The 72,089-nt window shown below is 43.9% G+C and overlaps 5 protein-coding genes across 5 annotated transcripts in view; 3 read left to right on the top strand and 2 right to left on the bottom strand.

Moving 5' to 3' along the window:
• inppl1a (inositol polyphosphate phosphatase-like 1a) overlaps positions 1-2,543 on the top strand; it is a 20,264-nt gene extending 17,721 nt beyond the window's left edge. The window contains exons 26-27 of the mRNA XM_079271227.1: positions 1-125; positions 222-2,543. The exon at positions 1-125 is cut by the window's left edge and continues 9 nt beyond it. Coding sequence (XP_079127353.1) covers positions 1-125; positions 222-330 — 234 coding nt within the window. The 3' untranslated portion in view covers positions 331-2,543. The remainder of the gene's footprint in view (positions 126-221) is intronic.
• Positions 2,544-4,651: 2,108 nt separating this feature from the next.
• Positions 4,652-7,041, bottom strand: phox2a (paired like homeobox 2A; the record flags this gene model as incomplete). The annotated part of the gene is made up of 3 exons (XM_079272587.1): positions 4,652-5,146; positions 5,306-5,493; positions 6,819-7,041. 3 exons carry the CDS (start codon positions 7,039-7,041, stop codon positions 4,652-4,654), a joined length of 906 nt encoding a protein of 301 aa, XP_079128713.1.
• Positions 7,042-16,237: 9,196 nt separating this feature from the next.
• Positions 16,238-45,421, bottom strand: clpb (ClpB family mitochondrial disaggregase). Its single transcript, XM_079271354.1, has 16 exons — positions 44,781-45,421; positions 44,476-44,527; positions 42,042-42,128; positions 36,457-36,560; positions 34,928-35,056; positions 29,743-29,840; positions 28,549-28,663; positions 23,726-23,803; positions 20,906-20,961; positions 20,706-20,750; positions 20,084-20,245; positions 19,851-20,007; positions 19,386-19,459; positions 19,105-19,224; positions 17,842-17,946; positions 16,238-17,654 (listed from the first exon to the last, which is right to left on the bottom strand). The coding sequence occupies exons 1-16, from the start codon at positions 45,241-45,243 to the stop codon at positions 17,457-17,459; spliced, it is 2,043 nt and encodes a 680-aa protein (XP_079127480.1). The 5' UTR covers positions 45,244-45,421; the 3' UTR covers positions 16,238-17,456.
• Positions 45,422-49,299: 3,878 nt separating this feature from the next.
• stard10 (StAR related lipid transfer domain containing 10) lies at positions 49,300-60,892 on the top strand. The gene is made up of 6 exons (XM_079272417.1): positions 49,300-50,078; positions 55,406-55,553; positions 55,717-55,820; positions 58,986-59,106; positions 59,508-59,560; positions 59,835-60,892. The coding sequence occupies exons 1-6, from the start codon at positions 49,920-49,922 to the stop codon at positions 60,039-60,041; spliced, it is 792 nt and encodes a 263-aa protein (XP_079128543.1). The 5' UTR covers positions 49,300-49,919; the 3' UTR covers positions 60,042-60,892.
• Positions 60,893-63,971: 3,079 nt separating this feature from the next.
• Positions 63,972-72,089, top strand: part of arap1 (ArfGAP with RhoGAP domain, ankyrin repeat and PH domain 1) — a 46,522-nt gene continuing 38,404 nt past the window's right edge. Inside the window, exon 1 of the mRNA XM_079272283.1 lies at positions 63,972-64,089. The gene's annotated coding sequence lies outside the window, so the exon portion shown is untranslated. The remainder of the gene's footprint in view (positions 64,090-72,089) is intronic.

Raw genomic sequence — 72,089 nt, 5'->3', positions numbered from 1 at the left:
GGCAGCAGTAGTTCTTCTTTGTCTGTCGGAGACTCGTCGGTGGGGGAGTGGCTGCAGAGGCTGGGACTGGAGAGATATGAGCAGGGCCTTCTACACAACGGCTGGGACGACCTGGAGTTCCTCAGGTACATACACTGTTGCTGTAGACCTCTCTACTCTAATCGCCACTGTTATTCTTTCATCATGATTGATAAATAATAAAAATTGTTTTTTGTTTTCAGTGATATCACTGAGGAGGACCTGGAAGAGGCGGGAGTGCTCGACCCCGCTCACAAGCGAGTCCTGCTGGAGAGCCTCAAGCAGCAGCAGCAGCAGCAGCAGCAGAAATAAACTCTTTGAAGCTGGTCTCTGACTGGTCCAAACTGGCCTGGTACCACACCGGGTCCCAAGAGGCCAAATCTCAGCTGAACTGAACTGAACTGAGCTGAGCTGGAACGTGCCAATTAATGCCAGACTGTGCCTTCTGAGAGAAATTGCACTCCATTTGTACTTTCAAAAAAAACACTTAGAACCACCATCTTTTTCAGATGGTACTGTATGTGTGTTGTCGTCGCAGAAGTGGCCTTATTTAACGAGAATCATTTCAGTCCTTCAAGTGACACTACATGTCCCTCAGCATTGAAACCGAGCGAGGAGATGCAGGATGAGATCATATTTTCTGGCCACACGGAATTGGAGCTATGACTGAAGCAGCTGATTCCTTTATGTTGTACCGTCACTTCTGACCTGCAGCTTTCATGCTAGCTTCAGAGCTTGTTTTGTCTTTCTGTTTCCTGGAAAACATAAATCAAGTCAGTGACTTTGATACTCCTCAGAAGAGGAGATTTTCTAATTTAAAGCAAAATGAAAAGAGGGATTTTTGTGGGAAACAAGAGCCTTGTCTCAGGGTTTTTTTCCGCCCCACTGACAGACAGATTTGAGGAAACTTTATGGGGATTGTTAGACAGCACTCGAGGGTAACGTCAGCACACAGCCGGGGAGCTTCAGTGATGGAGGCGGACAGGAAGTGGTGACCGTAGAGGAGTTAGCCCGGGCTCATGTCGGGCAATAGCTAGGTCAACTTGCAATTCTCATATTTTATACTTGTGTGATGATGTTTGGGCCGCTGTTGTTTACATGGTGGCAATCATTGTCTGTGTCTCTGCACATATTTATGATTTAGGATAAAGGGAATATGGAGCAAACCAACCAAACCGGTCCCGGTAGAGCTAAGCGTGCATGCTTCGCCGTGGTACAACATTTACCAGCACCCCGAACACTGACATTTCAGCTTGCAGAGTGTGACGAGTTGATTGCATTATTAGAAGATGAGAAGTAATTTTTTCAGAAAACTGTAAACACTGACAAATGAGTGCCGCACTACATGAGGCCATAATATCACAATTTTACATGAGGTGAACTCTAAAGGTTTTATCCAGCACATTTATGATTTTCACTCTTTAATTGTCTGCGAGGACATGAAATTTGAATTTATAGAAGAAGCTGAATCATATTTTAACATCATAAAACGGTTTGATGGGCTTTATGTCACATCTGGCATTCATTTCTCTTTAAATTGTTTAAAACAGAATTGGCTAACATAGCTAAATGGATTAACTGATGGTAATGTTCGACAGACAGTTATTTACTTAACCATCTTATTGTCGTTGTCTTGGAGAAACCATTTGTCACCAAAACGTGTTTTTCCTGTCATGCTGTCTGGAGATTTTGCAGATCTTATTTTGTTATATTACTCGTGAGACGGCATATATTATGTACTCGTGGGAGAACTTGTCGCCTCTCAAGATTCTTTAAAAGAGTCAGGTTTCTGCAGGACATGGAGGGTTTGAAGGCTGATGTTGTTCCCTAATGTAACCCGCAGGGGGCGCTGCTTCTCCATAAACCTCACCAGTGTGTTTGATGCTGACTGTGCAAAATTTGTGGAAAACGGGACGCAACCAAGTCATGTTCAGTGAAAGAAGTTAGTTTGTTTATATCTTGTTCTTCAGCAGTGAACCAGCGAGTTAACTCACCTGTGAGTGTTCACAGTGTCTTTATCTGTTCTTAATTTAAAATCCTGCCTCTTCGGCCTGTGAGACGAGAAGCCAAACCATAAGCCAGTTTATATTGTTTTAGAGACGCCGACGTGGCGATCTCTTAATGAATGTGTTTCAAAATTGGGACTAAATATGTGTGTGTAGCAGTTTCATTCATGTTTATCTCTCCTAATTTTCCTCGTGACACAAAAACGTCCTTGAATTGTGTTGCATCACATGCAGCCTTTTTACTTGTGTTATGTGTCATACAAGTTGTCTAATTTCCTAACAGCCCAACAACTATGATGCAGAGAATGTGGATCTGCTGTGTGGCCTCTCAGTGTTCTTGGTTGTGTGTGTGTGTGAGTGAAAAAGAGACGCGTCATTGTTGTTTTCTCTGACGCACTCCCTTTTTATCTCGTTCCTTCATGTAGTCACCTCTTTTGTTTATGTTACAGTTAATGTAAGTTGTCCATGTAATTTTTATTTTAGTTTTTCAATTAAAACTAATATCTTACTTGTTTTCTACATTCGCTCATTCTCCTCTTTTTGTTGTCGTCTGCAGAGAAAGCTGAGAGGATGAAACAGTTATGATCTGTAGACCGGCCTCAGTTTAAGGAGAGGTAACATGAAAATACGTGACATTCATGTCACTTTTTATTTGACTTTAGGGAGCTCGTATACGTCCAGTGCTCATGAACGCAGCTTTGTTAGTGAGGTCTGCACATAACCCACAACACTCTGTTTACACACAAGAAACCAGATCATTGAACGCATCACGTAGTGCTTCCATAATGTAGATTTATTAGAATATTCAGAGTAGTGCTATAACTTCTCATTCACTAGAGCTTCTGTCGATTCATAGTTTTCATGGACGTGTGTTGGTCTGTGAGACAGATGCTCCACAGAGAAATAAATCTGTAAAGCAACATGAGAGGAATAAACAAAGGGCTACCTAATATTTATATTATTAATTACGGAATTTACAGTCACAAAATTTCAGGAGCAGTTCAAAGAAATGTGTGGGGTTTTCCTCACTGACATAATAAAGAATATTAATAAATACATGTTTTTTTCCCCCCTCTTTGAGTAGATTTCTGGAGTAAACCCTCTTTAAAAAGTCAGCCATGAAATCAGTCTTGTTTCAGTGATGTGCTACAAAATGAAATAGAGATGATACACAATTCGCAAGTTGAGAGGAAATACAAACAGCTGCTTTTTTCATTTTTTTGCAAAAGAAACACGGAACAGATAGTTATGGACATACAGTAGAAAACTCCAGCAACTGTCTGCATCTCTCTCTCTATATATATATATATATATATTGCCAACATGTTACCAGCTTGTGTTGCATTTCTGACAAAGACCCATATTCGTCGGCTGTGGGAGAGTTAATAAAAATAAAAAACACTGACGAGAGAGCCGGAGTGGGTGATGAGTTGTTAGTCCGATAGAGTTCACACCTCAGACAGAAGCAACAAACTCATTCCTCCCCATCAGTCCAGCAGGAGACTCATCAAACAACTCTTCAGTCAGTGACAACAGTGATAAACCATGTTGGAGTACCATGAGACAAGTCAGTAATAATTAAGATTGACACGTGTATGTTCTGCTCTTTGTATAACTACATCTTTTACACCTCTCTCCACCCAAATAACAGGGCAGGGAACTCCATGAGCCTCAAATTCTTACTTTCCTCTTGCTGAATTTGAACAAAGTGCCCACTGTTTGATAGAGAAAGGCATGATGGGACTGAGAGATGGGATGGGACCATAAAGCCTGAGGGAGGGGGAGGGGGGGGGGGGTCACATTGAGGATGAGAGTAAGGGAGTCAGGACTTGATACAGTAAAGAATAAGGAGGAGGAAGGGATGAACTGGGGAGGTGTCTGGTCTGGACCCGGCTGCTCTAATTGGATTTTGAGGGTGCCCTGCTCTGCTTAGGCAAAGAGATTTAAGGGGGGGGGGGGGGGGCCCTGTTCCCTTTCTGGGGGGAGTCTGTGTGTCAGCAGAGCTTAGAGGAAGTTGTGCTTGAGGATAAAAGTTTCGTTTGTTTCGTTTTCCCCAGCAGAGACCGGAGCGTGATGTTTAGATTTCTGCTTTAAACCCGGCGTGTACTTGACCGCCATGCTCATCAGGGCGCATGTGTGGCGCTCCAAAGGGCTCCGTGGGAATGTTGAGTTTATAAGTGAGCAAGAAAGAGTGAAAAGAGGCTGTATTAAATGCGGCTATGCATATTCTGATGTGTTTATCAAGTCAAAAGCGGTTGTGATTCGGCGACACACAAACATCCTTTCAGTGTTTTATATCTGCGGAGGAGGGGCTTCTCTTCTGAGAGTGAAGAGTTAAAGTCATCGCAGGTTGAGGAAACTGACCGTGTCCAGAGTTTTGCAGGTGCAGTTGCATAATATTGTTTTAGGGTTGAGAGATGGTGACCAACACTTTTGACTTTATTGTCTTTGCTTTGAATCAGTTGGACAGGATTTTTTTATTTTATTTTTTGGATAAGGACCGAGGGCCTCCCTGACCTATACAGCCGACTACCCCAGTGAACTCAGTGTTATAATGGGTAAGAAACTCTTCACTGTTCCAGTACAGACAGCACAATGTTTTGTTTCTCATTTTCTCTCCCTGTGCTTCAGAACAGGTTCGTCTTGATGCCGGGGTTGGGTTTTCTGTGGAAGGAGGACAGGACTCCAGCAAAGGGCCCGGTCATACTGTCCGCCGGCTGCCAGGCCTTCAGAATCTCCTGAGTCTGGGCAGCCGGCTGGGCCACGGCCGGGTTGGACGGTCCCATGCTGGACCAGCTGGGCGGCTTCAGCCCCTGGAGGACCGGGGAGCTGGAGGTGTTGATGTAGCCGCTGTTGATGGGAACCGGGCTGGGACTCAGGCTGGCGGGGCTGCCCAGGTTCCCGTTGGCCGAGCCCGGCAGGGAGGCCGTGCTGTCCGGCGTGGGGCTGCAGGTGGATTCTTTGGACTCGTCGTCGTCAGAGGAAGACCTCAGCTCTCCGCCCTTCTTGCATCCAGAACTGCTGCCGGAGCTGCTGCCCGTGGTGCCGCCAGAGTTGCTGACTTTGGCGTTGGCTGCGCGCTCCTGCTTACGAAACTTGGCGCGCCTGTTCTGAAACCACACCTGTTAATTAAACAGACAAAGTTAAAAAAATGAATATGTGAGTAAAATACATGGCGTATAGGAGGCATCGATAGATGTCAGATAACAACCATAAAGTCAGACAGAAGTAAATGGGACATGGTATTAGAAAGCAGCAGGTTAAACGCCTGCTCCTCTCACCTGTACTCGCGCCTCGGTCAGGTCTATCTTCAGTGCCAGCTCCTCGCGGGTGTAGATGTCCGGATAGTGCGTCTCGGCAAACACGCGCTCCAGCTCCTTCAGCTGGGAGCTGGTGAAGGTGGTCCTGATGCGCCGCTGCTTCCGCTTCTCGTTCAGGCCGGAGGGGTCCGAGAAAAACTTGTAAGGGACTGTGAGGGGGAAACATGATATATATCTGTTTAGTGGTCGAAAAGCAACATTTAACATGGTCTGACAGCAGAGGCCCCTGATTGCAATGATAAGGAGAGGCCCCGCGTAGATGAAGCAGGACCCTGTTTAACTCATCGGGTTTAAAAAAAGAAAGAAAGAAAGGAAAACAACTTTTAAACTACGTCATCGGGAAATCTGTCATAATCCGTTTTTCGTTAATTAACAAACTGTGTTTCTACAATATAGGCCTATTTACTGGTTTGTTGAAGTCGGATTAATTGTTTGATTACAGAAGGACACAAATTTGTGAAATACACAAATCAACATTGTACATTTGTATTGAATTTGGCCTAAAACGTTTCTCTGTTTTATAACGTTGACTGAGAGTTTTGCGGCTCGTAATAGGCCTTAGAGAGGTTTACGGCTTAAAACGAATTAGGCTGTTTATTTATAATCATATATGTTTAGATTATTATTCATTTATGTATCGAATTTATAAAATGTTTTACAAATCCAGCACGTGAACCTCTTAATCAGTAAAAATATGCAGTCAGTTTTCAATTAAAATATATTGGTTATTTTGGAGTAACGGCTTCTAGAAATGTCACAATGGGTTATTTAAAGTCAATCCTGTCAAAATCGAAACTCAATCAGAAAGGAACAGATCTTAGCTGCTTTAAGAAAAGAAAAGAACAACATATTGAGTTTAAAATCGTATTTAAATTTAGACACAATTAGCCAGTTGTTGCAAGCAAATGAATAACAAATGTTTCTGTTGGGTGGGCTCATTACCAACAGGTGTGTGTGTGTGTGATTTGTCAAGGATGATTTCGTTTTTTTAAATGATGTATCGTTGTTATTACTCGTATTATTATTATATGAGCCTATGTAAAGTTATTCTTATTTAGGCTGTTGCAGATTGACGTGTGTTATATAACCTATTCTTTGGAAATACAATGTTTTACCTTTAAAAATCTCTTATCATCATGAATGTAAACACATTACCTGTAAATCATTACATTAATGCAAATGTATTTATTCTGCAGTTATGTCATTCTAAATCTGGAATGAAGTCTGTTAAGATACAAATCCACGTAAACCATTTAGGCCTTTATGATGGTCATCAAAAACGAAAAATAGAGTTGATAATTAGATATTTTCCTTTTTCCTTTGCTTTTTAAATGTCGATGTGTGTCAAAGTCAGAGAACATGATGAGTCGACTGAACGTGTTTTCCACGTTTAAAACAAACACGAGCCTATAATGAACCACATCTTATCTGTATGTCCACGCAGACCTCCGGAAGAATAAAACAGGCTCCATACCTGAGGAGTACGGTGTGGGCTGGTGCTCTCGCAGCGCTCCCAGGGTGCAGCTGGCCGTGCTGAGCGGAGTGCAGCCCGGGTTGGAGAACGGTCCGCTCCGGATCGGGTTGTACTGGAAGGAGCTGGCCTGGCTGCACGAGCTGAAGTCCGCGTAGGCCGACGCTTCCATGGCCGCCATGCAGGAGTCATAGGAGTTCAGATAGGAGTAATCCATTTTATACATGGAGAGTAGCCGGTGCAAACACCGGTCTGCAAGCCAAACACGACGAGGTGAACTCTGAGCAGCTCTGGTGTGTCTTCAGCCGCCTTTTATTTTTAGGTGATACAGTGACTATTGTTCAAACCGGTCGGAGTTGGTCAGTGTCCCCAGTATCTCCCTGGACTGTTGGTTTCGTCTCTTCAAAACTCCTTGTCCAGATTTTTACATCTCACTGTCACGCGGCTGTTTTTCTTTGGTAAATAATCCAGATGTTTGCCCTTTTGTTCTCTCTACAGCTCTTCGCGGTCCTTCACTTTCTCCTGCTCCTGGGTTTTTCTCCCCTCGGTGCTTCTTCCCCTAGACTGCAACTCGCTCTCTGCTCTCGCGCTCCGTTTTGACAGTGCGCTGCGGCTCGCGCAGTGTTTATAATAAACTTGGCAGAGCGCGAGACAATAGCGAGGCGGTGGTCTAGTTTCCATGACAATGCCACCAGTGAGTGAGCGTGGACACGGACAGCCCCCCTTCCCCCCTCCCCCCCCCCCCCTATTCCCCCTCCCACCGCTCACTGCACCGCCCACGCGCTCCAGAACATCGCGAGCTCGCAGGTGTCAGCAGAGTTAAATCATCTACAAAAACAACGACTTCTTCATTAAAATTGTTGACATTTTGATGCTTCCTTTATCGGACGTTTCTAATGCCGGTGAGTCAAGTTTTCTCAGCGCACATATAACCAAAACCAGGCGTCGGTTTCTTCCAATTTCCTTAAAATAAAGCTATGAACTGCGTTTTTATAAGCTAAGTCTCCAGGAAGAAATGTAAGGAGCAATTTGAAGCCAAGACGGGCACTTCTATACTTGTTATCTGAGCTTAGGTGAACACTTTCCTTTCTTTTCCCATATGTTGAAGGAACGCTCGAGCTATAATTCAGTCTGAAAAGAGCATAACGCCACAGCCTCTAAAAGTGAATCATAAACCGGTTGTACAATGGTTTTGCATTCAGGCAGAAGGACTGACTGACTGGGACATTTGGGGATGAATATGAATGTAGCGTTTGGTCAAATATCACAAGATAAGATAGGCCTAAAACTGAATATAAAGGAGCAATATTCGCTCTGTTAGGGATTGAATTATGTCCGATATTGAACGCATCTACAAGAAAAACTTACACTCAGGAAATACATAATTTCACTGGTCTTGGAGAGTCTGATATCTGAATATTTCTGCGATAGCCCCTATACGATTAGTTTATGCCGAAACAGTGTAATTAGTAGCTTAGTTGCAAGTGAATCTCAATGAGCAGGTGCAGCTTGAGCCCCAAATAACGCGCCGTATGTAGTCAATGTAGTTTCACTGACCCACACACGGCACAACGAAACAACTGCAGCTCAGCCACAGAAGTCTTTACGTGGTGGAAAACGTCCAGATGTGACGGTGATTGGTGAGATTAAAAGCTTTGATTTGATTCCGATCACTTTTTACGGAGATGTCACCAGAGTGAGCGTCACTTTGATGTATAGGACGAGAGAGGGAATTGGCTGCGGAGACAAGTGAGCAACCGCGACAGGCTAACCATAAACGCATTGACGCTTCATAAATTGGTTTAAGTTTATTGTTCGGTGTCATACAATGTGATAAGTCATATCCCACACGGCCCCCATCACACACACACACAGAAAGGACTTGAAACCAGAATACTGGCAGGCAGGCGCGCGCTCCATGCAGTCTTAAAACCGGCACGGCTGCATTTCAGGCTGTGTTCATTAAATTAACAGGCGTTTTATTGGTGGATAAATTTCACCAAATAACACAACCCACTAACCAAAAATTACGTTGAACGTGCATGCGAGGAAATAATTAAGTTTGGCTTGTCGTGCGCGCTTTTATCTCTGCTTGACCAGAGGCTGTACGCGATGCTCCCTGATGTCATTAACCCAGAAAACACACACGCGCGCGCATGCGTGTTTTCGCCGCGCCTGTACTCGCTTAAACTACAAATAAGTACAAATAATACGATTTGTTTAAAGCGTTCGTCGTGTGGTCGGTGAGGAGCTGGTGGATGTTTGGGGCGGGGCGGCACGCGGGGCTCCTGTTGATACAGTTGCAGATGGAACGTCACTCATCAAGGCCACGAGAGCTCTCTGAGTTTAAGAGGACACATCTCCCAGTCTTCTGGTCCACGTGTACATGTTCTCATTATATGATTCCAGTTTGTAATCTGAGTTCCACTCCAGCTCTTGATCGAGTTTTAGTTGTTCGCATCTTTTGTCTTATTCTTGTTGTAAACTTCTGATTCGGGTCGAATGTGTATAGTCACAGTGTTCCAAGTAATATCTAATTATTTATGCAACAAATATCAACCCAAATGTTTTGCTCCAATTTAGAAAGATATCGTCTGCAAAGATGTTCAGATTTTGGCATCAGCCTCGTGATTTAACCAATCAGCTCCCACGTCTGGTGGGTTCAGAGGTGAGTTTACCGAGAAACTTAAACAGTTTCAAAGTTAAACTCTCCAGGCCGTTTCTGCCTCCCCCCAAAAAAAGAGCAGCCAGCGAGTTATCCTGCATTTAAGCATTTCAACTTTAATCCCTTCAAAGACGGGACCGGTCTCTTCCAGGCCACTAATCCGCCCTATAGTGCTCCAGCTCAGGGGGAGACTTCTCCTCTGGGGAGGCTTTAACTTTGGACTTTTACATTCATGGGGGCGATTTGACGGAAACAGTTGCGGGGATCTTTGGCATTCATGACGTCTGAGTCAACACAGGGGGGCACAATGGTCCCCTAGAGGCTCCTGATGGCCCCTGAGAGAGGAACCCCGACTATAGGGATTATGGGCCCCATTGGAGGACTGGGTTATTAGGGAGGACATCTTATGGACGCACTTAACATATAGGCTGTCCGTTTCAAAGTTATGATTGAGTTAACATTAAAGGATCGGTTCACTTTACAGTGATCAGTTTGTCCTTGATTTTAGATCCAACATTAAAACAGTAGGTTGTAATAGCAAGAGCGATTAAGGCAGTTAAGCAATTAACCACAAGTTCAGGTAACGAAGGAAAACATATAGTTAACAATAAAGTATTATAATAAAACTCATGGTATTTCTCTGTGATGTGTCGATGTTTCCCTTGATTATAATGGGCTCTCTGTTTAACGACCCTGATGCATCATAAATAACTATAGGGTGGAAAGCCTGACCCAAACATTTTTTGCTGAGAGACACTCTTTTCTGCGCTGTGGTTGCAAAATGTATTATTAAAAAAACAAAAACACCAGGCCATATATTCACACCCCGTAATTGTCCTGTCCGTCCTCGTTTATTTCAAGCACGAAAGGGTTCACGATCTGTAGAAACATCTTAATTAAATTCCCAACATTTGTTCCCTCTCTGCTCCCGTCTCTCCTGCAGCCTGTAATTGTTTGTGATGGTCTTCCACCCCTCAGAAGCCGACTGGAGATCTGCGGGGCTGCATGCAGATTGGCTCTATCGACGCCAGCATGCAGGGCAACTTGTGTGTGCGTGCGTGTGTGTGTGTCTGTGTGTCGGTGTGCGTGCGTCAGGGGCGGTGTGGGGTTGGAGAGACTGGTCTCTGTGATGGATGGCTGGATGGTCTTGATGGAGAGATGGAGAGGTGTATGGATGGAGACATGATGGGGATAAGGGATGAGTGAAAGATGGGACAGCGGCGACACTGGTGTGAAGAAAAGCCGCGCGGGAGGCCGCAGCCCGGTATCTGTCCCGTGACACGCGGTGGTGGTCTGAAAAACAAGTGAAGCTGTCAGTCAGAGAGAGGGAGAGAGGGGGAGAGAGAGAGAGAGAGAGAGAGAGACTGCCAGATCCATCCATCATGGAAGCTCAAAGAACAACATGAGCCGAAAGCCGTTTTCCTGCTTCTGTAAAAACTGAGGCAGCTGATCCTCGGGTCTGGATAGAAACCCTCCTCTTTGTCGAGATGCGCACATTAATAATTACTTTATGATATTTATGTTTTATGTAGAGTTGATTGAAGTGAGTGATGGTTGCTGCTGCAATAAAATGCAACCAGGGGGACAAAAAAAAAGGAAAGACATAAAGGCACATTGACCTATAGTGTGTGAGGCTGTGCGCACCATCTGTAAATAATTAACCCTCCACAGTGTCTTGATTCCTTCTGAGATTACATTTTAGTTAATGTGATAAAGCTTTATTTTTAAGAAATCGTTAAAACAGCTGCAAATATTTTAACAAATAACCACATTTCTGTGTATTAAAATCACTTTAAAACTCGTTGTAATCAGTTGTAGTGTGAGCTTCAGTTATCAATAAATTAAAATCAAATTGTAATAGTTTATGCTGTCAGTTATTCTTTGATTATATTATTCATATGTAGTCCATAAATTAAATTGACCATTCAGATTATTTGTAACCGAATTTGGCCTATCTTCTCCTTCTTGGATGTTGTTGTGTTTATTGAATTATTAAACCTTTAACCAATCACGATGTGGACAGCATGAATATAGAATAGGAGTCTGTTTTCGTCGCACTGCATCATATGAGTCCCCTAATGATCATTTCATTGCTACCTGTATCTATTTTGCTTGTGTGCAAAATATGCAACGATAAATAACTGATTGAATTCTTTCACTTTACAACGTTTTTTTTTATTTATCTTAGCACGTGTCCATAATATATACCTTCAATGAATGAATTTGTAACCTCCTGTTAAAAGTGTAGCATAATAAGGCATCTTAGATATTTGCAAATGATTCTATAATTTAATTATTAGGACCATACTTCTTTTTTTATTTGCTGCAACTTCCTCCTTCCACATGTGCTGACTAAACCCATCAGGCCCGCGTACACAGCCGAGCAGCTGGCTCTCCACCTGCAGTGTCACTAAAATGTGTCGTGTCATCGCCCCTCTTAAGAGCCTCTCCTCTCGTAGGTGAATTTGATTGCGCATAAAATAACATCAAAAAATCCCAGAGCCATGCCGTCAACATCGGCCATGCGCCTTTCCAGCAGCAGAGGCTGGCGGTGCATTTGATTTGCCCGGTGATGGATGAGAGGCGGTGCAGGAGAGAGGGGGGAGGGGGGAGGGGTGGTGTGCCTCAGCGGCCGGGGGTCCCGTCGGTGTGCCTGTCCCCGCATTTCAATCCCCAATTACCGGAATGTACCGTGACGCTCCGGCTCGAGACGACGGCGCGCGCATCTAACCGGGTTAGAGACGGGAGCGACAGCACCCAGTGTAAGAGTTACATCCAACTCTTCACAGTGTTGATGCACATAATCAAAACCAGTGGGCCCGTAAAGCCTTCTCTGCAAGAGGAAAATAAAATAAAAAACACTGGCACAAATATTGGTGAGAGCCAAGGAATATGTTCTGACCTCAATCAAATGATCTTCAATCTATGGGCCGCAATGTGCCCTTTATCTGGGTCATAGTTGTAATCTGGCACACAGTAAGAGAAGTTGTTAAACGCGTTGTAATGCATCATCGAAACAGCGTGATATGGCACAGAGGCATCCCCAAAATCACCAGAACATTTGGAAGAAAGGCCTGTAGTGAAATCGGTTTTCTTTCTGGATGTAAAATCTCATCATATTGCACCAATTTTTCATGTTCAAAATATCATCATTGGGACCAATAAAAGCGCCCGTAGATAAACTGTGGCGCAGAGGAGCATCATATCTGCCCGAATACTCAAATGAGTTTAGCTCAAGTCAACATCAGCCAAAATTCAGTGAAAGAGCCAAAGTTATTATCAGATTGCATGAAAAACGTGAAGTGCAACACAGTCTAATGAGGGGAAATATATGTCCAGCACAAAGGCTCATCAGGCTGATGTTTTTGTCAGTTGCTACAAAATGTGGCCATTCATTTTACCCTCTCAAATTACACTCACACTAATTTAAGTCCACTCTAACATCAATTCAACATGCACTCGTCAGCCGGAATATGACGCAGGGCAGCTGCGGTTATTCACATGCTGCGTACATCTCTCCACTGCGGCACCAGACCTGTATTATCCTAATGGATAACGGCATGTTACTTAAAAAAGAAGCTTTTTAGGATAAAAAAAAACACGTCCCGGGAGACCACGGTACACACACACACACACACACACACACACACACACACACACACACACACACACACACACACACACACACACACACACACACACACACACACACACACACACACACACACACACACACACACACACACACACACACACACACCACAGCTGGAGCGGGCGAGGGATGGCCGCGCGCAGGAGAGCTTCTCCAAACACGCTAATTAGATCTCGAGCTCTGGCCCCGCGCTCTGAAAGCAGCCCAGCGGCGGGGCGCGCGGAGCTGTGGAAAGTTAATTGAATTAAATTCCCTCTAAACTAATTAGGCTGCAATCTGCCACGCGAGCTGTCCCTGAGCAAGGTTCGAATTAGGCGGAATGGATTCTTTCCTTTTCTTTAAAAGAAAGGATGGCAGACTGGTGTGTTTTTTGGTGGGGTCCTTTATTTGTCTTTTATGCTAATTCTCCCAGGGGACTGTCACGTGATTGCCTTGCGGTAACCGGACGGCATCCGGTGTGTGCAAACCCCTGTCCGTCGGTCCGTCCCCGAGCCACAACAAAGCCACCATAACATACCCATGCCGTTAACACCGAGAGCCTCAAAGTCTCATTTGAGCAACCTATGTAAAAACCCCAAAATGAAAGCCTCGTGCAGGCTGTGATAACTGTGCTGCTCCACAGCTGCACGAGTGAGGAGCATCTTTAAGGCTGAGAGGATGGAGGTAATGGAGGTGAAATCGATCGCTTTCCTGAGGGAGCACAATGAGAAGGAGAGGGAGAGATGAGAGGAGTGCAGAGGGACACGGATGAAAATCCCCCGTTAAGAGCGGGGACAGATATGATAATGGGAGATCCTCTAGTAGTCGTTCATCATTCACCACCTCCACCTGGCTGCATGCTGCACCTCTCCCTGCTGCTGCTGCTGCTGCTGCTGCTGCTGCTGCTGCTGCTGCTACACAGCAAGTAAAATCAAACACACCCAAACTTCTTCATCTTTTTATGAACAGAACATATTCAGAAGAAGAGCACACAGGCCAGATCTCACTCATAAAGCAGCATCACATTCAAACACACACTGGAAACCACATCAAAATAGATGCCACTAGACACAGTATACCCACCGTCTCAAATCTGGGCTGATGTAAATAGAGCGGTTTGACTCCGCAAAGAAACTCTCGTGCTCTCTACTGCTATTTGTATTACTCTGGGCATTGTTTGCATTTACGATATATTTGACAGTACAGAGATGAGAGGAAATAAGAGGAGAAAGATGAGGAATGAGGTCCCAGTCTGGACAAAAGTCTGGAGACCTTGTGGTTCATGGTCAGCATCTTGAACCCAGAGGCCACCAGGGCGCCCCAAATGTTTTTTTTAATAATTTGGTTGATTCCAGTTTGCTTAGAGAATCTGAGCCACTAACATGCAATATCAACGAAGGCCTTAATCTGTGGTCATGTGTTGCTGCTTCTGCTGCTTGGAACCATGGTCTTTGACCAAGGAAATATATTCACAGCAAGGCAACACAGAATACTGAGAAATACAGATGTTTTTCTACGAAAATAAAATGTTTTCCCATCTTTGACCTTTACCATCTCGCTCACTTCTCTGTTTCGCTTCTCTTTTGCACCTTGAACTCTCGTCTCGTTCGCAGCAGAAGGTGGAGGAGACACACCAGGACAGAGAGGGACGGACGGATGGACAGCGGAGGAAGAAGAGGGAAGGACTGAGAGGAAAAGGTGGAGGAGAGAGAGAGAGAGAAGCTGAGGATGGGGGGGGGGGGGTTGAGCAAAATGTAGCGAGATAGAGTGAGAGGGAGGTTAGGACGATGGAGGGCCAGGTTTCTGTTTCTCCATAATCTAATCAGAGAAATGGCAGCAGTCAGAAATAGCCTGACGGACAGACTAAGAGCCTCTTCTCTCTCCCCCTCCTCCTCTTATTCTTGTCTTCCTCCTCGGGGAGGGTAAATGGATACACACACGCACACACACGCCAGCTTGACTTCCTAAAACCATAAAGTGCAGATGTGTTTGAGGGTATAAGAGAGACGGGGAAAGAAAGTATTGCGGTATCAAAGAAAAACCTGATCGACTGCATCTAGATGCAGCCACTTCAAGAGTCCCACTTTTGAAAACGTCTGCTGTGTTGCTCCTTTGATCAGCTTCACAAAATGCGGATGACATTTTAAGAGTATTTGACAATTTGTTTACAGTACAATTTACAATTAATACAACCACAAAGTAAGCTCAGATTCAGAGTGGTTGGCAGATGGATATAGAAAATACTTTCCTCTCTTCTCAGTTCCCGGGAAGTACAACAGACGATCAGAGCTTTTGAGGACCGAGCCTCAAACTGTAATGCACTGCACTGCTGAGCCAACATCCGTTATTGATTTACATCATCAAAACTACACTGATGGAGGAGAATTAATGAAGCAGAACTTCTAAAACGTTTTATTGGAAGAAAACCGGGGGTGCAACTGACGATTATTTTCCTTATTGATTCAACGATTGTCTTTCCGATTAATCATTTAGATACTGAAATATCAGAAAATATTTTAAAGTGCCCATTGTTGACAAAGCCCAAAACGACATTTTCAAATTGCATTTGAAGAGCAGCAACAGTTGAAAACACAAAGATGTTTAATTTACAACAACAGAAAAACAAGAGTCAATAAGCTGGAAACAGCAAATATTTGGCAATTTTTGCTTGAAAATTAATGATTAATTGATCACCAAAATGGTTGGCTTTTCATTTTGTGCTGACTAATTGGCTGACCGATATTTCAAACCCACAGAAGATGATGTTAATAATGCAAATCAACAGGGAATGACAGCTGTGACTCTGCAGATGTGTGTAAAACCGGCTAAACGTGTGAGTGTTGTTGGGGGGGTCCAGGAGGCGCACAGTAAGAGTCAATGTGTCTTTTTCCTGAATGCTAATTCCTCCCTATAGGGAAGACATTCCTGCAGGGTGCGTGTGTGTGTGTGTGTGTGTGAGAGCGATCTGTTCTACATTTCTGTAGCATTTAGCGCGCCACATTCCCTCCCAGTGTCCGACACAGACCCCCACACAGAGCAGAATTCCAAGGAAATTCCCCTGTCATGTTGTTGAGCGACACAAACAGAACAAAAAACAGAGGAATTCCCTTTTTGTTGTGATGACTTTATTTACACGGTGGCGGTTGGGATACAAGAATTAAAACTGTAGCTCGATTACATTTGGCGCCTCGTCAACATGCTGTTTAAACATTTATGAAACAACACTTTGAGTGTTATTCCTCTAAGACTTAATTTACTCGACCTTACAGCACCAGAGAACACAGTCGTGACGGACGAGACTTACTTTTTACATCAACAGAGACAATTCACAAGGCAGGTTTATTACCCATCATTCAAATGGGCTGCGATACGTTTGGTATTTCTCCACTTACACATTCTTTACTGAAATGAGATGAATACGCAGGTTGTGTTTGCTAACATGCATCCGTGAAGCTCTGCTGGTGAGTGAAATGTGCATTAAAGTGAACACAGGCAACAATCAGACAACGTCGAACTATCTTTGGTCATCAATACTTCCCTCTTCTTCACCGCAAACGGACAAACTCAAAGTGGCTGTTATTTGTCCAACTTTGGCAAAACATCGTAGTTCTTAAACCAAATAACTTTCTCAGTATTTAAGAGGTTTAAGTTGAGCTACTCGTTAACATCCTCCAAGCAATATCCATCAAACGATTTCCCCATTTGACCTCCTGTCGACAAAACTGCCATTCATCCTCTCACTGTCGGATATACCACTGTTCACAATATATATCTTTAATAAATATTAAATAATCTCTCTGTTGTCAGTGTTCTACACTATAAAGCGGACATTAACTTCACCACCACGTCACAGCTAAGTTGACCGACAGTAGGCGACTACAAACGTAACGATGCTAATCTCTTGTTTCAGCGAACGCGATGGCGGCATTCCACCGACGATGAGATGTTTGTTCGTGAAGCTGCACGGCGCCAATCAACATGCAACACATTTACCTACTCTACTCTTGAGACTGTGTGCACCGCTCATATCAGTCCCAGCTGATACGAGAGTCTGTCGTAACGTTAACGGTCAAGTAGGCTGACTTGATATGCTGTTTACAGCACACGCTGTTGGCAGAGACTGTACTGGATATTGCGGAAAAGTTGGCTTGTAATTACTGCACGTGTGTCCTGAAACAGAGAGGCAGTGATGTGTTTCATCAGAGGTACTTTTATTGGTAACATCCATCAAGAACCACCCTTCCTCCTGACACTAAGATGAGGATGATGATGATATTGTGTGTGTGCGTGTGTGATGAGAGTGTACACGTGTGCATACACATCTCTCTTGTGTTTCTGTGTCGTGTTAGTGTTCAGGGCTGAGCGGTGGACGGATGTCCAGCGTTCTTGATGAGCTGTCCTCTCCCACCACCTCGAGGCGCAGACTGGGCGCGCTCCGCTCCTCCTGGTCCTGCGATTGGACGGACAGACGCAGGGTGCAGCCTTTGGGCAGCAGCTCCTGCTCGTATGCCGCCGCCAACTGGTTGACGACGCGCCGCTCAACCTGAGGGAATCGGTGACGAGGTCAGTGGTGAGGATTCAAACCAGCGTACTGACAGGTTTGCCTACTGCGAAGTCTGACATGATTTCCCTTTCTTTTCCTACATTGCATTTGTAATAGTTTGTTACTTTATTCATATTACAGTCCTAAATGAATGGTCTATTATTGCTGATCTTGAGCACCTGCATACCTCATGTTTGATGGAGCGTGCTCCGTAGTGCATGTTATACCCGCCCGCCAACAGGTCCAGAACCGGGCGCTCCCACTGAAGGTTTATGCCATGGCGCTGCTTGGCCTAATGACAGGGAAGAGGAGAGGTTAAGTGTGCTGATGTTGGCCTTCAGTAGATAAGAGCATCATAAACAGTCAAATCAGGAAGAGTGGATGCCGGAGAAGGACAAAGAAATCAGAGGCAGAGAGGAGATACTGTCAAGCAGCATGTCTGCCAGCGGCAATCAACAAGCCCTTAATGCGTTTTAATCAAACACCAGTCGATAGTAGCGATCAGAGCGGCTCATTTAGCTACTGATGTTAACACTCCATTCAATAAATAAGGTGCCGTGTTTTGCCCCAGAGACATAACCGCTAATAATGCAACATTACAAATATTAAAGGCGCTAAACATTTCATTTATTTAATATAAGTGAGTGACAAACAAATGGCTCATGAGGATTCTGCAATAATGAGATTTCTGCTTATAGCTCCGCTGCCACATTCAGACAGAGACCAGTTATTATGAGACGTGAACACTTAAAAAATTAAAGATAACAGAAACAAAAAAACACACGCGCACGCACGCACACACACACACACACACACACACACACACACACACACACACACACACACACACACACACACACACACACACACACACACACACACACACACACACACACACACGAGAGTCAGGTCCCTATGAGCTGCCTGCAGGGTCCATGCTGGCTGTCAGGACACCAGATGTAATATCAATAATTAAATATTGATGAAGGCTCCACATGTTAAATACTGTAATCACATTATAGTGAGCAGTAGCGGCACATAATATTGATCTGCGTGTGTTCCTGCACAGCTCAGAGGCTGAAGTGGGCGGGGCCTCCAGCCCCACTGGATTTATGTGATATAAATGAAGTGGGCTTGGGCGGCATGACGAGATTATCGGTCAACACGATACGGTTTGGCCACGATGACGGAACGATTTTCAATGAAGCAATGCCTATTTTGTGCTATATACAGTCTTTCTCTTTTGTTTCTTGCTGTTTTTATGCTTCACCGCATTGTTGTATCAAAAAAATATGCGTATCCAGCCTCTCTCTCTTCAGCTTGTTTTTGGACAGTAATTTTGTATATCGTTGTTTTTCTTGAGGCAATATCGTCAGAAGGGGAATTTCAATGTCGCCCAAACCCTAAAATGTAGTGTGCTGTGAAGACCTCTCTGCACGTTGCTACGCACCTTCTTGGCCCAGAAGTTGAGCTCTTTGGTGACCAGCTGTAGGAGCTCTGAGTGACAGAACGGCAGGAAGTACACAATCTCATTGATCCGACCCAGAAACTCGTCCCTCCGATAATGAGCCTGGAGAGGAACCAAAGAATCAACAATGACAACCGAAGCCTCCCAGGCCAATTACAGTACACCGCTGTAGAGGAACAAATAGTTAAACGGCAACATTTCTCACAAATCGCAGCAAAAACAAGGTGCGTTTTTATCTGCGTGTGTTCGTGTCACGGAGTTACCTTCAGGATCGGTCGAATCACAGAGTCTTTAAACTGTCGGGAGATTTTGACGTCATCACCTTTCTGTACTTCCTCTGGGGAAAAGCACAACATTCATTTCAGTGTTACCTTTATAGTCACCTGATGGCTCTATATGTCTTCACGGTGTCGCACCAAATCATTACACTTTGTGTGAACATGTTTGCTAAATTGTTGATCCAAATAGTCCCGACTTTAAGTTGAAATGATCTGACAAACAAAATTGTTTGACCGCACGTCATCATCATGTCATCACGCTGATTTTAAACTTCAGCAACTGATAAAAAATGGATGAAAATGACAGTGTCAGAATGGGTTTTATCGGGTTACGAACGTGGGAACTCATGGCATGATGTAGCGTATGATGTACGTACGAATGCAAGGCTGCTGTGCATCATGGGAGTTTGCATTTGTTAAGTGCGTGTGCGTTAGTGTTGCTTCTCTCACCGAGGTTGTCGGCCAGCTTTCTGCGGCTGACCACCTCGGCTTCCTCGCGGAGCTGCAGTGCGTGCTGGGCGATTTCGTCACTTGCAATGTTAGACGTCATGATGAAGATGGCGTCTTTGCATTCGATGGTCTTCCCCTTACCGTCTGTGAGACGACCCTGAGGGCAACGACAGATCCGTTCATCGATGTTACATTTGCAAATGTCTCGTCCGTGTCTGTGTCTGTCTACACACCTCATCAAAGAGCTGCAGCATGATAGTGAGAACATCAGGGTGGGCCTTGTCCACTTCGTCAAACAGGACAACGGCGTTGGGACACGCCTTCAACAGCTTGGTCAGCTGACCCCCTTCCTCATGTCCCACGTATCCCGGCGGGGAGCCAATGAACTTCGCCACCTGAGAGATGAGGGAGAGCGGGTGCACGAAATAATTGAACAATGTAACAAAAAGAGTATTTAGCCAGGACCACACTTAACCTCAAAGGCTGAAATCCTTTAAAAAGTAACACCTGGATGAACATACCGAGGTGAACTGTTCATGAGCATCGCAACATGAATCTGAGTCACTGATGAAATGTATTCATCACCAAAGCGTCACATAATCGGGTAAAAACGGCATTCATCTGGGTTTATGTGTCCATTGTGTGTACATAAACAGAATTAATCCAATGCATCAGCACCATTCATCTGCAGCAGAGTGATGCGACTGTAACACTCTCTTTTGAAATGAATGAACCGCTCTTAGAGCCACACACTCCACACAGTATGTGTGAGTCAGTCATTAGAAACAATCAAACACTTTAACTACCTCCTGACTTCACGCTGGTGTAATGTGGAGCAGGTGAAACGTGTCTCACCTCGTGTTTTTCCTGGAACTCGGACATGTCCATACGGATGAAACCCTGCAATCACACGATGGGTTAAAGACAACACGCTGCCGTATCAAGTGTGTATCTCCGCCTCATTTCTTCAAGGCGGGAAGTAGCGCGATATTAAAGACCTTTTGACACTGGTGTGTGTGTGTGTGTGTGTGTGTGTGAGACGCTTCATAACATACCTTCTTCATGTCCTTGTGCATGTAGCGAGCCACCTGTTTGGCCAACTCTGTCTTTCCTGTGTCACCCGCCATCAACCAGAACAGAGACATGGTTTAGTTATTCCCATTTACATATACATATACACACACATATATATATATATATATATATATATATATATATATACACATATATATATATATATATATATATATACACATATATATTAGAGGTGTAACGGTTCACAAAATTCACGGTTGGGTTCGGTATAAATGCCAGAGAAATGTACTTGATTTTAAAATAGATTTATTCATTACAACTAACATTATGAAGTTATTCTTTGACTTTGAACAATGATGGAACTATACCTGAGTGACCCATCTTCTGGGGTGTCTTCTTAGCAACACATAAGCATAAAAAACAAAAACTGCTCCTTAATGTTATGTAGTATTGTTAGTTACATCTTGCAAAAGAGATTTTTAATCTCAATGGGACTACCTGGTTAAATAAAGGTTTTTAAAAAATAATATATATATATATATATTTTTATTCAAACGTATTCGGTTCGTCATGCGTACCGAACCGTGAGCCTCGTACCGAACGGTTCAATACGAATACGCGTACCGTTACACCCCCAATATATATGTACAAACAACAGTCACTGCTTTTTTGGAATGCAGAGATTTTAGGGAAAACAAGCTTCTTCATTTCAGACGGGAAGACGATCTCTCTCCTCCTCTAAGTGCCGGCCTAAATCCCAGCGTCTCCGCCTGCAAAGCTTTCAATCATCTCCTGCTCTCCAGAAGCACACATTACATTTGCCGCTAAAATATTCTGCATATAAATGCTCATATAGGATATTGATGTCTTGTGTTTGGTATGCGTATGAGTATGATGATCGTGTGTGTGTGTGTGTGTGTCTTGTTGCTGTGTTTAATATTGATGTCTCATGGCCACGGTTTGTCGCTGAAGGCAGCAGAGAATATGAACACCGTCTCTCCTTCATCCATCTCTCTGGCCTGTCATCTCACCATCTCCCTCTTTTTCAGCCATCTATCTGGCCCTTAATATCCCTCCGTCTGCCTCCTTCCTTCACCAACACACACACATACTTCTTCGTCTTGCTGCTGTTTGAGATCATCTTTTCTTACACAATGCACACATTCCCTCCTTAAAACGACTAAAAACAATTCACTTCTTTTGAGACGGAGGAGTGTCGGTGTGGATCTGTTGCAGCAGAAAAGGTCCAGACAGAATTTGGACAGTCTCAATTCATCCCCGGCGTCCCCAGTGTGTATCTTTAATTGAAACCGCCGTAGTGTTGGTCTGAGATTTGTTCGCTCTCGACGCCGTGCGCCAGCAAAAGGTTTCCTCCGGTGTTTGAAAGTGCAATGAGCCGTTTTTGACAGCTGGTGCACCCAGAGCTCTATGAGCTGCAATAAACTACGGATTAGAAATAGATGTCGCTTTATAAAGCCAATACTGATCAATTAAAAAAATGATTGGTTTGAATTTGATTGGTCCTGAGTCTCACCTACACACACACACACACACACACACACACACACACACACACACACACACACACACACACACACACACACACACACACACACACACACACACACACACACACACACACACCTTAGTTCTAAACTTCTACGCATAACGATCTGCTTTCATAACTGTGTATCGTCTTAACTGGCGTGCTGTACACAGACTGTTTGTCTCTGAACATCTTTATAGATGTTGTGTGTCGTGTATTACTGTGTATTCACTTACACACTACTGCTTACTAAACACCAGATACTAGCCGGGTTCATGACCTCACAATTGCCGCCCACGTCACAAATGATGTCAGTGATTTCAGATGATCGACTGTACTTTCCCTGGTTGGAGACTGATGGATGATTATCTTTATGATCCCCTTAAGGGAAATTGATTGAGAAACAAGCAAGCCAATCAGCGCCTTTGTGGGCGGGACTAAGGTGACACTGCAGAGCTGTTCCAGAGTCAGACAGGTTGCGACATCTAAAATGTTTGCAGAAGCTGTTGTTAATAACTGCTCATAGAAACGGCATGTAACCACAGACCCGTAATAGAATTAATCATCTCATTCTTTTCCAATCAAATCAAAACAATTTTCACCCACAAACTTGCCTGTTCACTGTAACAGCATTGTTCATTTGCAGATACTACGAATGATACAAAGCTGGTTGAAATCGGCAAAGTATCCCTAAAAGAAAACAGCTGACTGAGGTTGTTTAGCGTACTCGACCAGCTAACTTGCAAACAGTAACGTGAGCCTGCCAGCCTCTTGCTGTGCTAGCTGTGGGAATAACACACCAGCTAGATCAAGTCAAACTAAAACCATATTCTCTCAGATGTTGGTCTTTATTTACTGAAATACAGCCCGTCTTTTTAAGTTTGAATTAAAATCTTAACAAAATCAAGACACTTGCGATTAATAAAGTCAATAGGTAGATGTGCGAAACAGTCAAAATGCTGGTTTAAAGTCTTCTTTTACTGCAGACGGTAAATAACGACACCTTGGAGGGAAACTCCTTCACTGACTGCTTACAGTAGTTTCCCCAGTTTGTGTTGACGTTTGACAGTGTCACACGTGCTTTTGTTGTCTTGCATATTCTGTTTCTTTTGAAATCAGCAGACCGGCAGGAGGAAAATACACTCCGCATGAGTTCAACAAGCTTCAGAAACGTACTCAAGTGTTCTGTTTATTCTGGCAGATACTTCCAAGACACTGAAGAGGTGTTCTTTGTTTGTTTTGCCTTTCTTTCATGAGATCAAATGAGAGCGGGGAAGTGTTTGGTGTGATTTACCGATTCCTGACGAGCCGAGGAAGAGGAACACGAGAGGATGCTCTTCGTCGTACCAACCGTTCTCCTTCCTCCTGATGGCTACAGAAAGAAAGAAAAAGGAGGACCATTTGCATTTGTTGACTTTGCTTTTGCACAGAGTATTCTAAGCTTCACCCGTCTGAACCGAGTTGACCCGAGGGCGACGGGTATCCCAGAAACTATGACAAAAGAGCGAGAGAGCAGGGATGAGAAAAGGGTCAAGACATTTGGTGGAGAGGGAGAAGACAGAAGAGAGAAAACAGAGCAAGAGAGCAAGATGAGAGACCTCCAGAAAGCTACCCACGCTGCCTCTCTTCCCCCCTCAGTCAGTGGGGCCATTAGCCAGCAGTAATTGTGTTAGCCTCCCTGGCGCGGCCATGGCGAAATCAGTTTAGCATGGATCGCAGCCTCACACACACACACACACGCGCACGCACACACACACACGCTTGCTTAAAGAGGAGTGCCTACCCAACCCTGCCATCACCCCAGCAACCATACTCACACACATGCACAAAGACGAGATGATGAGGTGGATCGGTGGGGAAGCAAAGAGTGTATTTGGCCCGTGGTTTCAGCCACTCGACGAAGACTCAGACATGAGCACAAACTCATCTGAGGCCGGGGCCAAAAGCCATAGATGAGCAGGGGTTTGACAAACGGTGTTTTTTTGGTTATTTAGTGGCTTAGCGAAGCCCTGAGTTTGAATCCACTGGCAGGCCGGGGCCTTAATGTGTGGAGTTGTCGCTGTGGCTTTTCTTCCAGCTGACATCCATTTCAGATGAACTGGAAACTGTAAATCGCTCACAGCTATGTCTGTCATTGTTTGCTCGGCGTTAGCCTTGAGATAGACTGGCCCTCTGTTCACAGTGTCACCATGTGCTCCACCTTCAGGAGCTGAGAGGCCCCCAAATCGATGAGCAGGTATATAAAATGGGTGGCTGTATCCTGATTGTGTCGTTCAGGTAAGTTCGCATTTAAACCGTTATATTAAGACGACACCTTTGAGAGCTGCCCATCCACCTCGAGACCTCCTGGAACATAGATCGGCCCCGAACCACATCAAAGCAATGCTCATTTTCATTAAACATGAACCATAGGAGCCAAATGATTCATGCAGTTATTAATGGTATTGTTAATTCATTAAAGGTGCTCATTTGACATTCAGAGCATTCATATTTATTTATAGCAGGAAACAACAGTTTGTAATGCAAGGAGGAGAAATGTCTATCTGAGAAGAGAACGCAGTCGTTAGCACTGTTAGCACCGTTAGCTTCTAGCCGCCGGCTCAGCTGTCGCCATGTTGAGAGCCGTGTGGAGGCAATAGATGAATTTCGTAGAGAGAAACTTGAATATAAGTCTGCAATTAATAACTACAATGTCCAACGTTAAACTGTGATACTGCCGCCTCAGGTCAACACAAAACATGCAGCCGCGCACACCAGGTCTGTCTTGAGCTTCTAATTGGCGACTTCACCTCTGGATCGTAAATTTAAGCAGTTGAAACATTGGTCCTGCTCGTCCGTCACATCTTAAAACCCCGTCTGTTTGAATCACGAGTGAGAACAAAAGCACCGAAGGGCTGGGCAGGCTTGTCCTTCATTTTACGACCATTTGTTATTCACCTGCAAAGTGTTCTTCTCAACTCGTCATTGCCTTCACAGCTTCTGGCCAACTGTCCCCAAAGACACAAGAGTTCTCCGCTTAAATACATTATAGTTAGCAGCACAGTTGGTGACCTCAAGCTTAAATAATGCAGCTGAGAGATGTCAATAAGTGGCTGGAGATCACTGTGGCCGAGTTGCTAAAGAGAACACGGAGGAACCCAAACTTTAATTTCAGTCGTGCAACAGTGAAAGCTTCAGTATGTTTCCTGTCGGAGCATCTTCTACCAACATGTCTGCGCGTGATGCAGTGAAGCTGGAACACCTCACGACAGACACCAGATCTGAGTGTTAAACGGGCTACTAATAGCTGATAATCATGAAAGAAACAGACGCTCGGCCGGAGAAGACGAGCAGCGGCAGAATGAGGGAGGCAGAGAGACGATGCGGTAGAGAGGGAGGAAGATAAGGAGAGGAAAGAGGAGGATGTAGAAGGAGATAAAGAGGGGAAAGAGAGAGGAGTGATGGAGATAAGGAGACAGAGAAACAAACGAGTGTGTCAGAGATGGACACAGAGATGAATAGTGACAAGAGGGGCTCCAAAGCTCCGTCTGCTTTATCTGCGGCTGTGTGAATGACGGCGTAACCTTCTGTTTGTGTTTTAGCTGATTGAGACCGACTTTGACAGAAGGGCACATTGACATTTCTCAGAGGACCCTGACGACAACAACAAGGAAAGGAAGGAGACACAAAACAAATGAAAGGAAAGCTTTCTCTCTCTCTCTCTCTCTCACACACACACACACACACACACACACACACACACACACACACACACACACACACACACACACACACACACACACACACACACACACACACACACACACACACACACACACACACACACACACAGAGCAGTGTGCATTGGGCAGGTCTGGTTGGCTCTAACATGATTATAGAGGGATGATTCTCCTCAATAACTCTTAGCCCTGAGAGCTAAACCTGGATCAATCTAACCTCCTTCCTGTGTGTGTGTGTGTGAGTGTGTGTGTGTTGGTACTTGGTGTGTGGTTGTGTATCTTGCTGCAGGCCAGCTGTTCGTCATGAGGAGTTCGGGTGGAAACAGCCGTTTTGGAGTCATGACAACACACCGAATGCAAAATATGAAAAAACAAAAAAACAAAGCTATTTTCTTCTCTAAAATTCTGCTCAGCAAAATACACAACTGTAGATATGAAGACTGTATAAATGTAGCTAGCTCACGTTGAATCATTAGTTTAGTAATCAACGGCGGGCAGATATAAATGTGATCATCAACATCGACGATTAATCGTTCCTGTAACTGATGTATCAAGAAAGAAAAAATGATTCTCTTTTTTTCTGATTTATGTCGTCAACTAAATATTTTATTTCTCCATTTTTTCATTGTAAGGAACATTTTTTCATGGCATTTTTGCTTTGAAGGAAATATAATGAGAAAGTAACAGTGCTGTCATACTTCCCTATATTTTCATTTGAAGAACTCCTGATTTGTAGTGAAATATTTGATTGCATGTGATGCTTCTGCGATTACATCATGTGGTCATGTGCAGCTCTCTCTTTATCGGTTCTCATTTGTTGTCTCCTTATCGCCAGTATATGCCTTCCGCTCTCTCCTGGTCCATCTCCTCATCTCCTCGTCTCTACTTCCCCTCTCGGACTCGTTCCTGCTCCGCTCGTCTTTGCACTAAACATGGACAGTAGATAACGTGTCTTTTTGAAAATATCTTTGCAGATGGATCCTCTGTCCCACATGTTCTCTTGCTCGCTTTCAGTGTGTGTGTGTGTGTGTGTGTGTGTGTGTGTGTGTGTGTGTGTGATATATTCACTGTAATACCTCTCAGAAATCAATAAGCTGTTTCTTTATCACTGTGGCGACGTCTTCTATGGCTTTCAGGACAATTTGCCTTGATAACAACAATCATTCATCACCTTGCCAAAGACCACAAGTCCCACGATTCCCACTTCCTTCACTGACTCCCAGCTAAACCCACGCTGACACGAAACGCTCGAGCGGCATCACCATTTGTACTTGGCGTCTTGGACATCTATAGTTTGTATTTGTAGTTATTGTATAGTTCTTTTTTTGGTCATGATGTCTGGAGGCAAAAATCCAAGTTGTTCTCCTGTTGGTTATAAACTCTGCAGTGGTTGCTCTCACCAAAACATTACAGATTATAATATCCGTTTGTGGCTTTTGGGAGCGAGTTGATTATTTTCACAAATCTGTCTTGAGATCATAAAAATAACACACAGCCTCTTCCTTCACTGCAGAACCCTTTCTGAACACACACACACACACACACATCTGCGGATCAATACATGGCCTCCATGGATGCCTGGTGTAATATCAGCTCTTTACTGTCTGCTGTGTTATTGTGCTCTAACTCATCCTCCATGCATTGCACTCGCTCTCTTTGTCTTTCTTTCAATGCTCCGAGCTTTCTGCTCCTCAGCCACTTCTCTGCCATCTCCTCCCATCAGCTCTCCCGTCTCTTTTTAGTCGCCCATTGCCTCCATTCGTTTCTCTCTTCCGGTCTCGATCACTTCACCTTCCGCCTGTCCGTCCCCGACGCCGTGTGTCGAGGTGGACGGCGCAAAATGAAGGAACGACGATGGAAAGATGCAGAAGGCCACAGAGTAGGAAGTAGGAAAGGAGAAGGAGAAAGAGTGGGTGTGATGAAGATCGAGGGGTAAAGAGAGAGCGAGAGATGGAGGGAGACATTGAGGAGAGAAAAGGGATGAGAGACAGAGAGGGGGGGGCCAAAAAAGGGGAGAGAAAAGAGAGGGGGGAGGAGGTCTGTAGTATGTCTCCTCTCTCTGTAATCGTGTTAACTGGCGGCTCCAAGCCTGGCCTCTTCAGCTGTCACACACACACACACACACACACACATATGCACACAGCACCTGTGTATGCCTGACAGACAGCTCATTCATCACAATTAACCAATTACAGCCTCCGCCGGTCTGTCTGAACCCGCCTACTGTGGGAGGGAGGGGAGGACTGCAAAAGAGAGGAAAAGGAGGAGAGTGCAAAACAGGAACATGCTGGAAAGAAAGAAAGAAAAGCAGCGTGGAGACAAGGCTGTGTGTGTATTCATGTCCATTGTGTATTAGCTGCATGTGTAATGCTTCCTGTGTGTGTGTGTGTGTGTTTACCTGAGGCCACAGTATTGATGGCCCCCTCCTGTCCGATGATGTGCTCCTTCAGCCTCCTCTCCAGGGGGAACCTCCGCCTCTCCTCCGCCTCCCGCCGAGCCTGCACCTCCTGGAACTAGATGGAGGTGAAGAACATGCAGGAAAGCAGGAGACAGCCAATGAATCAGAAAGAGAAGGGAAGCACATGAACAATCAAAGGGGGAGAAAAAGAAAAACAGCGAGGACATTGACGAGTTTACTCCTCTTTATCTTTCTCCCAACAAAAGGGTCGTGGTGTTTTTCAGTCTCTCTACTACTCCCAACCGCCTCCTCTTTAACACTCTCTACCTCTCTATCCGTCTTTGCCTTCATTTCTCCGACACACATTTACTCTTTTCTGCTGATTTGATCGCAACCCCCCCCCCCCCCTCTCTTTCTTTCCACGTTTTATTTTAAGTTTCTTTCTTGCAGCCGCCCCATGACTCATCCATCCTCTGCTCTTTGTCCTCTCAGACTCCAGGTTTTCACCCTGCAGTGGAGGCAGCCTGTTTATTCTCTCTCTCCATCTTGCTTAGCTCTGGCCTGCTGTCAAGCCGCTAGATAACCACGGGTAACTCAAGTTTTATTTAGGAAAACAGCTGATCCCACCTCCACTACTATGGACCTGTGAAACACCAAGAGCGGAGCAGTGAGGAGTCGCCGCGCTCATCATTCAGTTCAAACTCCGGCCTCAAGATCACCCTCAGTTCCCAATTTACACAAAGTCACAAAGAAGAACTGATTTATTTTAGTGTACAGAGAGCATTTGACTGCTCGAAGTTTGTGCGTCACATCTAGTCACATATAACAATATGAATACAAAGTCGATGTATAATCCAACTTTTCTTCAGCACGTTTTTAACCCCAGTTAACCTCGAGCAGCTTCCACCACTCCACCACTCAATAGCACCCGTCACTCAGTCAGCAGACTGACACGGACCTCCTGAGGAGAGTGTGTCTGTGTGCATGAAGGCGAGTCAATCACGCAGATGTCTACTGAGGGAATAGTGCCGAGTCATTCACACACACACAATCATTCACACACGCACAACGGCTACGCTATCAAAACATTTGTGCGCATGGAAACTAACGATGTACTAATCGCCTGCTCATCCTGCGCAGCTTGTACGGGAGAATTAAAATGAACAGCTCGATGCCTGTGTGAGTGCGTCATACCTTCCCCTCAAACTCCTGCAGTACTTTGCTCGCTTCTCCCTCTTTAGCATAGGCCCGGGCTGTGTGTCCCAAACCATTGGTCTGCAGGGGGTTGGCACCTGTATGCAAGCATGCAACACACACACACACACACACACACACAGGTCATACATTAGGAAAGAAATCATTGTAGCCACACAAAAAATGGTTTGAAACTTACAACAGGATGACAAAAATCGTCTCTTTTTTTTTAGAAAAATGTATCTTTTTAGCTGCAAGTGCTACGATAGCACGCACACACCACCTCAGCAGGAGGGTCAACACGTCGATGGATAGCATGAGGTTAGGGTGAGAGGTCACATGGGTTCAGGGGTCACCGAGACCGACTGCAGAGAAGCAGGAGCGCGATGCAATGACCCTGTAGGGGGTTTCATATCTGCAACGCGTGCCAATAACGCATGCTTTGTCCCCCTCTACACCCGCACACCAACACCCCGGATTATTATGCAATCCATACACTCTGCAGGTTGTTGCAGGTCGGGGGCCGTTGAGGCACACAAGCACACACACACACACACACACACACACACACACACTTCACACAGCTGGAGGGGTCAAACGGAGGGAAAACTTTGTTAAACAGATCTTTATGGTATAAATGAGGAAGAGCCATATTGTCACAGCACGTGTGAAGTGTCCTGGAGGATGGTTAGCGGTGGCTTCTGCCCTGACCTACGCCACACGTGCCTCTGCACGAACAAATGTTTCCATCGCACCAGCTACACCCAAGACACAGTCTAAATACAACAGAATCTATTGAATAGATAATGGCATAAAACACTAGACACACTTGTGTGAAGCTCAGGTAAACTGTAGATTCTCGACAGTTAACACAGGCCCACTTCCAGGCCATGGCTTCAAAAGCTCGGGACTTTTCTCGACGTTTTCTGTGCCCTTTGGAGCTCTTTTCTTTTATATTTTTCAGCCCAAATGTCAATTAAACATTTGGTCGTCTCCTCTCCCCGTGTGCTGCTGCGGCTCATTGTGTTTTGCTGCGTTGCTTTTCCTTTTTACGGACTTCCTGTAGTTGGTCCGAAAGTCCAAACCATCCCAAAAAATGTAACCGTGGTTCAATTTGATGTGGACAAAGATCTTTTCGTCGAACCAAAACACCAAACAACATGGCTGTGAAAGGGCCTTAAGACACAACTGACACATTGGAAAAACTGTGTAAATCCATTGAAATCTCTTTGTTCAGAGAATACAGGATGATTCAAATAAATCACTGACATATTGTGACAATACTCTTTGAAGATATATTCAATTTGGGTCTATTCAGAGTATATTAAGGTCACCACTGCATCCTTTCAGCTGATGAGGGAAGATATTTGTGCTAAACCTGAAAGTGATGCACAAAACCCCGTTAATGACCACTGTGGTGAAGGTTCAGGTTGTTAAATGCTGCATTGAGAACCAGATGACCCATCTGAAGTTTTTCCTGAGTGAGCTACAGACAGGAGGACTGTAACAGAGTGTGTAATCATTACAGGTGCTGGATGATCCTATTGCTCTGAGCACCGACCGCAGAGACTAATAATCACTGTGATGATTATCGATAAACCCCTAACTTTTGCGACCTGCTCACGAAGCTATCGATCCTGACAGCTATACAACACTACCCCCCCCCCCCCACACACAAAAACATGAGGGAGGAAAGCAATAAAGAACCCCCCCCCACACACACACACTGGACATAATAAATAGCATCATTTAGGGCTTTAATATCAGGCCAACCCTCTGGGCCATAGCACTTTATAACAGGATCAACACTAACACACACACCCAGCTGAACATTCACACACACACACACACACACGCACACACACACACTCTCCCGCATACACAGGATCCCTTCATTAGGAGTGCTTTAGTTATGCCTATTAGGAGTCCCCTCCTCTTTCCTATTTCCTCCTCCCTTTCTTTCACTGCAGCTGGTGGGAGAGAGCCCCTGCTGGTCTTTTTGTGTGTGTGTGTGTGTGTGTGTGTGTGTGTGTGTGTGTGTGTGTGTGTGTGTCCTTGTATCTGCATTGTGTGCGTCTGTGAGCATGTGTGTCTCTTCTGGCCTCCTACCACCTACAGAGCTGTCCATTACCGAGTGCCTGTGGCCACGGGCCTGATGTGGAGCCCGGGGAGGAGCTAGAGAGCCTCCGCAGGTATGGGTGAGGGACTGCGGGGCGAGGAGAGGCCCGAGGGTGGGCCAGGAGACTGTGATGGATGGAGATGCGAGTCTGGGGCTGGCTAAGGCCAAAAGAGCAAACCCGCGGCTGGTAGAGATACGTGGACGCACACAAACACAAGGGAAATAACAAAAGTATGGGACACACGCAACTCCGTACAGATCCACGCGCACTGGGCACATACATGAGGGGAAGATGACGCTCAATCAGAGGACGGACACACACACACACACACACACAAACTGAAATCCACACAGATGTCCTGAAGCTGTGGCAGTTTATATGTTTTTTCGTGATGTAAAAATAAGATTGATTGGAGGCGACAAAGAGGAATTGGATATTAAAGAAAAAAAAGACGGTACAAGTGACACAAGCTTTGTCAAGAATAATCAAACGCATAAGAAATGTGTATAAAAGTCTTTAACTATTCTCCCATTCACACAGAGTCACACGTGCACATGGACAGCAATGTGTTGGTGATTGAGAGTGTGTGACGTCGTGATTGTTATTGGCTGTGACGGTGGCGCCAAACCGGCAACGACCCAGTCGGGCGAGCAAAAAAAAAAAAACACAAAAAACAAACGCCCCGTCTTTAATCTGATTGACTTAAAACAAATGTCCCTGCTTTGTGAAATTTCTTACCTTTTTAATTCAAAAATGCGTCTGCAGAACATTTGATTGAGTTAGACGAAGTGATTTGTTTAAGCCTACAGAGTGCTTACTGACGCTGGGGTGAGACGGGAGAGACAGGCAGACGGAGCTTCGGATGCACCATCCATCATAAACATAAACAAGACATTAATACCAGCTTGTGCGTGTTTGTGCGTTGTGACGGCGGTTGGGGTGTTTGATCCAAAAAAATGGAAAAATGTTTTTTACAGATTAAAAACGTATCAGCCTAAAACGCAACAACTACAAGTGTGTGTGCAAACTTAAACATAACAAAAGGACAAAAAAAAAGAATGAATATATGAATATTTTACATCATGAAATAAAGAAAAGCACACAGATGCACTCACAAAGACATGTACGTACAAATACACACTCACAAAGACATGTAAGTACAAATACACACTCACAAAGACACGTACGTACAAATACACACTCACAAAGACATGTACGTACAAATACACACTCACAAAGACATGTACGTACAAATACACACTCACAAAGACATGTACGTACAAATACACGCTCACAAAGACATGTACGTACAAATACACACTCACAAAGACACGTACGTACAAATACACACTCACAAAGACACGTACGTACAAATACACACTCACAAAGACACGTACGTACAAATACACACTCACAAAGACATGTACGTACAAATACACACTCACAAAGACACGTACGTACAAATACACACTCACAAAGACATGTACGTACAAATACACACTCACAAAGACATGTACGTACAAATACACACTCACAAAGACACGTACGTACAAATACACACTCACAAAGACATGTACGTACAAATACACACTCACAAAGACATGTACGTACAAATACACACTCACAAAGACACGTACGTACAAATACACACTCACAAAGACATGTACGTACAAATACACACTCACAAAGACATGTACGTACAAATACACACTCACAAAGACATGTACGTACAAATACACACTCACAAAGACACGTACGTACAAATACACACTCACAAAGACACGTACGTACAAATACACACTCACAAAGACATGTACGTACAAATACACACTCACAAAGACACGTACGTACAAATACACACTCACAAAGACACGTACGTACAAATACACACTCACAAAGACATGTACGTACAAATACACACTCACAAAGACACGTAAGTACAAATACACACTCACAAAGACATGTACGTACAAATACACGCTCACAAAGACACGTACGTACAAATACACACTCACAAAGACACGTACGTACAAATACACACTCACAAAGACATGTACGTACAAATACACGCTCACAAAGACACACACATCCTGTGATTGTGGAGTTACCCCAAGGGCACGTTCTGTGTGCAGGTCACAGTTCAACTAGGACTAGCTTGTTTAAGAGCTGCTCGCCTGGAAACTGAGGGGGGTATTCTGCCCCGAGGGTCTGTGAGTGTGTGTGTGTGTGTGTGTGTGTGTGTGAGCTGAGTCAACGACAGGTGCGAGTGTAATGGGGGTGAATGGAGAGGGGGTATGAACGAGTGATCAATTTCAAATGAGCTTTGTAATACTGTTTATATTACTCGGGGGTGGAAGCGATAAGATGATGATACATGGAAAGCTTTTCAAAGCTGAAGGCAGAACGAGAAGCATTTAGTTTGGATGGCAAAGATGAAGGTAAGGAGCCTGGCACGGGTCCTTATGGTCCCTCAAATATATAAATCACACCCTAGAATTAGTCATTTTGGGGCATTTATTAAGAATTCAGAAACAATGTCAGACCTTATGAAAGCCAAGTGGCTGTTCTGTCAGAGGAGTGGCAAAAAAAGAAGAAGAAATGTTTTACCAGACAAAATTGAGGATGAAATGGGCGGGGCTTGAATTTTACTTCTATGTGTAAAAGTAAAAATTTGAAAGATGCAATTGGGTTCTTGACTAAAAAGAAAACCTGCTCTTCCTCGGCCGATGAGGCCAAACTTTGCACCAAATATCACTGAAACTTGGAAACATAACCTTAAACAAGCTAAGTCACTGCCAATGAAATACAGATTGAGCACGATCCAACCTAACGACAGATAAAAGATATTGCGTGATACCACTGGGACATTTCCCTTCCGGTGAACAGTATAATTGAGTTCTGTCAGTTTGTTTTAATTGAGACTGACAGAGTGATGGCAGATATTTGGTCCACGTTAAGAGATTCAACTCATGCCGTCATGATGTAGAACTGTGTCGATATCTAGACCCTCGGAGGTCCCTTGTGGACTCTAAAGTGGGGTTGGGGATGGTTGGGCTGTAACGTACCGGCCTCCAGCAGCATGCGGACAGTGTTCGGGTCGTCAGCCAGCGTGGCGTAGTGGAGCGCCGTGCAACCTTGGAAGCCGGCCCTGCTGCTGAGCCTGCTGCTAAATTCATCCTCTCTGGACACGAGAACTGTAGAGAGACAAGAGAGATTAGAGGGAAAGGAGCATGCATTGGTTTCACAGAAAGAAAAGAAAAAGCCGCTGCTGGGTTACTACATTTCAGATTCGAGGATGTTCTTTTGACGAGAAAAAGAGAGAAAGGAGAGAAAGATGGAAACAGGATCGGCACAACTCAAGAGTATGATGAATCAACGAACATCTTTGACTGGAATCGTTTGAGTCTTTAAATCCGGAATAACTTTCTTTAATCTATTTACAGTCAATGGTAAGGCCCCGGAAATTGTGACAATGATAACACTGCGGACTACAAAATTGTCTTTCCTGTTTCCAGCTTTGGGAGAGTTGTTCATTTTCACAGATTTAAGCTCAACTGTCCGACGTGATCGGAATAATGGGAGTTGTGTTTTCGGGCCTCCTTTGCTGTGCTCCTTACTAATAACAGCGATAGTCTATCATTCTCTCCTTACGTCTCTTTTTCATAAGAGCACTCATCTCGTGCCACTCCTCTATCATCCATTTTTATTTTTTCCGCCTCCTTGGTATCCATCAATTATTTTCATCACTTGCACCCTCTTCCTCCCTCCCCACTCCCTCTATCCCAATAACTTTGTCTCATCCATTTCCTGACTTCCTCGCCTCTCCCTCCCTCATCATCCCACCCATTTCCTCCAACCCCTCCCTCCCTCCCAACATCCACATCTTCTTCCTTCTCCTCCATCTTTAACCTCCCCCTCACTCCATCCGCCGCTGCTCTCTACCTTCTTTCCTTCCGCTCGCTTTCTTTCACTGCCTTCCTCCCGTCATTTTCTCCTTCCTTCATCAGTCTTACCCTTCCTCCATCCATCCCACTCTTTTTCTCCATCTCTACGACCATCTTTCTCTGCAGTGTGTCTCTGTGTGTGTGTGTGTGTGTGTGTGAGAGAGAGAGAGAGAGAGACACAGGGCGGGATAATCATAGCTAACCCAATAAAGCGTCGCACAGGCCCCCCTAGCCCATCCATCAGCGTGCGTCTGGGAAACGCTTCCCCACGCTACACCGGCCCCACGTGGACCCAAACCTGACAGCCATATAAATGTCTGCAATATACATATCCCATATAAATATGTCTGCAGAAACCCAACACAGACTAGGGGGGTATAGTGTGTGTGTGTGTGTGTCTTGTCTGCGCAGCTCGGTAGAAAAACAAATAAAACACACACTACTTGTCACAGAACATAGAAAACAAATAACACGGAAGAAATGAAACATGTACATATATGCAAATCTTTATGCAAATGATAATGTCTCATAATATCTGGTTCAACACTCAGGATTCATATGTGTAATATAGCAACCACACGCGCACAAACATGCGCGTGACGGATGCACACGCGGTCACACGGCGTTGTTCTGCTCTCTCTCTCTTTTACCTTCCAGTGAGTGGATGCCTTTCTCTCGCGAGGTGTCGTAAACGTTGTTGAAGTGATCACCGGCGTTTGGGTCGGCACCGGCCTCCAGCAGAACCTTCACCACACTGGGGAACAACAAAAGACACACGTTTAAATAAATACGTTTAAATAAATGCCCGTGTGCACACAGACCAAAGCAGTAATAATTATTTTACAGCCAGCACTGCTTGAATATATAATCAAGTCTACGGATAAAATCTTCTATCACAATATATGTATTTATATTGTTATATCAACATATATCTTGATCTAGAAAATGTTCTGGGAGGTCAATTAAAAACGGTTTTTAGATGAAGTATCTTCAGGTCTCCAGGTTTTTGGTGAATCCAGTGAATTAAAAACAAATAAAAGTTCTTCATCCCATTTATGCAAAAAAAAAAAAAGTAATAAATCTGATATTGTCATCAAGCAGCTTTGTGCCCACAATGGCCGAATACAACCAGAGATATTAAAGGGATAGCTACCTCGGTACATTGCTCAATCCTAATCAGGCCCTACTGTCTCCTAACAACACGCGTCACAGTACCGAAATATGTACGTCAGGTTACAGGAAGTAGGATGCAGACTGGATTAAAGACTTCCTTCACGTCATCAAACACAACCGTGACCCTTCAACAAAGTTTCTCCCGTCTTCACAGCTTGAAAAACAATAAACACACCAGATGCAGATGTGAACATCTAACTACTCCGTTGCCCACGGCTTCTTCCACCTGATTCACTTCCACTTCTAGTCCGCCCCGTTACGGTGGATACACTCCAATGGCCGCTTCACGCGGCAGTCTGCTTTGTAACATGTACATATGTGTACATTGAAGGGGGTGAAGGGTCGGGCCTGTTTCCGGCCCCGTTGGTGTGGGGGTGATGTGGTGTCTGTGTGTTTGGAGCGTACCACCCCTTCATTGGAGCGTACCACCCCTTCATTGGAGCGTACCGCCTTATAGAACAAACACGAGAACCTCGGCAACACCACTCACTGTGACCCGGCGGACATTCCAGGTACCGTCTCTCCGTCGACGGGACGCGCTCGCTTTACATTGACCACCGTGAGCGCGTTGCAGCGGCTTTGACATTGAGACACAGACATGAAGGCTATAGTCGACGACAGTCTCTGCTCCACTGAGAGAGAAGGGGGGGGGGGGGGGGGGGGGGGGGCGATGGCCGAAACGTGAACCCTGCCAGTATACGCTGCCGGCTGCCATTAAACCTGTGACTGTGTAATGCAGCCTGGGAGGGAGTGATGGATCATCTCCGGCTAAATGGTTATGGCAGGAGGGCCTGAGAGGGTTTAAATGGAGCTAAATGATTATTCAGAGGATGAGGTGGACTTGTGTTTTTTTTTTTTTTTTAGAGCTCACCACTCTTGACCACGTAACAGGCGACAGCTTCCCTTTAGGAGCACGGCGTCCATCTAAAGGTGACGCGTGAAAAGTCACAGCAACAAACAGTAACATACTGGTTTCAAAAGATATTTAAACAGGACAAACATTTATTGAAAACATTAAACATTTGAAAACAGACGGAGGCAGTCAAATATTTGAAGCATGTGTCCATAAATGTAACGTTTGATTTTTAACTAAAGATGAATCTGTGAATTTTTTTCCCCGGGAATAACTTATAAATATTTATCAGAAAATAGTGAAAAATGCCTGTTGTAATATCCCAGAGCCTGAGGTGTTGTATGCAAATCGCTTGTTTCATCCGCCCAACAGCGTAAACCCAAAGATACTTAATCTACCATTAAATACGACAAAGAAAAGCATCACATCTTCACATTTGGGGAAACTGGAACCAGCAAAAGTCTGAGATTTTGTGCTTTAAAATTGTCAACATACAATCAAACTAGTCAGTGACTAATTCATCATTTCAGCTCTGAATGAATCTGTTTGGGGTACGAGTACAGTCTCAAAAACAAATCACAGTCCAGAGAGTCCAGTACATCAGAATAACAGAATTTCCCCTCATCACCACGGACATAAGTCAAACGTTGGTAGTTTGTGTTCCTGTGGGAGAGCGAGGCTGAGAACGGCCCGGCCAGGTCTTTGTGTCTGACCTCGCAGAGGGGGTATAAAGGACTATCGGGGGGTCCCCCTTTGTTACTGTATCACTGTGGCTGGGGGGGGCCGTGACCCAGAGGGCTCTCCTCTCACCCTTGCAAGCACTTCTACAAACACGTCGACGCATCCTCCGAGACACACACACACACACACACACAACTTCCAGCTATACGGCTGGTCACACGAGGCTGGGCAGGACTGTGTGAAGAAATGAGACGGCCTGAAAAGGGTTAATGGCATCGGAAAGGTAAACACGGAGGGAGAAAGAGGGGAATACTGCAGAGGGGAGGAGGAGGAGGAGGAGCGGGTGAAAGGAGGGAAGTGCCGCTAAAAAAAAAGATGAAAGAGGCAGATTTAATTACACAGGGTAGTGCTAAAACTAATGAGCTTTTGAAAACGCTTGATAGTTTTACTAATCAACTGATGATCGAGTGGCTAACTTTATTTGGGACATTTCGGAGGAGAGTCGCAGCACTAATTTGAGGCCGAACTGAAGGCACGCCGAGGTTAATTAGGTTAAACTCACATCGTAGAGGAGCGGGCCAAAGTTAGGGCTTCAGACCTCCTAACACAATCTTAGAACTACCGAAACAATGCTAATCTGTAAATTACAACATCGTTTTACTTCCACAGCTAAACGGAGACTAAACGTGCGTCGTGAGTTCGCCGTCGTGAGTTCGCCCAGCAGGGAACACCAGGTGACTGGTGTTCCTCTCCCATCCTGCCCCGGAGGGGAAGACAGGATATGGACACTTCCGTCTGTCCCGTGCGATAATAGACACCCGAGCCGAACTGACCATCCATGTCTCTGACCACCTGGTCCAGACGCTGGACCTCACTTGACCCCCTCTCACCTGGTGCACACCTGGGGTCAGATAGATGCCAGGACGAGAGCTTAATGACCTGATTGGTCACAATGTTAGATTATTGAGTGTTTTCTTTATCATTTCTTCCAAAGGAGCCCTCCTCTGTTCATCTACCTGAGGCTTCTTCCATTCCTTCCCCGTTTAAGGTTTTTATGGTTTCTCCTGATCAGAGTCGAGGGTCTGAGGACATTTGTGATATTTGTGACGATATAAATAGAACTGCCATGTTTTCCTGTGGAGCCATTGAGCGAAAGGCATCATGCAGGTTATTTGCTGAGTGTGTTTCTCCCCATTCCTACTGAAGAAAGTCATAATAAACTGTACACACACAGGTGCCCATCATGGTGGTCATCAGGGGGATGAAGTGCATTTCTTTGTCTACAGCTCAAAGTGTCAAATGTAGCCAACAGAACAATAACAGAATAAGATACTGTAATCATTTGAAAATTATTTTAAAATAAATGTAAAGACCGATGCTCCTTTGAAGCATTTAAGAATGCTAATTATTAAAGTCAGCATATTTAAACACTGTCACTATTTCAAGTCCAACTTGCAACAGCTATTACTCTCAAGGGAATTATTCCATTGTTGCTGTTTAGCTTTAATATCAATAAAGGTAGTGATCATGTATTACCTGCAGTTTTGTCATGAGAATGACTACTTTGTAGAAAACTTAAGCAGAGTACAGTACGCTTGTTGAAAATCATTGCATGAAAACTATATTACTTCACCGGGAGCTTCTCTCTGATTTCCACCACTATTCAATCCAGCTAATCCCGATCCCAAACCCATAATCCCACTCCACATCACAACTATTCTCTTCTTTCCCCGATGAGCCACTCATCCTCTCGTTCCATCATCCCCTCTGCTCCCCCCCCCCCCGCCCCCTTCCACCGCGGAGTCACTCGGCCGACAGGTCGGAACGGTCAACAGGCGTTTCACTCGGCTGAGCGCTCATTGTGCACGTGAATGCGCCGAGGGAGGGACAGAGGGAGAGAAAGAGAGATGGAGATGGGCATTGTGTGTTAAAGAGTGCAAATAGTGGGCCAGGCCCTGCGCCTCCCTGATTTAGCCCCACATCAAAGCTAAGCAAACACCCCCCCCACCCCCCCCCTGATGTCTCACCCTTTAATTCTTACACACAGCCCTCTACTCCACCTCTGATTCTCTCACACAGACGCACCTCGACATCTTGAAACACCGGAGAGGCTGCTTGGTGGACGCTACGGCCTACAAACTCCAACCACAGTTATCACTTCTGGTGCAGACGGATATAACTACAGTGTGATGGGGGGGGGGGGAGTTATTTAACAATAACATCCTCGCTGACACTCTTAGCTACAGGCTAGACCTTGTCCGTGAGTAATGTTCCCTGTGTTTTCACTTAACGGCGGCAAATAAAGTTGTGTGTGACTGAGTAATAGGCAGTTGGCCTGTAAGATATTTGGTATAAACTCCCCTTGTCCGTGCGTTCACACATGCATCCTCACTAGTGTGTGTGTGTGTGTGTGTGTGTGTGTGTGTGTGTGTGTGTGTGTGAGAGAGAGAGGTACGTGTGACTGATGTGTGTGAACCGATGTTCTGTCTTCCCTGCAGCAGCAGTGACGGCTCACTGGGGGGTTGGAAGACGGGATTAAACACAGAGGAGTGTCACTGCCTCGCTGAGTTATAGCACTCATAACACACACACACACACACACACACACACGGCAGTGCAGTGACACACACACACACACAGAATGTAGACTCACAACCAAATTTGTATCCAAAACACATTACATACATCAATATGTTACACGCCAACGATCACTCAGCACACGTCACGTAAACAGAAAGACGTTCTGGAGCCCAAACGTCTCCACGAAGTGACATAATCAAAGCATATGATCACATGTGTCTCTGAGAACGAGTTACGCACCAGACAGCCAGTAGAAAGGATTGAAACAATCAATTATTCTCATTAACAATTAATATTAAAATCATTCTTACAATTGATTGATTGTCGTCTATAAAACGGCATTCACGATGTTCATCAACATGTCCGGGTGTTTATTGTGAGGTCTGCAAAGTGTCGCAATCCCACTCGCAGTTCTGAATCTAAAAAGGAGCAGATGTTTCCATTTCAGCCGCATTATGAATTCAAACTCTCTTACCAAGGTGAGGAGGCAGCAACTGTAACCCTGAGACTTTAAAGTAAGCTCCTTTTAAGCTATTTTCATATTCAAATTCCACATAATGCTTCTCACGGGCACATGAGGCCCTTAAACAAAAAACGAAGTGACCGCACAGTCTTGAAAAGAAAAAGAAAAGAGCCCTGTAAATTGGATTTGGCCCGGCCTTAACCTCGGCCCCTCTCTGTGCCGTGTGTGCTCTGGGGGCCAGGAGGCTAATTTAATTTGTTGGACAGAGAGATGGGGGGGGGGGGGGGGCGAGACGGACCGTCTGTCAGTCTGAGTCGCACTTTGCGCTTCTGAAGAACTACTGTAACAACCGGAGCGAGGGACACGGAGGACATATGCTCACTGAATGACACCAGAACTCTACGTTACCGTTTCACATGTTCACTCCTCAGACCTGGAAAAACACATGAGTGGGCTCAGTGGGTTTAGTCGGAGGAAACACAGACCTGTGCTGTCGGTTCATGGTCGCCACCATGAGAGCGGTCCAACCCAGGCGGTGGCGGTGGTTCGGGTCGACCCCCTCTTTCACCAGCCTGACGGGGGAGAAACACACAAAAAGTGGCTCTTAATCAACATCACCGTTAACGTCGACATATTGCAGAGTACTACGAGAAGTGTCCATATCGTAGAGTGTTTTGTTAGTGCGGTATCTAATACAGAATGAGGCTAGAATAGAGATTTAATACCTTAAAAAGGGAACGAACACACATGGAGAGACATGGCGGTCCAGCTGCTTGTGTGACTCATGTCTCACAGACCGGCCTTGTTAGACACACCAGCATGAAACCGGCCAGAGATATCTTTGTCTTTTTCTGGAGCCACACACTTGCTCCTTGACCAGTTAATGTGTGTGTGTGTGTGTGTGTGTGTAAGCCAGGTGCGTGTTGAGTTTTCTGCCCGAGGCTATGACATCAGGTACTGGAGTGGCACAGTCCTCGTAAGCCTGTGTGTGTGTGTGTGTGTGTGTGTGTGTGTGTGTGTGTGTGTGTGTGTGTGTGTAAGTGATCTGTCTGTCGTCTCGTGGGCCGTACAGACAGTGTGTGTGTGTGTTTACAGTCAACACGGTGGCCTCTGTCTGGTCTGCACTCAGCTCCGATGCTCTCTGGCTCTGTTTTCACTGCCTGGTCCAGAAGCTCACCACTACAGCTGCGGCCGAGCTTTTTCGGGGGAATGGAAGCGGCTCTTTAGCACCTTTTATTTTACCAGATGGTGAAGTTAAAGAAGGGACATCGTGTGGGGTTGTATTTCACACGTAAATAGCGAGAATTAGATGTAAAAGCATTGTAGATGTCAAGTAAATCAAACGACTATCTCATTTCTAGAAAACAGAGGGGACACTATGCTTAGAGTGACATTTCAGCCATATTTTTGGGTACATTTTCTGTATATTTTGAGTGTCTTGACGTGTGAATCCGGCAAAACCTGCCCTTTAATTAAACTTGGATATTGTCCAGCCAATGTTTCCTTCCAATGTGGCAGAGAAACACAACAGAGCATCAAGAATATCTGTGAAATCAGACCTTAAGAATGGGTTTACCAAGCTAAAATAAATCTATTAACGTGTCAAAATACCATCTCAAGATGATACAATGATTCACCACAGTCAAAGCACAACATGCCTTCATGAAAGTCCGTGTGAAAGTGAGACGTCTGTCCTCTCCACTGCCTCTCAGCAGACACACCCGGACACTCTGACACCTCTACACACTGAACCGAAGCACTTAACACATCTGCGACCCGCCGACTGTCTCGCTGCACTCTCACCTACACCATCTGCCACGCGGTGCACAGGTAACCCAAGCCGGCAAATGGAGACACACATGGATAAACACATGTACGCTGAGCTCACGGACACACTGTACACACACTCACTGATTTAACGCACATTTACATGTTTTTTGCCCAGAGGTGAGCAACACGGCTGACAAGGAAATCCCACCATCAACCAATATGATGCACAATGCGTTTTTATCTCTTATTGCATCACAAGCAGACCTTCCGCACCATCTTTTAGGGCCATGGCCCGTGACTACAGTGTGTTCACTTCTGTCTGTTTTCACAGTAACTCAAGATTTGTAATGCAATATTCTCAGCTGAACAGATGGGACCGGGAAGTACTTTAAGACCCGTTGTGCTCCTTTTTTGGTTCGCTCTGGTTGATTGTCTCTGAGTATGCAAGGGGGGGGGGGGGGGGGGTTCTATAAGACTCAGAGGAAAGAAGAAAGAAAGAAATAAAGGTAATGCAAAGTGAGAGAATAGTGAGGAAAACAGGCACACTGTTGGAATGGAGCTCTGAGAGGCCGAGTTTATACTCCTGCAAACACACAGATGGTTCTCTACCTCCACCTGGTGGTCATTAGTGGGACTACAGCTACAGGTGATATAACTGTGTTTTCGTGACTGCAAATGGTCATAGCTGCTGGACAAAACAGATGATCTGTGATTTATACAAGAGTATGAGATCTGAACGACACTAAAGAACAGAAGATTAAGGATAATTTACATCCAAAAATCATCAGTAATGTAGATATAATGGCCAAATAAGTCATTCAGTTGAGCACAGAGCATCCCAATTTACAGGATCAGTTCAAAACCGTATTTTCCTCACACAGTCCACTGCCAACATGACAAATTGACATAAAAATATCTATGTCATGATACTCTTGGTAGCCTCCTTGAATCATGTGCTTCACAATGAAGAAAGCCAATGATGCTTCTACATGCTACGGTGCTAGCATGTGCATGTGCAAAGGGTTGAAGTGTAGATCTGTGAAATATGTATTTGAAACATACATTTTTTAACATACACACACACACACACACACACAACACTGTGATCTAAGAGTCAGTGAAATGTGTGTGTGTGTGTGGGGGGGGTACCTGGCCACATCTTGAGAGTTATTGGTCCTCGCTGCCTCCAGAAGAGCATCACCTTGTTATTTGCAAAAGCAGAAACAGAAAACATGAAACAAGAAGAATACAGAGAGCTTGAGTAGACATAATTAAGAATGTGCCAGTACTGTTGTTCAAATCCAATTCCCCAAATGTTTTCTTAAACTCAATTGACCACTGTGACACCTGTGGGAATTTTGTGCAAAAATGCTGGCCCTATATAATGTTATCAATTTACAATATTTTCTATCCTAAGTCAGACGACACAATGACTGACAGTGGATAAAGCCTACCTTTGTTATCAGAATCTTTCTTCAGGCAGAAGGCCACTGCAGCGGCAGACAGCACCCCGACAGAGGCCGCTCCTGCCCGGCCGGCTCCTCCACCTGTCCCCCGGCCCTCACCACCACCACCACCGCTCTGCCCGCTCTCCTCCCAGTACTGGTTGTTGTTGCGCCCTCTGCTGGCCAGCGCCGCCCACGAGCCGCGCCGGTTCTGCAGGCTGGACAGCCATCTAGGGGCGAGATGGTGGTACTGCACCAACGGGTTCACACTGGCACCGGGGGTCTCTTCGGCTAAAATCCCCCGTCTGGAGACTCGCGAGGTGGACACGATCGGGTTGCGGTTGATCTCTGCCGGTGTCTCGCGGAAGCCCTGGCACGTGGCGCCGCTTGCGCTGGTCTGGAGCACGCGGCGGCACGGTGACAGGCTGCGCGACCTTTGCGCGATCAGCCTGATGGGAACAGATGATAACATGGCGATGAACTCACCACAAAAACTAAGCGTGGGGTGAATCCCTCAGTCCGGCGGTTATTCCAGAGAGAAGCGGAAAACCCCCACAGACCGGGGTTTATTACGATGTAACAGCTGTCCTATAACCTCGATCTACAGGCAGCTACTTACAACCATAGAGACGAAAACAACCGCTTTCACCTCATCGTTGCATAGATGTCACCAGAACGCGCGGTGCAGTCTGGGAAATGTTGTTTGTGTGTTTCTCGTTTACGGCAAGATGTGTATCTGTCACGTACTTCCGTGTTCGCTTAAATCAAGTTAAACTGCAGTGAGGAACGGTTATTTCGTAAACGTCTTTGTCTTGATTTACAGGATATCTGTCCTGCATTTGAGTCATCGGTCAAATGTAAAACAGCTGTTGATTATTACGCTGTTTGGCTGCTCCACAGTTGGCCCTTAGCTTCACATCACAGGTTGGTTTATTCACTGTATCACTGATTTCTGGCCCTTTCGTATACATATTTACCTGAAAGGACCTGAGAATAACAGCACAGACGGTGACATACATTTGATGACACAAGCAGTTTTGTGTCAGCGTACTTGTCCTTTTGATAGTTCACCACGGCCACCAGATGGCATCAAAGCACAGGGCTGATGGAGGCCGAAGTACACATGCTGTTGCCGGCAAATGTCATCACCTCAGTTTAGGACATTATGGAGAATAGCTGGATAAATCGGTTATTGTCATTCAATTAAAATAATGCCAACACAATTGTAGACCAAGAGGAGAGAGTAGTATTTTAAAGGTAAACACAGCCTTCAAAGTTGTGAGTGTGGACATTGCAACACTATGCTGTAAATCACATCACATGCTACTTTACTGAGGTTCATTTTCTCAATGTTTCTCAACACGTTGGTGAAATGTTATGTCAATCCTGTTACAAATCATGTGCTTTCATTTCAATACAAAACCATCAAATCATTCTTCAATTCATTCTTCTTTTCTTATCTCTCGTGTGACTCAGTCCTTTTATCTCGTTTGAGTGGGCCTGTCTGTCTCACAATCCCTCTCCCCAAGCATTCAAGGATGGCTGGAGAGCATAAGATACACTGTATGATATGTTGTTGATATACCTTCCTCACCAAAGTACACACACTTAGCTGGGGATGTGAGGTTTTCTTTGTACGTGATCTGCATTGTTGTGACTGCAAAAGATAGAACAGGGGATAACTGTGGGGAGGTCATTGTGGAAAACCTGATGGACTGGAAATTATTCAAATTGTTCTAGTATGAGGAAACACACACACACACACACACACACACACACACACACACACACACACACACACACACACACACCTGACTACAAAAGCAGCATTGTTTATAGAATTGCTTGTCTTTAAAATCACAGTGAAAGTGCATTTTGAGAGCATGTTCCTTAGGTTTTTGTGAATGTTATTCTAGAACTGTGATGCTGCAGCAGACATCAATGAAGAAAGGTATCATTCGACCTTTTAAAGCAATGGCACATCAGGAAATCAAAGCAATACCATTTAATTTAGTTGCAGGAATGCCAAAATCAGACGGTACTACTGGGTGGTGTTTTCATCTACCCGACACCTACTTCGATGAGGTTACCTCTAATGATGCAGTGTATTCTGGGAAAAAAGTGAATGCCACTTTCGTGTGACTACAATACAAGTAAAACCAATCTGACACATACAAGCGTAGGTTGTAATTTATTAGATGGGTATGTTGAGTGCCGGCAATAAGCTTTCTGTGGCTCACCAGACATGAATCATTTAGGACATCATGCTTTGCCATCATAAATCCACTAGCACGTTTACCAGCACTCCCTAAATCTAAATATCAATGTGGGATGTCTGCTGGTCAGCAATGGCCCCTCCAGTTTGGGAACCACTGTTTCAGACATACTAAATAGTTTGCATGTTTAATGTTTTGATAAATATAGAATGCCCTATTCATGAGAAAAGTCCCCTCTCACTTGTCCTCTCTCATTGGGTCAGAGGTCACGGTCAGCAATGGAAAACTTGGTGCTATTACAGGGTTTTATTCATAATGTTTATTCAAAAGACAGTTTCAGTTACAAAAAAAGTTATTTTACATAGCGTGCAAAGAAAGAGAGTAAATGGGATCACAGGGGTGTACAGTAGGCTACCACAACAAAATGAAACATTTCGGCACATAAAAAAACGTGCACGGCCTATCCTTGTTTTCTATCACAAATGTGTGGTTCCAAGAAAATGTAAGGTGTTCCACTTCAGGTTATTTGAGCCTCAAGATGTCGTGAGAACACCCACAGATCAAATTGAAGTGAAGGTGGCCGATAATGGGCTTACACACTCCAAGATGAAAGGAGGGAGAGCGATGGGACAGAAAATGAGTTTGTGGAAAAAAGACGGAAACAAAAAAAGGCAAGCAGAGTGAGGAAATAACACAGTGACACATGCAAACATATTGCATGATAACACATTTAAATGGGTGTAGTTCTCACGATGCGCGTTTACTTGATGCAGTAATGAACAGTTCACAAGGAAGCATGACCCGAAAAGTCAACGACTTCCAAATAGGCTACACGTCAGCCTACAGGAGCCAAGCGCGCCCCCGCTGCTACCTGAACTAACTAGTTTGCACACAAAAAAGGTGCGTGTGCGTGGTGTGATAGCGCGGGTTGCGTTCAAATACTGTAGGCAATATGACAACTACGAACAAACAGGGTGACCATACAGGAGTTTATTGCATTTAAACTGTAGGGGAAAAAAACAGGCCGTTTCTTATTATAGAATCATCCTTGAAAATAGTTTGTCTGACAACTTGGAAATGTCAGACCACACAACTCTTATGACATGAGATGATCCATAGGCCTATTCTCTCTCCTGCTGTTCATGGGTCAACAGATCAAATATGTACCAAGTGTGAGCGTTTTGCTGAACTTTCATGACAGATCTGCTTTCAAAGGTTGTGCTACACTTTCATCTGTTGGCTGGTGTGATCTTTTCTCCAGCGCCAATGTTGTGATCTTCCATAACTTGTACAGGAAGAAACTGTTTTATAACGCAAGTTTGATGAGTTTTCTTACACCGCTGTCACATTACTGTTGGTACAACCAAATTATTATGTTACAAAATAGGCTTATCAAACTTAATTTGATGTGAACATAATATCACTAAATATCTGCAGGCTACTTATTGTGTAACAGGTAGAGTAACGTTACCGGAATGTTACCATCTGTTTCTGATTAACATTAATTGGCTAAAGAGATCAAGCTGATCATAATGCTCCATAACGCTTACGCATTTCATCACGCGTGAGTGATTCAAAACAGCCAGGACGAACAACAACGTGAAGCACTTTCAATTGCTGAGTGAAACAAACAAAGACAATACAAAAACAGTTTTGACCCGCTGCAGATAGACTATACAAGTTATGAACTCTGGCCTTGCCCATACAGATGTGGCATTACATGTCTTAATGGCCAGCTGTTTGCAGGATATTTTTCAGCCCTTGTGTCTTTTTAAATAGGGTAAAATTAACCACATTAAATAAATATGGATAGCACTATTTATTGCATGTTTTCATTCAGCTGTAACTTTACAAATCGTCACCTTCCTAAAATAATGGCCTAAGTCATTTTTTGACAAAAAATGACTTCGTTGCCTAAATCATCTCCTTATGATCCTGGCCACCTCTGGTAAAATCGCCTACATCCTCAGATGAACAGATCATGCTATTCTACCCCTGTAATATAATGGCCTATGTCAAGCCTCAAGAGCGTTAGGCCGTGTTATTTTGTGTTTTCTGAAAAACCTGAAAAAAATAACTTCGGCCATTATTTTAGGAAGGTGACGAAATACAAAGAACAAAATATCTTGACAGGGCATAGCTGAGAGCTTTACGAGGAGCACCTGAAGGCAGCACAGGGAGGCGTTTCCACTGTGTAACTGCGTCGCTTGCCTGTGCAGCCTGATTTCTCCACCCCTCCCTCTCTCCTCCCTCTCTTCCTCTTATTTCTCACCGCATCTCCTCCACCACCTGCCACAACAGCGACGCAGCGATGGAGAACCGCCGCAAATGACCGCAAGCTCACGCAAGACTTCGCCAGAGAGAGAGAGAGAGAGAGGGTGAGGGAAAGATAAATAAACACAGAGGAGTAGACAGATAGAGAGGGAGACACAGAGATAGAGAAACGGAGAGACGTGCGGAAACAGAAACATATGGTTCGTCTGAAGTGCGGCTGTTTCGGAGGACTGCCTAACCGAGCTGAAACTTATTCAACCACCGGGATCAACTAAAAGCCGCATCCGTTTTGACACTTCTTTGCATTCTTGTGTGTGTGTCCTCTCACCTGTGCGAGACTGCGCTTTATATGCACCTCTGTTTCATTAGTTTGTCCAGGCTGGACTGCGGTTGTTGCACCTCCCTGAACGCGCACACATACACGCGCACTACACTGGTCATCACAAGACGCGGCGCAGCCCGCAAAAAGCTTCTTGCAAGGAGGAAATTGAATTAGACAAATTATTCCCACAGCAGAGGAGTCCAAGAGCGGCTGGCGTCTCTGCTTCTCTTCATTCTCCCCCGGCTCACCGTGCCTCCTCCGGGCCCAACAGGAGTCTCCTAGAGCCCCTCTCTCTTCTCCTCCTCCCCCCTCCTCCCTTTCCCCCGGTAACGAGCCATGTCTGGACACACTGTGACCATCCCGGACGACCGGGCGTTTGCCACCTTTAAGGCGGAGTGTCTGTGCGAGGAAGGCTGGAGCATGAACCACAACAAGGGGGGCATCACGGTGTGGACCCAGGGTCTCGATGAGGGGAAGTCCATCCACAAAATCAAGGTGAGACAGTTTCACCTCCGCACAGGCACGAAACAGAAAATAGGGGAAGTCCTCCGCATATGGTAAAACAGTCTACATTTGATCTGTGTACTCGTGTTCTATTGGGAGGAGGAAATAAAGAAGCAGTGTAATCGGGCTGGCAGGGAACTGCCTTTTCTAAATTCCCATATGATTAAAACTGCTGACATGCTTTAACTGCTCCTTTTTTTTGCTGCATGGTAGTTGCAGAGGCTTCTACAACCCTCTAACAGCTCATTGCATTTCAAAGAAATGTATTCAGATGACGTGGCATATTATATGTTGTCCCTTTTTTTATATAAGCACACAAACAAATGGGTTTCGTTAATAGTGCTGAAATGATGCTGACAGTGCAACTGTAAAGCCTGCAGCATGCAACTTTCTTTCAATGGCACTGTTTAGTGAACACATCCTGTGTTAGATCCACTCATCTATTTATAAATGTGTACAGTGGCTGGGTTGTGAATTTATGCCTGATGCACACTATGAGAAATCCCCGGTATGTTAGAGAAGTGAGAGCCTCAGGAGTCAGGTTCTCTAGATACCATTAACCTCTGGCAGTGAAACTATTTTCAAATCTCTAAAGCAGTAGTATTAGGTAGTGTTGAGTATAAGATTTCAGCTTACTTTGTTGACTTGGAGTTGGTTCTGCATACAATGTGTCATTCATTTAACACAGCACAGGGAAGTGAAGAAAAGCTGAAATAGTGCAGGAGACAATGCAACTGACAATATAAAGGTTAAGACATTATTTTTGGTAACTTGTGATGGTCGTTTGTCATTATTTGTAGGTATTTTATTACCTACCAGTTAGCCAGCCCTAGAACTGCATTAGAGTACAGTTTGGCATTAATTCAGTAACACAAGTTGCAGTAGGTGGAAACAAATGTAGCTCCTCCCTGATCGTTGTTTAGGTAAGCTAATGTGACAGTGTGTCCTTATCTCGTCAAAAAGCAGTCGTGGCAGTTTATCTCGAATGTGAATGTTTGTCTTGGGAGTCGATGTGGAGGCGTCATCAGGAATGGCTGTGTCACTTTCAGCCATGGAAAAACTGCTGCGTACCATCGAACACATTCTTTTTGATCTTGTCATTAACAATGATTTGTTCGTGTTCCTGGACGGAGACCCATGGGAACAAAATAAATTCGGCACATTTGTGGCATAAACATACATGAATACTAGGAATAGGTGATTGAAGAAGTTTGCACACATGTTAAGATAAACAGTGACAGTTTAATGCAATTTTAAGCTCCTTTATCATTAAGATTATCAGTTATTTGAAGAAAATGACGGGGATGAATAATGTGTCGATTGTATAAAAAGCTACTTAGAGTCCATTCATACATGTATACTTTGGTCATATATATAACTACTTGAAAAAAAGCTTTTCATCCTACAGTCTCCCCTTATAGCCTCACGCCTGACTGACAGGCAATTTAGAGCTTAACTGGCTCAAATCTCCTAAATCTCCTAAAGTGTTGTCACTTTCACTTCAAGACCGATTTAGCTTCACAGTTGACAGTTTTTGGGAGGTTGCTTCTACTTTTCCGAACCTGTGCAGGACTTTCTGATCTTTCCGAATTGTGATTTGTGTAATTTTACTCTGGGATACATTGCCCTCTGTGTAAACAAGTATGTAAACGTGTGTGTGTGTGTGTGTGTGTGTGTGTGTGTCTTCCTGCTGGTATATCCGGGTCCGAGGAGCTTGAGCGAGCCACCAGGTGTTTACTTTGTTAAATAAAGTGGAGTGTGTGTCTGAATGGGGTGTGTGTCTGTGTCCATATGGGTGTGCAGGAGCCACAGCAGCAGAGGGATTTTCCCAGCTCCCATCTATCTACTGTATCTTTACCTGTGAAGCAGGGTCTTGTGTGTGAGTAGGGCCAACGGGCCAATCAGGAGAGTGTAAAATGGTCTAATTTGTGTGCAGAAGGAGAGGTGTATCATGCCTGCATCAGCTGGGTAATACGTGTGTGTGTTTGTGTGTGCGTGCAGTGGTTAAGGACGGGTGTGTTTCCTCGGGACAGCTCAGCAAACAGACAAGTAGGAAGTGCACATAGACACACAGTAGGAGTTTGACTGGGGCTCCTATCTATACCTGCCACTTTATCTTTATGTAAATACGACAGGAGCTTTACTTTTACAGGAGTTTATTTATTTCTCCTCACAAAATGATGACGTAATTGTAGTTGTGTGTTAATGGGGCAGATAGTAGATCATGCTGTGTGTGTGTGTGTGGGGGGGGGGGGGTGTAAGGGTAGGGGCATGCAGCGATGCCACAGATACTGCTCTTCTATTTATAGACAAAATAAAAGCATGCATCTTTGCTGATGCATTTCGATAATGTCAGTGTTGAGCATGAATAGCTGTAGTATATATATTTATCCAAACCTGAGAGAGAGGGAACAGTCTGGCAATCATCATTATCATTAGCAACCTAATTATCATCAGGCCCATTATCGCCATTATCCTGCCATGCCATGTTGATCTATAATAACTTTTGGTATCACAGTGTAATAACAGCTGTAACCGTCCCATCATATCATTTGTCAGCACATGACTCCACACACAATGCTCAATGCGTGGGTGTGTGTTAGTGTGTAGGTGGTTTTTGGTTACTGTAATAGTTTGACAAACTGCATCTCTGCCATGCACACACACACACACACACACACACACACACACACACACACGTATACATATACGGGAGACTCCTGGGTTTTCTTTCTCACGACTGACACACAGGGAAGCCCAGCTGTGAATCACACGTTACGCACTCTTCCATTTTCTTTATTTTTTCATAATTGTCTTCATGCAATCATGCAACAGCACCCAGAGGAGCAAACGATGAGAGTACAGAGTGAGGGATGGAAGACGGTGGCGGATAGAGAAGAAGATTTGGTGAGACAGGGAATAAGGAAGAGAATGAGTAGTAGGTGGTGTGGGTTGGATGTGGAAAGGTCGGAGGTCATGGGTGTTCTGCGTGGGCAGTGGGCGCAGTGTGGACTCGGACCTGGCATGCAGAAAAGACTCGCCAAACCATACACACACACACACACACACACGTATTGTCCGTGTACCTACTTGTCTGCCTTTTTGTCTCCCTCCGTCTCTGCTTTCACCCGCCTCCATCTCAGTCTCCTTGCTTCATCTGTTGACTTCACTGAATTAGTGTGTAATAGAATTAAGCACACATGTACTTTGCTGGCTGTAGGTCTGCATTCTGCACTGAATGCCTTCTGCTGTTGTTGTTAAAGGCACCATAAAAATAGACTTTATGGCAGAACTGTGTGGGATTGTACAGGTGTACATCGTGGCCTATACAAGTCTTGGATAAATTAATCTCTAACAATGTATGTATTAGTTGATCACATGCAGCTTTAGCTGTCATATACAAATATATAAAATGGAAATACTCAACTAAAGTAAGGAGTCTAACATGACATTTAAAAAAAAAAAAGTTTCCATATTATAATTGCCACTCTCTGACCTTAAAATCGTATATCAGTCTCTGAACCCAATCTACATTTCCTTGTTCTCAGTGAAGAGATGGCATTTTAATTTAGCACTTTCAATTTCTTTTGTTTCACAGTGTGGCTGGTTGTGAAGCTCTGTGAGATTGTAGCCATTGCTATATATATATATAATTTATATTAAATTGAATTTGACAGCAGCAACAAGTGGGCATATCTCTCATGTTGTCATGCATTTCCAATTTGGATTTAGAGATAATAAATTCAATTTCTTGAATAAGTGGGTTGGAAGCCAAAATGGGATGTTGAGGTTTAAAATGATATCTGGTCTCAGGACAATTTACTTCACTTAATTTGGGTCTTTCTGAACTGGTGCCTTTTCAGTGTGTCTGTCAGTGCCATGAGTAAGCAAATGCTTTGCATGCTAATATGCTAAACTAAGATGTTAAACATTATAATCAGCAGCATGCTGATGTTAGCACCGCTGTGGCTAAATACAGCCTCACAGCTGCTAACATGGTGCTAGACCCGTAGTCATGTGTTACTCTTTCATATGACAGAATGTAATTGAATTAAAGGACTTTGTAGATCCATATCTGAATGAGCACTTCAGATAACCATTTTTAAAATGCCAAGTCCACCAAAGAGAGCTGTACAGCCAAATGTAGAATGAAGTTTGTGATCATTTTCTTTAATTAAGCCCTCCGGGATCAAGGGGAGGAAGATAGTGCAGAAAGAGTTTTAACCCTCCAGGGCTGATTCGTAATGGGAGTTAAAATCGCCTGAATCAAGACAACTACCTGCAGTCCATTTCTTTCTCTTTACTCTCCTCTTGCTCTGTTTTTCTTTTTCGGCCCTCTTAGCCTTTCACGCTTGTTCTTTGTGTCTCTCATCCTCCATTGTTCTGTCCTTCTTTGTTGTTATTATTAAGACTGATTCCCCCTGGCAATTGTAACTGTAGTAACGGCTTTACTCAAGGGCTGCAGACCTCTCTTTACACAGGGTGTATATACAGTGTCATCTACTCCAAAGGTGACAAAGGCAGCAGTCCCTATGGTTTCATTATAGGCCGTGATACACGACTACGTCACACTTGTTTCAAATCAACAAGTAAGAATGGATAAACAATTGATGTTGCTTTGAAATATATCCATATAATGTATGTGAAGGTTGTTTTTAAAGTAGATTTTAGGATGTTTATGGCCTCTAAAAATCACTCCCTGCTGTTACCTTCACAAACCATTTGACAGACTGTGTGTGTGTGTGTGTGTCTCGATCCTATAGTGACTGTATTGTTTACCATCTAAGAGCTCAGGTCAAGTAATGGCTTATCGGTCATCAGTGGCTTTTCTTTTAATGCTCATCCTAATTTTGTCTTTCACACACACACACACACACACACACACACAGTCTCTATCGCTGACACTGATATACTCTGATCATCTTATTATCTTATGTAATAATGCACACGTCATTTATGCCCACAGTTAGTTTGAAAGTAACACACACGCATGCGCACCTGAGTGTGTCTGCATTTATTTGTTCTTTTTGCACACCAGATTGATACGGATGTGGAATTGTGTGCTCGTCTTTGATGTGTTTGTGTTTGTTTTACACCCAACTTTGTCTGCACGAGTAGCGACAAACTGCAGCTCTACTTCACTGTGCGTTTATGGGATGCGGCTTCATTAAAATCGTATGAGCTCTAAAATGTTCCATGCCTTATGTATGGTAAACTCAGTACATCTGGAATGGTCTATGGTTCATTTATGTCAGCTCTGTACATTTTCTTGACTGCATAAAAATAATCATTCTTTCTTTTCTGTCTCTCTTTCTCAGTGTCGGATGGTGTGCAAGGACGTGTCAGCTGAGTCCATGTATGACGTTCTCCATGACATTGAATACAGAATGAAATGGGACACAAACGTCATCGAGACCTTCGACATCGGGAAACTTACGGTCAATGCGGACGTTGGTTACTACTCGTGTATGTCCCACACTCGAGCGTAAACATAAGCTGTTCACATAAAGCAGTCATTTGACACTAATATGATTTGGGGCTGTGAATGGAAGCAGAGACAGACACACAAAGTGCACATTGATCTACAGTCCAATGTTTTGTTCATCAGATTTATCTTGTACGTTAACAGGGACTTGTCCAAGTCCTCTTCGGAACCGCGACGTCATCACGCTTCGCTCCTGGCTGCCGATGGGGAAAGATTACATCATCATGAACTACTCTGTCAAACATGCCGTGAGTGTGTGCACACACACACACATACACATACATACACATACACTTATGTACAGAGCTTACACATGCTCAGCTGGGGCCCTGCTCATTCACCCCTTCAGTACTTTGTACATATGTGTTCAAAAGTGCATTGTGAAACACATCACCCGTTTTGAAATGCAGATTGAGTCGGTGAGCTGACACGGATGTTGATCCAGTTTAGCGAGCTTAAGGGCATTGTGCTGGATTTGAAGAAGTCCTTAAATATTTGTGGAAGGGCGGCAATATCAAGCTGTGTGTGTGCGTGCGTGTGCGTGTGCGCGCACTGGGAGCATGATTGATATACTGTGTGCTGGCACTGCTTCGCTTCAAGTGTAGGGTAGTTAATGTGATTCCGTTGAAGACATTGTGTTCTTACTTCAGCTTCCAGTCTTGCTTTTTAAGAACTAGAGTCATTTGAATGCCAAAGGCCAGTAAGGCAAACAGACTGATTAGAGAACGCTGAGTGACTTTGGGTTTGGAATCTGGCCAGACGCCTTTTTCTTTGGCTGTATGTCTCTGTTTCGCCTTCAACAGGAGGAAGAGGTACAAGAACTCTCCTGTGTGTGTGAAAGATTGTACTCATCACCTCTCTCTGGGGCCGCGGCAACCGTTTAGTTTCATTATCGATCAACTAATATATTGTTCGGTGTATAAAATGTCAGAAATATTTAAAATGTTTTAGCAGAGTTCTAAAAGAAGTTCAGTTTACTGTCTGATGAGATAAAGGAAAGCAGCAAATCCTCACAATTGCCAAGCTGCATTACTTTATTGATGAAGCAATTTTCACTATAGTTGCCGATTTTTATTTTCTGACAATCAACTAATTAACCAAGTCATTGTTTCAGTTGAACATCTCTCAATCTGACTTCCTGTATTTTCTGGCTCGTTTCCATTTTCTTCTCTGGCTCTCTTGCGTTTCTGTCTGTCCTCCGGTGTCTGTTTCTCAGTTTTGCACACTAATATACTGTTTCCAAAAGGATAAGACGTCTCATGTGACTCTCGGCTGTTGACTTACACCTTCCTGCGTCAACAAGTGGTTACGAACATAATAGACGTTATGTGTGTGTGTGTTTGAGTGTGTGTTCAGTGTGTGTGTGGGGGCATGGCTATATATATATATATATTATATTATATTATATTATATATTATTAGGGCCACAGCTAATGACTACTCTGGCAGTTGATCTATTGAGCACTTTTTTCAGCCGCATAGCTCCAGGGATGGCAGTGCTATTATTGGATGGATGGAATATTCTCTCCAGAGGATGAAGCCCACTGACTTTGGCGATACCTTGATTTTTTTTTTTTTTAACAATACCTGCAAAACTATAGACATTCCCATCAGCCTCAGCTGTACTTTGTGATTAGTGCAAATATTGGCATGCTTTACCTGCTAAACTAAGATGGTGAACAATATGGTAAACATTGTACCTGCCAGACATCAGCAAGTTAGCATTGTCATTATGAGCATGTTAGCATGCTGACGTCTGCGGTTAGTTCGAAACACCGCTCTGCCTCCAGTCAGTGCAGCCTCACAGTGCTGCTAGCATGGCTGTAGACTCTACTCTATGTCGTGTTAATTCATCGGTGAACATGTAAAATGTCAAGAATAACATTGTGAGTTACCGGAGCCCAATTGTTACACCTGACCAACAGCCAAAAAAACACAAAGTTAAGTAAATGTTCTGAGATCAACTTATTTCTGATTATCAGGTCAGATATGGAGTTTCCTGGTAAAGCAGATGTGTCAAGAGACGCCTCATCGGTGTCTAATGCTTTAAATCCTAGCGTCTCTTGTCTACATTATCTTCAGAACATAATGTTGTCGCTGATTTCCCAGAAACCTGCAGATGTAATGAAAGCTGTCATTGCATTGTCAGCAGAAATTCCTTCAATGTAGCCGACTACTAGAGGTGCAGGCGCCAAAAATGTGAGTCAAACAGTAAAGAAATGATGAATCAGTTGTATGAATTTTTGCTCTGATAAAGGTTCTTTAGCCGGCTGCTGCTCTCTGTGGTTCTTCAGTGCTCTGCGGTGTGCCTGTCCCAATTAGTACTGGCTAACCAGTGCTATACTTTATCATCATGAATAATAATCTCAGATATGTAGTCAAAGGAGCCCGCAGTGGAATAGTCGGCCTTTACTACTGAGTAGTGTGGACTGGATTTGGATCAGAAATATGACTGTGAAGCAAAGAATCAGATTGATTGGCAGCAAAAAAACAACAACTCCAGAATCCTAATGCTTACCCTGCACAAAGTACCGTACTTTCCGGGCTATAGAGTGCACCGGTATATAGGCCGCACCAGCTGATTTTTAAAAGAAAAAAGAATTTGTACACAGATAAGCCGCACCGGTCTATAAGCCGCAGGTGTCCCCGTTGAACAGCAAGATGCTTTTAACAGTACTAAAGTTGTCTTCTCTGAACATCATAACATGTCGCTAGCTTCTAAGCTAATTTTAACATTACGGCCAATGTACAAAGATATATTATATATTCGCTAATGCTAATCGCGGTTAGCATTTCCCCATTGGCCGTAATGTTAAAATTAGCTTAGAAGCTAGCGAGTCGGACATGTACTGTTAAAAGCATCTTGCCGTTCAACCTTTTTTGTTAACAGTCCTAGTGAGAGGTAGGTCAAAGGTACTTCATCCATATTGTAGCGACCCTGTCAGTAACAGCTGGTAGCAGAGGGGTTGCTGGTAGCAACTGTTCTGTGTCGGGAGCTAGTAAATGTTGTGTTAGACCGGAACCGGAAGTTGCGGTTGTTGTTGTGGCGGAGAAAAGCTACGGAAAAATCCGTATATAAATCGCACCGGACTATAAGCCGACGCCTCAAAGCGTGGGGTAAAAAGTAGCGGCTTATAGTCCGAAAAGTACGGTATTTCAACCATTTGACAGATTTGACACTAAGAGCTTAAGACACAATTTTATTTTTTTAAGTCGCGATTTTTGAGTCTTATCTGCTTCCAAAAAATGAAAGAAGATTTTACAGGATTTCTTGTTCAAAGTTGATACATTCATGCTCTGAATAAGGATGCTAATTCCAATACGAACCCTCATCTGTACGTTCACTTCAATTTCAATTCAACTTTATTTGTATAACCCAATATCACAAATTTGCCTCGTTTATTGTCTCCACAGAAATACCCTCCTAAAAAGGACAAGGTGCGAGCGGTGTCCAATCAGACTGGCTACTTGATCCAGAGCCAGGGACCAACCAACCTCTGTACCCTCACTTACATGGCCGAGGTAGATCCACGAGGTAACTAACACACACACACGTGCACACACACACACACACACACACACAAGGTCAGATTTAACAGTAATGAATAAATAGCAGTTCACACAGAAGACTGAAGGACACCGGTACACAAACACACACCCTGGCGCTTCACACAAAGTTCTAATGAATGATTCATTCCCCTGCCTTTATGTCAAAATGAGTTGCCATAGTAACCGCATGAAGGACAGAATCTATTTCACTCTGGCACCTGGCTCCGTATTTAATCCTGAATGACATGACATGTAATAAAGAACTTGAAGTCCCTCTTTTATATCTTCCCCACCCTCCTGTTTTATTCTCTTTCTCTCTCACGTTCATTCTCTGTCAATCTCACCCTGTTCACCGTCTTCGTCTGTTCACTCGGTCTCTCTTTGCAGGTTCGTTACCCAAGTGGGTTGTCAACAAGTCTTCCCACTTCCTTGCTCCCCGCGTAAGTCTTTTGCAGATTAACACAGATTCTGTGAGTGTTTGGTGACGTGTTAATCCACAGGTATTTATACAACCAATAATCAACAGCTAATATTCTCTCCTACACATTCCTGAAGCATTCTGTTTTCAGTATTAGTTTTGGCTGTTTGAGGGTGTGTGCGTAACATGAAATAAGGTAAAGATTCTCTGGAGAGCAGCCGGGGATGGAGCAATCCGTTTTGTGATTAAAATAATGTGATCTTACCCGTGTAGTTCATCTATTTTGTTCTTTCTAGGCGATGAAGAAGATCAGCAAAGCCTGTTTGAAGTATTCCGAGTGGAAGCAGAGACACAACCCTGGTTTCAAGCCCTGGCTCTACCCCGAACAGAGTACATTACCCAGCATCCCGCTCTCTGAGCTCAGCATCCAGCATGCCGAGAGTCTGGAGAATATTGATGAGAGCTGCCTGGCTGAGATCCGGGGGAGAGAAGACAGCGACTAAAGCATACTCACTCACACACACACGGTCATGTGTTCATACAGTAATGCAGGGTTAGAAGCATGCCTGATACACATCCACAATTACACTTATGTATATGTGATTCTATATGTTAAGTATGTGTGTATGCAAATGCTGTTGCATATGCAGGCATACTAACAGGCACATGTATATAACCGATCATGCACATAGACAAACTCATACTTGACCAACTCCATCCCATACTTACATAATGTATGACCTCATACATGCAACATAGATGCACTCATAGATACACACCCACCCACTCACAAGGGGCACCGGAAGCTACTTATTTTTAAGTCGGTAAACTCATACTCATTGTAATCAGAAAGTGATAGTTCATGCCCCTCCAAGGGATGTCAAGGTTTTCTAATCAGGACCTATGCAGGTTATCATAGCAAAATATATTTTCAGTAAGATTTACAGTTTACAGAGTAACCTGACCGTGGACAACTAGCTCTCATTCAGAATATGAACAGTGGATTTCAGAATTATACTCCTTTATCTGCGAGTTATGTATGCAATCTATCTAGTAGGAAAACCTCTCAGTGCACCCCCCCCCCCCCCCCTAATGCTCATGTATACAGCAAGTACACACATGGAGACACATCATTAATTTGAACTACATTTATGCACTCAGACATGCATACACACACCCTTAGTGTCGTTCTGCCCATGTTGTCTCTCTGTCACTCTTTATGTGTCTCCATGACATTTTGTAAGCACGTAATAAATATCCAGGTGTGCAGAAGGCAGCTGGAACCCCATAACCTGCAACCCTTTCATATACACACACACACACACACACACACACACACACACACACACACAGATTTTACACACGTACTGTCTGCTACTCTAATTGAGAGATGTATGAATGTATGTAGAGTTTGAAAATTAAAAACGTATTCCTACAAAGGTTTTCAAATTTCACTGGTGAGCTGAGTCATTTTTTTTTTCTCTGTGTGCGTGTGTTTTACTTACGTCGGTGCCTTTGCTCGGGTCTGATGCTGCTGGTTTGCATGCTGATGCTAAAATATGGTTGATCTGCTCCCAGTCGCACATTGTTTCGGTGACATGCACATACACAAGAGCATTGATTACTACACAGCCATGATTAGAACAGGGAAACGTCATGACATACAACCTATTGATGAACTGTTTTACGCTCTTGGAAAGTGCGTATGTGTGTTTGTTTGTTTGTATGGTTGCATGCACTCGTTTGTGTGCGCAGTGGCCTGGATGAGAATGAGGAATCCCCCAATCTGTTGGCATGGCAACTCTGTGATCGACTCGGCACCGAAGGGAGACATAAAGCGAGGAGAGCTTTCCTGTCACAGTGGAAGTGACTTATTGCAGGGTGTCTGCCCCTGCTTCCCTGTGTAGGACCAGACTAAGAGCCCGTATCATGTACATGGCTTGTAAGTATGGCTAAAGACCGCATCGAACACATTGGCTTCACAAGAGGAGGTAATTATTTGGAAGTCCATGAAGCTATCTGTGTCTGAGTGCCTCAGTAAGAGGCGCATAGCACTGCATTGTACATGGTAACCTCGTGGTTTTTTTTATTTTGCATGTCATCCTCTCTGACAGTTCCCTTTTTGCAACATCCGCCTCTGTATATGCACCACCTAATAAATTATGAATGAAGGAAAGAGCATGCGAGTGATGCAAAAAGGCATGAGGTGTATACAGCTCTGGTGTTCTTTCCATACAGCTGCCTTTGTATATAGTCATCCATCCATCCTCAGAGTCCTAATGAGACCTCTCACTCAGCCATCACCATTGTGTGCATGTGTGTGCGTGTCAGAGGAAAGGGCTGCATGTGCATGAGTGTGAGCTGTGTGTCCCAGAGGCATCCCTGTATTGTCTTCCACCCACCCGCCTGCCTCCAGCAGGAGGAGACCTATAAGCAGCACGACGGCCGGCATCCCTCCGAGTGTGTGTTTCTGCATATGTGTCACACTGCCACCCACACAGCAAGCGGAACCCACCAAGGCTGATAGTGATGACTCATCACCAGCCCTGCGCCTCCTCATCTCCTCTCCAACTCCCTCTCCCTCCACGTCATGTATCCTCCCCCCTACTCTGTTGCTCAATGTCTCATCGTCGTCGTTTCTTTTCTGTGTCCTCCCATATCATCTAATAATTCATCCTTTCATCCTCTCCCCATCCAGGCCTCACTTCTCCTTTCATCCTCTTTTCTTCAGTTCTTTCCTCTCCTCTCCTGTTCCCCTCTTCTCCTTGTTTTCTCTTCCTCTGACTCTCTTGTTTTTTACTCTCCTCTTTTTACTTTTTCTGAATCCAGCCATTTGTTTTCCTTCATTTATTACCTTCCTATCCCCTCTACAGTCTCCAACTTGTTCATGTTGCTCGTTTTTACTTTCCCTTTCCTGCTCTTTTCATTCATCTTCAACATTTACCTTTTTAGTCACCTGTTCCTTCCATCTGTCACCTTATATCTCCTTCTTCCTACTTCCTTACCCAAGCTAATCTTTCTGGCACAGTCCCATGACATTTAACTGAGGTCAGAAGTAAAATGAGTAACGTACTGCTGAGTCACTGACTTGTCACACAGTCAGTGTATTGTTCATCCCGACTCCTGAAGATATTACCCTTTTACTCATTGGGTCTTTGGACTGACTGTGAGGGACATGAGGGAACACATTGAATCACATTTGTGACACACAGAAACACAAAGGCCACAAAATATGCATAGTTCCCCTTCAGCTCAATAAAAAGAGGTTTGACAGAGAATATGACAAACTCACAAGTGGGAGGTATTTAATTCACAAATGTTTTATGTTTGGGGTCTCCTGGCACGTCATTATAAGTTATGGGTTTCAATTTAGTCTAACTTATGACTTTTATTGCATGCCAGCCTCCCTCGCTCTCAATTGCTTTTATGAACTGACTCTTCACTCCGGCTGAAATACAATCAAAGGAATCTCTTTAATAATTAAAGGTATATTTACATGCAACATTCTCTTTCTACTATAAATCCTGTTTTCCCCTTTGTTATTTTGTGTTTTTGAAAGTCCTTTGAAATTCTCTCTATAGTCTACTAGGCTCAACATCATGACGGTGAGTGGTTGCCCTCTTCTGGTTCCTATGGGACCTTACAACAAATCAGCAGCCAGTCTGATTTAACACTGATCTGAATTCCACATCACCCCCACCACCTCTCATACAAATGATTTATATTCCTGCTCACAGCGCTGACTAGAATAAACCTGTTCATACCACCTGCTGGGATCATGGAAAGGACTGAAACCCATGCAGTTAAATAGCCACCTCTCATCTGGCTTGAATGCTACAGTAACAGTGTTGTTATTTCTAAGATTCAAAGTATGTAAATCAGTAACTGGTGAATTCCCCCAAATACAACATTTAAAAAAAATGTATAAATATTTAATTTTGTTCTTATATATAAAACGAATGAGCAAACTTTATTGCTCTCCAAGACAAATTAGGTGGTCGATTTATATACACTGTAAAGTTGAATGTGTACCTCGTAGTTAATTGTGCGTAAACGCTAATATCTCTATGTCTTCTATGACTGCCCTTACAATAGTTTGTGATTTGCAGAGGGTAAATACTTTACACATATCGCCTTGTGTGCTCTATGACTCCTGTCAGTGGGACATAGTTAAAGGGCATTTGCGTGAAAACAGGCAGGGCTGTCCAGGCTTTTTCAGTGGTCACATGACGGCCGTACGGAAGTTTTAGTATTTTTATCACATCCATGCAGCCATAGAAATACCGGGAAAACATAGTTGCTCGCCTTAAAAAATAAAACGGTGCAGCGTTGAATGTCAAAACACAGATGTATTTTGAAACGCACAGGCGGAAGTGGTTCACTTCCTTTACTTTAGCTTCACACACACACACACACTGCTCGTGCTGAGAGTTGTTGCTGCTTTTTCATCCGTGTGAGAAAAAAAAACGTTATCCGCTATTTGACGGACCTCAGCGACAAACACCAGCCTATTTCAGTGGAGTTGAACACTTTGCAAACACTTGAATAAAGGTAAGTGAATGACGAGAATGTCTTAACTTTTTTATTTTTTTATTAACAGAGAAACTTTTCCCAGAACAGCTGATAAGAGCAGACCGCGGACTAAAGACCATAAAACCACACAAACATTGGACTCGTTGAAACAGAACACTTGTATGAACAGTCCGTCGACTGCTAAACCCAGTTGTGCTTTTAGATTCACGGTACTAATTAGTGGAGCAATTATTCCCGACCTTGAATCGGTTAATAGTAACTCGTCAGATGTTGTTTGGTGGCTGTTGTTGTTGTTGTTGTTGTTGTTGTTTGTTGTCTATTCTTTCAGTCGTAGAAGCGGAGAGGAAATAGGACTGCTTTCGACGGGGCTTGTTTATTCCCAGTGGAATTCGTCATTTCTGTGGATGAAGCATGGATGAAATGACTATTTATTTCGTCATGGTTTTTAACAACCAAACTTAGAGATGGAGTAAATCGGTCACACCTGTGGGAATGGAGCGTGTCATACATGCCTCTTTTCTTCACCTCATGGTTTGTGACTCTGTTAGCAGGTGGACTTGTGACAGGTGGTCACACAGGACGAGCATTTGTAGACTTGGAGCAATGATTTCTACACTTTTTCTCAGGTTGGACCCAAACACAGCCGAAACAGCTACAATCGATTCCACAAACCCACCTCGCTGCTCATGGATGTTTATTTCTGCTTTCTTTTTCTGCTCCTGTGTGTGTGTGTGTGTGTGTGTGTGTGTGTGTGTTCACTATTGATAAGATGTTATCAATCGTGAAACTGTTTGAATGTCCTATCAGATAAGTTGTGAAGTGGAAACTGTGATAGTTATTCTCGTTGTCTTTGCTAATCTACTCTGTGGTCAGTAGTTGCAGGGGAACGTAGACTTTGTGCATGGGCTAAAAGCCTCTTAGTACAGTACATTTTTGTGCACAGTTCAGTAATCTCACAGAAGCAACATAATTGTGTACCCAATGATGTCTGTTCTGTTCTGTTAAGCAGGGCATACGGCTTCCTAGGACCATTTACAGGCACTTAATTAAAGCAAAAGTATAGCTATCAAACAGTACCATTGCCCTACTGACCCTGTGTTGTCCTGTAGAGTAAACTGGTTATTAGTGAGCCTGTGACTGTCTGTTTTTGGTTTTTAAGTGCACACAGAGCAACATAATGTTGTGTTGTTTTTTTTCAAGGCACGGATATAAGTTTTATTTTTTTGTGTCTACCAGTAAAAGAGGCAAACTATGCTAAATGGAGCTAATTCATATCTTGTTTTAGATGGCTTATTCTTCTACTGGGGATACATATGCTCTGAATTATTGATCAGTCCTCAAGTTGCAGCTGAAACTTTGTCTGTCTGTCCCTATCTCTGTCTTATCTTGCGTCTACCACTCTTCTGTCTTTTTCTCTCTCTCTCTCTCTCTCTCTCTCTCTCGCTCTCTCTCTCTCTCTCTCTCTCTCTCTCTCTCTCTCTCTCTCTCTCTCATTTCCTTCTGCGTCTGTCTCATACACTCACATGATTACTCGCCACTGAATCACTCCCCACTGAGGTGAGAGGGAGAGCGTCTCACTGGTTCAGAGGACGTGTGGAGCCGCCTGGTTGTAACAATTACACAGGATAGGCTAAATGAGAGCCCAGTTGTGCAAGAAGTTAAAATTACATGAATTCAGCTTCAAGACTACATATTCAGAGGGGAAGAGAACTGGTCATTTGGTCATGAGTTTGTACTGGGGATGCACACATTCACATTTACAGTTTGGTACACCTAGCCAAACCTTTTTGCAGTAAACCCTACGTTCATGAAGGATACCATTTCCAGTTTTTGTTGTAAGTTTGCGGTGCTGTTGAATAGAGCGACTAAATTGTAGACTAAATCAAAGCACCTCTTTGTGGATCTCTGTGCAATTCCTCAACATTTTGAAGGATTTCTTGTCAGTGTTTTAGTCCAAGAGATTTTATTACGAGTCATTGTTTTTAACGCCGTGCTTAATGAGATGTGTACGGGTAATCATTTCCAACGTCCGAGTTTTTTCAGAGTTTGCTCAAATCTATGATGATATGCTGTCAGAGAGTCAAAACTTTGTTACTGCAGTGACTTAAGGAATGGACAGTCGAGAGAAAAACAAGATACTACTCTGTTGCAAGTTTGTAGTATACACCCACTTTATACTTGCGGTAATATCAGTTCACGTCCAGCATGGCAGGAAAGCATTGTGACCCGCAGAACATACTCATTTCATTTAAAAGTTGTTGCTTTTGTCACAGGCTGAGGACTTTGGTCCCATCAAGGGACTCGTAAGTTCAATGTGGCCTGTGTGTGGGTTACCATGGGAAACATCTTTCTGTGACATGTTGCACATACACGCACACACACACACACTGGCTTGTTCACGAGAGGACATTGTTCAGATGCGTTCCTTTACTGGCAGGACTGAGTCATTATTTAGTTCTAATTGAAAGTGGGCTGAAAGCAGCTGTGTGTCTAGTGGAGGGTATATGAGTCATGTCCCGTGTGTGTGTGTGTGTGTGTGTGTGTGTGTGTGTGTGTGCGTGTGTGCGTGTGTGCATGCGTTTTGCTTTTTTTTCAGTCTTATCCATAAGTCTGGTAGAGGCACCAGAGCAGAAACCAAAAACTGGTAGCGTCTGTTGAATATTGTAACAATTCAATTTTCGACTTAGTTCATCAGGTGGCTCCAAATTAACATAAACGGTAATGCAGTCTTGTGCATTTTATTTTTCAGCGACCATCATGGAGGAATGCAAACAGCAGCAACAAAACTATTCTCTGGGCAACATGGCCGACAGCTTTACTTCAAAAATTTGAAATCAGGAAAACCCGTTGCACTAACTTTGACTGTGTTTGAGCGCCAAGCTTCACTGATGTCAACAGAGTCTACCTTTAAAACAGATACAGTAATAGATATTTGGGAGATATTATTATTTTTTACATGTACTGATAAAAATGTTTGTAACCGTTGCAACAAAGGCCCCCAAACTGGGAATGTTACGGTTAATGGAAATAATGTGTCTTCACTACGCGACCACCAAGATGTCCTAAATGTAGTTCTTTGGGACCAAGATATGTACTGAGCGTTGCCTTTTAAAGTTAAGAAAATGAACCTGTTCGTGCCCTCTGGTTGACATACTATGTGATGGAGACATTGTTTCTAAATGTCTCAAACATTCAACATTTCAGTACCGTCATTTCACTTAACAGCAAACATAACCTTTCACCGGTATTTCTACTCAAAGTAGGATATTCATGTGTCTTAGTAACACACCATGATATTGATGCCAGTGTCTCAATCACACAATATTGCTACATGTATTGTTAATCTACCCCTCCCTGTGGTGTTTGGCACGCATTAAAAGATGTATTGGGCTCCAGCCTTGTATGCACTCTCGCACAAAGGCCTTGCTGCTCGTGAAAGGAAGGCGTTAAAGGAAATCGTTACTTGTTTTGGAGTATTTCTCAAGACTTCACAGTTGAGGGGTAGTGTAGAAAGACAGCTGGACAGCATACACAAACTTAAGTACATTACACATTATCGTGATCACATCGTCGTCATTCAGCACCCTTTGCAAATAAAAAACGGTGTTTAAGGGTTAATAAGACCACATTTTCCAGGATATCAGTATAACCGATGATGAATTTACAACATTACAACATGACACTTGTGCAATGTGGACAGTGTTTGCAATACATGAGTGGGTATGACTTAAATTGGCACTATTGCATTTCACTATTATTACAATTCAGCCAAAGTCTATAGTGCACTGCAGTCAGTCTAACGTATTCCTGCTATCTAAGTAAGGCTATTTGTTTCAGTCGATGTGTCTGAGTAGATCTAAACATTGTGTTGATATTTATGGCAAAAAAATGGTTTAGCATTGTTTACAGAATCAGTGTTTTTGTGATGATGCACATGCTGTCATGCTACATGCAGGTTAGAGTTGAAGTGACGTATGCACAGACTCTGGCAGTGGACTTACAATAAAAGGTCTTAATCATAACTCGTCATCGCCTACTAAAGAATATGTGAAAGGTTTGAGAAATACTTTTTTTTTTTTTTAGCCTTGTGACATGTACTGCACGCGGTTAGTTGCATCTTTGTCACTATGGATGTGTTGCATGAGAACAGGAGATGATGTCAGTAACAGGCTAAGTTGTTTTCTCATAATAATAATATATTAATGGGAGATCAAGTTTGTTTGACATTTTACTTGTTGTGTAAGTGTAAACTCCGTCCAAAAGGTAGATAATGTACCTCAGAACTGAGGACACTGACAGTAAGCAGAGTTGAGCCTGACGTCAGGCAGCATTGATCAGCGTGAACAGAGAAAATGGAACATCCTGGCTCTCTGTCTGTGCGTCAAATTGAAAGGGGATATGAGCCTGAAACACAATTTCTGAGGCCCCACCGCCCCTACCAACTTCACACAAACAATGGTATTAGGTGAGCACTTGTGTTAGAAAGTGTGACCAGATTTGACCAGTGGGCCCCCACCATGCGTTTCCCTCCTTCGTTCGTGCGTGCGTGTGTGTGTGCGTGTGTGTGTGTGTGAACTTTCCTAGGCAACAGAATGCCCCATTGTGAAGGCAGCACAGAGACCCTGTTATTGGCGGCTTTCTGAGCGGGAGGAGGGAGCGCAAAGCAAGAGGGCGAGAGTGCAATAAATTGAAATGTGCAGAGAGCAAAATGCTTTTTTGAAAATGTCCTTGTTTGAAACTTTACCGACAGCCAAGGTGAAAAGATCAATATCAATTTTATCTCTCTGCATTGAGTGCAGAAAAAAGTCCGAGTCGTGTTTTGCGGAGCGAAGCACAAACACAGGAAGCAGGTCTGTCAAGAGTGAAAGAGTAGTCCTTGCTACATCTCCTAAAAGGTTGTACCTGCATGATACATCTTAGGCAGCAAACGAACCATCAGTACATTAAAGAGTCAGCCAGGTTTTGTTCAGAGTTAGGACAGCTGACAATGTAAAACTAGTAATTCTGAGATGCAGAATTCATAATTCCGGTCCTGGATCAACTGAAGGATGTGGGCCATGAAAGTAAGTCTTTTGGATGGAGGACCTCAAAGTCAGGAGGATGAACTTGCACTTATTTTTTTTTTCCCAAGTGAGGTTGTTTGCCTCACAGAGACCAAAACAAAAGGCGTGTTTGTTAGCTGTTTGGCCAGAAAGTTTGAACCATGTGAGTGTGTAAGTAACAGTGGTAAACTGGAGTTTTCTTGTGTTTCATGATATTACAATGCCTTATTCATACACATGATGGATGACTGGCAAACAATTCACAGAGATAATAGTAAATAGATGTCCACATAATAGGCCCCATAATGCCTTCAATCCAGCTCTTACCAGATCGTGTAGTTTTGAACTTTGATTATTTATTAATTTGCTATAATATATATAATGCAGCACAAAGGCAGTTACAATACACAGGATTCAATGTGTAAAGGCAGGTTTGTCTTGGAAGGTGTTTCATTTTGATGAAGGCTAGAGGTTTGTCTGTCTAATCTAAAGGTCCCTTCTGCCTCCTGTCTTTAAGCTCAGCTAGGTGAAATGTGTGCTTCATACTTCTGTTCTAGATGCTCACATCTGGTACTGTAGGAAATTTTGTGTCTGTATTAACGTGGCATCTCTTTAAACTGTTACGCAGACGACACACAGTTGTACGCTACAGTTAAGCCCAATGAGCTTAGTTTGTTTGGTTCTCTACAGGATTGCGTGGTTGATCCAAAAACAAATTCAAGTTCGTTGCAACAAAATCTGAATGTTCTCAAGGTTTTTATCACCTTAAATATTCCATCAGTAAAAACTGCTTTACATTTTGGAGCCTCAGAGATTATCTGACATGCTTTTATCTTGTCACTCCTTGGTTATTGCAGCAGTCCTGTCACTTGTCTTCGTAAAAAAAACTTTTGAGCGGCTACAGACTGCAGAACTCAGCTGCCCGACTGGGTGTTATTGAAAGAGAACAGTTTTCATTTGTATTTCTCACCCTCTATATTAGTATTTAACACTTGTGCCTCATTTCTTAAAGACGCCCACACACACACACACACACACACACACACACACACACACACACACACACACACACTGATTAAGGGCTGCTGAGACCTGCTACTTAAATGTGTGCGTGTGTTCAAATGTAATATTTGGACTTTTGTCCGTCTCCAATGACAGTAGACGACCAATCGCACTGATGGTGTGAGTTAAGTTCCTCAATTCAGAAATAGGAACTGCAGTTGATCAGAGCGTAACATTGACGCTGTCCCTGTGCTCTGTGGTATCTGCCCTGTCAGAGGAAGCTTTTGACAGGAAATGAAATGTCCTCATTTGAGCACACTGGTGAGTAACACATCCCGGACTGGTCTGTGTGGGTTACCGTGTGCTCGCTCAGCCTCCTCCACCCTCACGTCTGGCTACCAAATGAAATCAGGTCCATGTCATATTTTTATTTGTTGACTATTTTGCGTGATCTGTTGCTTTTCAGTCAGCTGATGCGTCTCCTGTACAGTTACATTTAATCTTTTCATTTTAAAGTGTAACCATTAAAGTTCTAAACTAGATTAGGCCAATTGAAAGTTGCATTCAGAGTAACATTGATTGTTTTGCATGACATCATACGTAAAGATGTATCGGCCTGTTTCAGGTGTAGTTTAGGCTGTGTAGTTTCTTAAGAGGCTCCCGCTCAGCTGTGATGAAAGACTGTTTGTGTCTCTGTCTGGGAAATGAGCAGCTTCCCGTGTGGTCAAAAGCACCAGGCAGAGATAAAGTGTTGTAAAAGCAGTCGGTGTTTTAATTAATGATTTTGACAGCAACAAAATAGCTTTTTGGAGGTATGTTCCAAACGTGTTGCACCGTTTAGAATTCATTTTTTTGCGCATTGCTTTGTCAAAGTTTGTGCATCACAGCGGTCCTCTCTGAGCTAGTTGCTACAGTCGGGCAGGTTTCGCCACATGTGAATGCGGACAGCTGGCACTGCCTGCTGTTTGCTGATTAAGGCCCGGCAGTGTGTCTCGTCTGCAGAACTTAACTCAAATCTCCAAAATTCTAAAATATATGCTAAATGTCTACTGCATTAGAAAACCATAACCCTGAGTGGCTGGTACGTTAAAGAGAGTGCTAATAGAGAGGAGTGGGGATGCCTTGTGGGAAGCCAATCTCGAATCCACTTGTGCAGCATTCAAGTGTGTGTTGAGAGAATTGAGTCTGTGTGAACGTGCCGTGTGTGTCAATACTTGTGTCAATTACACTTCCTCCCATAGCGGTCTGCTGTGTGATAGTGCCGCAGTAGGCTACTGACTGTGTGTTAACTGCTCAAAACTAATATAATATATTTAAGTATGATAAAGTAATTCTAAAGAGGTGTGTTTTTATGCGTGTACAGAGATTAGTTTACCTTAAATAACACATTAAGTAGGGAATACAGATCTAACAGCAGCTTCCTTCAAAGTCACTCATAATCCGATTTGATCACCTGATCTGTGCAGCAGTTTATGAATACACAATCCAAAGTTTGATTTATCCGTTCAAGTGCTGTTGAATTCGACAGAGCTTTTTAATATGACTTGTTGCTAGGGGATCTGTCGAGGCATTAACGCAACTTCCTTTTCCCCCTTCCTGACAACAGTTTATCACACACAACTTTGACAGTTGACACTGCCGTTTACAGATCATAAATAGGGCCAACTCTTTGATGTATACTATTGATTATTAACAGAGCAACATATGACATTCAGAGCATTAATAGAGCAGAACACAACTATATGCTCTGTAAAGACATAGTGATTTTATGTGTACAGAGAACGAAGTGCCTCTCCCTATATGTGTGTGTTGTTGTCCAAGCTTCCCCTCGCTTTGTTGACAAAGCCGGGCCGGCCACGCTTGCATTTAGTGCATGTTTGTGCATGATTGTGCACGTGAGCGTGCCACGCTGGTTAGCTCACGGCCGCCACACTGCACTGAGATCATATGCCGGTTACAGCTGATAACGCAGTC

The sequence above is a fragment of the Melanostigma gelatinosum genome, assembly GCF_949748355.1.
Source record: "Melanostigma gelatinosum genome assembly, chromosome: 7".
NCBI classification, from domain to species: Eukaryota; Metazoa; Chordata; class Actinopteri; order Perciformes; family Zoarcidae; genus Melanostigma; species Melanostigma gelatinosum.
Note: the sequence above shows the minus strand (reverse complement) of the source record. Positions and strands in the feature narration are given on the sequence as shown.

Bases quoted from the DNA above. Each gene is read 5' to 3' on its own strand.
- stard10 (XM_079272417.1), top strand. From the start codon at position 49,920: ATGTCTGGACACACTGTGACCATCCCGGACGACCGGGCGTTTGCCACC. The intron at 55,554-55,716 runs GTATGTCCCACA...GTACGTTAACAG, and splicing joins GGACGTTGGTTACTACTCGT to GGACTTGTCCAAGTCCTCTT. The intron at 59,561-59,834 runs GTAAGTCTTTTG...TGTTCTTTCTAG, and splicing joins CCCACTTCCTTGCTCCCCGC to GCGATGAAGAAGATCAGCAA.
- clpb (XM_079271354.1), bottom strand. From the start codon at position 45,243: ATGTTATCATCTGTTCCCATCAGGCTGATCGCGCAAAGGTCGCGCAGC. The intron at 42,129-44,475 runs GTACCCCCCCCA...CTCCCCCGTCAG, and splicing joins AACTCTCAAGATGTGGCCAG to GCTGGTGAAAGAGGGGGTCG. The intron at 36,561-42,041 runs GTCTGTGTTTCC...GTTGTTCCCCAG, and splicing joins ACCATGAACCGACAGCACAG to TGTGGTGAAGGTTCTGCTGG.